Source organism: Hibiscus syriacus, unplaced genomic scaffold (genome assembly GCF_006381635.1).
Source record: "Hibiscus syriacus cultivar Baekdansim isolate YM2019G1 unplaced genomic scaffold, ASM638163v2 tig00112981_pilon, whole genome shotgun sequence".
NCBI classification, from domain to species: domain Eukaryota; kingdom Viridiplantae; phylum Streptophyta; class Magnoliopsida; order Malvales; family Malvaceae; genus Hibiscus; species Hibiscus syriacus.
This window is the reverse complement of record NW_024063431.1, coordinates 404,891-476,979: the sequence shown is the minus strand read 5'-3', so window position 1 is coordinate 476,979 and position 72,089 is coordinate 404,891. Positions and strand designations below refer to the sequence as shown.

The following is a 72,089-nucleotide window of genomic DNA, read 5'->3' as shown; positions in this document are numbered from 1 at the left end:
CTCCCGTGGCATTTTCTTCTTTTTCTTTTCTTCGGGGAATTCTTCTCCTTCTGTTTCTTCTTCAGGGTTATATGAATTACAGAATGGATGTTCAACATGTTCATTCACATTCGTAACTTCCTGCTCATTATCATCAACAACATCTTCTTCGACAACGCCTGTTTCATCATCAAAATTCGGGTATTGACCAATATCAAAATCATTACATGCCGGGTTTGATTCTTCTTCTGAAACATCATCAAAATCCGAGTATTGACCAAGATCAAAGTTCGGGTATTGACCAAGATCAAATTTCGAATACTGACTAGTACTCACAATTTTTTCTGTTGGCTCATCATCGTCTAACTGGTCAATACGAAAACCGAAATTTGGTGCTGAAAGTTGATTGGGATTTGGATTAGGGAAAGGTTGTAGGTTTTGAGATTGTGTTTGGTATTGGAAATGTGGTGAAACAAAAATTTCTTGGTCATGAAATTGTGGTGGAACCATTAAATTTTGAGGTTGATAACAACGTTGTACATTGTGAGCACCATAAACTGGGGCTGAAGAACTTAGTTGATTACTACCCGTTATTGACCCAACTTCACTACTTCTAGGTTCAACAACATACAATGTAACATCATCTTGCGAAACTCAAATGTAAGCAATGAATCGTTCAACATCTTCATTGTCGGATAACAAATAAACTTTACCTTTTCTCTGATAAGATAACCTAAATCCACTTAGGGGCTCTAAATTCAATTTCTTTGAAACATGTAACATTAGAGTTTCATAAGTTAACTTTTGTAAAGACAGTTTTAGTTGAAGATTCATAGGTAAAGGCATATATTGTAAAACACCATGAACATTCTCCCATGACCCTCCAAAACACAAATCTATCCAAACATGATCAACATTAGATGATTTCATGGTTGTAAATTAATTTACTAAACAGACGAGCTGCGAAACTAAAACCTGTTGCCGGATGGGGAAGGATGTCGTTGGATATAGGAACGGATGTCGCCGGAGAGAGTGATAGATGGAGATGGAATGAGTTACGATTTAGGGATTTAGTTTATGATTTGATGCTGTTGTATAGTTATATACCCAAAATTTCAGTGTTGCGATTTACAGATTCTCGTTGCGATTTACGGATTCTCGTTGCGATTTACAAATTCTCGTTGCGATTTTACGTATTCTCGTTGCGATTTACGGATACGCATTGCGATTAACGTATTCTCGTTGCGATATTCCGAATCGCGTTGCGATTTACGTATTCGCGTTGCGATTTACGGATACGCGTTGCGATTTTACGTATTGTCGTTGCGATTTACGGATACGCGTTGTGATTTTTACGGATACTAGTTGCGATAGTCAGAATCGCGTTGCGATTTATATGTTCGCGTTGCGATTTTCATATTCGCGTTGCGATTCTGGCAAAATCGCAATGCGAATTTGTACTATCGCATTGTGATTTTCCAGAATCGCGTTGCGATTCTGGAAACTGATTTGCGATTCTGGGGATCGCGTTGCGATTTTTATTTCGCATGCGATTTTGTTGGTCATTTTGGCAAATCCAAAAAAAGTTGGTTAAAATCGTATATTATAAGGCATTTTTTGTCACTGAGGCGATTTTCTCTTTTGTAAATATTACGAATTTTCAATATTTATATTGATTATTTGTAATATAATTTAATATAGGATGATGAATTATCCTTTAGGATCAGATTTACTATTTTATTAGGAATTAAGGTTGGGTTAAAACAATAGTTTAGTTATTATTATTTTATTAGGAATTAGAGTTAAAACATGTTTAGTTATTATTATTTTATTCTTTAGTTATTTAGGACCTTTAGAATTCAGCCCCTATATAAAAGAGGCTTCATTCAACTTTGTAAACAAGATTTCTTTGATTAATAATACAACGAGAGTTCGTTTTTGCAAGTGTTGATTGTCTTGTGCCTTCGAAGCTTCTTCTCCTGGAGTTCTTTCAAGTTCTTGTGAGGGAGATTAATCTTCACACTCCAATTTGCCTTTTCATTGCGACTAGGAGGGTTGGTTAGAGCCGTATTATCGTGTTTGCCTTTTCATTGCGACTAGGAGGGCTCGATAGGACACTTATCCATCTATTTTCCACAAATTCATCCTCACCATCATCATCTTTATCGTTCACCTTCATAAGGGAGATCTTTTGATTTCTTGGTAATCATATTTTATTTTCAATTTCTTTATATTTTGTTTATCTTGTTATAATCTTGTTTCTTACCTTGTTTCCAGCACTTAAAGAACCCTAGCTATTGCCGCCACCTTCCCCATTCATCTCTTATTATTCTTCATCGAGTCTATAGCTTTTCTAGGTTTAATTCCTCAACAAGAGCAACGTTCATCAATTCGCCACCGCTTCCCTATCAAGTTGTCATGTTTTTAGTTGTGTTGCGTGGCGTTTATCGTGATTGTAGATATAGCGGGTACCACAGTCATGTAATAACGGTATCGAACGACATTGCTACCGCTATATAGCGGTCACTATTACGGTGGCATACCGCTATTTATCGTGATTGATAGAAGTCGTACAAAACCGGACGGAATTATGAATCTTGTTAAAAAAACCTCCCTAAACCTATTGGAGGAAAAAGAGTGCACCATGCTCGTCATAAAACACACATCCGTAACACACAACATGAACATAAACAAGCATTCGTATCTCACAACCAACACGACAAAGGAACAATAACCTGGACGTCCCTGACAATCCAAATCTAGCAACTAACAACACCATTCCATTAAAGAACCCAGTCCACTAACCTATTAGGAAGTGGCATAGACACTACCCAAACAAAACCATTGAAGTCAACAACGAGCATTTTACTATACTTAACAACAAGCCATCAGATAACATTTGAAATGAAGCAAGCAACCCACAACCAGCAACTGAGCCACGCTCGCCACGAACGAGAGCAGGAACATCAATGATACGACACTCTCCCAAACACCATCACTCGAGCACTGCCTTCACGAGAAAGACGTCACTCTTAAAACCATAGTGGTTAAAGGAGAAGTGGCGCTGACCGACAGACTCCTAGACCACACAAGAATACAAGAGCAAAACACCCACATGATATGAAACACTCCATTCACAAAGCCACATAGCAACCATGGAACCCACAAGTACACAAACAAATGCTAGAAAGGAAACATCGAGATCAACCTCTAACGCCTCTAAGATGAAAGCCAACAAAGAACCAGAATATTCAAAAATAAACAGCAGGTTACACTCTGATTCTACATACATTGGGCATCTAACAAAATCGTCAACGTGAAAGCAAGCAGCAGGCCACTTACTCTTAATCGAAAGTGGCACTAATTGATTGTTACAAATGGAAACTATGGTGAACAATATCAAATGCTTTGAATTTTTTTAAGAGAACTAAGAAATTGCAGTTGTGGAGAAATGAAAAATGATGTCACGAAGAACGGATAAAAGATTTTATGTTAGGTATATGAATTTAAGAAATTATATCAAAAGTTTAGAGATATAAAATTAATCATCGATAAAAATAATAAAAATACTTAAATCATATAAGAATTTAAAATTTTTAAAAAATATAATCATGTCCCAGTATTCATTGATCCATTCGTGGATGTCATACTCACTGAAGGTCCCTCGCTTGGGGCAAGGGGGCCTGAACAAGTGCACCAAAAAGTTGAGTTTTCGTTACTTTTCTTTTTTTTACATTTGGAAAGTCTCACGTGCGGCACCCTTAAAATCTCTGTCCCTCTTAGATGGTGTTGAACTCGATGAAGCACCAGATCTTTTAGACGTCTGAGTTCTTTGCTCTCCAAACCTTTTATTATGAGCTCTCTCAAGAGCTTTAGCACGGTTGACCACCTCTTGGAACGAGGAAAAATTTAAGACAATTAACATCTCTTTCAGTCTGGGCCGCAAGCTTTCAATAAACCATTCACAGGCATCTTTTTCAGTTGGAATAAGCTCGGCAGCAAAATGACTCAACTTATTAAACTCACACTCATATTCACATAAAGTGCGATTCAACTGCTTCAAGCTCATAAACTCTTACTTTATTTGCCTTATAAACTGATCTCTAATATACTTGTGCTTGAACTTTTCCATGAACAAGGACCATGTAACTTGGTCACTTGTCATTCTCATAGTGACATTCGTCCACCATATTCTAGCTTGTCCTCTCAACAAAGAAACCACTACATCAAACTTCTCCAGTTCAGAGCAGTGGAGACCGTCTAACATTATCTTCACATCATTAAGCCAAAGATCCGCAGCAACATGACCTTTATTGGCTTCTCCCTTGAATTCAGGAGCTCTTAATCCTTTTAACTCTTTCGCAATGTTCATTCTATGAGTTGAGGGAGCAGGACGTTAGAAATGCGTCACGATAGCGTCCAACGTCCTGAAGAACACAAAAGGCACTCCCAGAGGTGTTTTTTTCTTCACCTTTCCTGGCCAGGGCAGGTGAATTGATGCTTCCCTCATGCCTATCATCTCCCGCTTGACTTCGGGAGCTCTCGTGATCAGACATCTAATAAGACATAATCATATAACTCTATTAGCAAAACAACATACTCGTTACTCTATTAGATCAGAAGTGTTCACTATTATGTTAGCATGTAAATTTTTTTTAAAACACTTTTGACTTCGGTTTATTCCTAGAATCAGTTAAACCTTAGCTCTGATATCATTAAATGTAGCACCCCAACTTGTATCTGACCCGGATACAAGTCTGAGGTGTCGCATTAACATTTCAAATCATTTACTTGTACAAAATAATGTAGAAATTCAAACTTTAATTAAATAAGCTAAATAATTTACATAAATTCAATATAAAAAGGTTTACAAAATGATCAGAACATATACAATTTAAACCTTTAGTTACATGCCAACACTATTTATTATAACAAAAAGAACCTACTGTTAAAATTTTTTCTGATCTGTTATTTGACAGATTTATACTGTCCCATCCACCTATCCGTGCCCTTCTGGATTCTTTGATCCTACGTGTGAAACACTCACACGCTAAGTCATCAACTTAGTGAGGCATATATGTATGAATGACAAAATGAACATACAAATTTACATACTTTCATCACTTACCAGAATATTTATATTTTACATAACAAGAACATCCATGATCGTGAATATAAACAATAAAAACATGGCACATAATGAAATGTTAATTCGTTTTATATATTTTATTAGCTCGTGGTACATTACTGAAAACTAAAGATATGTGAGTGCATTGAGGTTGTGCATAAATGTTGTCACCACAGCTCGTATAAAATACACCGAAGTGTCGCATAGAAAATGCACCGAAGTGCCACATAGAATGTCCTAAATGACCACATATATGTCCCAAATGACCACATAGAATTGTCTCGAAGGACCGCTTAAAACCCTCGACTCTTGGCATGCCAATTATACCCTTAGCTCTCATTTCACATACTATAGGATTTACCATTTACATCATTTATTCTCTTATTTTACATAGTCAAGTAATCACATAGATCATGTCTCATAGCATATATTACATGTAATATAATCACATAGATCATATCATATAACTTATATTTCGTTCTCTTATGTTCACATATATCATGTAGCATATATAATCACATATCAACACATATAACTTATGTATGTACTCATGTACTCATAATGATCATATCAATCACATGAATGCATTTATGCAATCATAAAAACAACATGGAAAATAGACTTATCATAAGTCTTATTTCCATAAAACACTATATGTCTAATAGTATGCACTCACCTTGGCCTCATTAGTCAACACCAATCTCTTATCTCTCTCTTGGTAAATCTCACTTTGTCAACTTTTCTAGACTTTGATTTTGCTCGATACCTACACGAATATACAATCCATATAAATATTGTAATTTGAATTACTAATAATCAATCATCAAAACTGAATCAAGAAAAGACATTTGATTCATTATTTCCATTTGATTAGTATCGGTACTCAAGGTACAATACCGATACTTCTCTATAGTGGTATCGATACTATACTTCAGTATCGATACCTATTCTTGATTCTGGAATTTCACTCTAAAAATGGTATCGATACATATATATTGGTATCGATACCCTACGAAGGATTTATCCTAATTTGCTTGATGGTATCGATATTGTTCATCTAGTATCGATACTTACACATAAATATCATCTCCTATTGATTTATAGTATCAGTACTGTTCATCCAGTACCAATACCACAAGCCCAGAATATACTCTTATATCCCGAAAATTTACCAATACCTTTCTAAATTATTCCCTTTACTCTTCTTTTTCACCCTTAACCTCATCTATACTCCTACAAACCATACTATCTCACTATAACATATCATCATCTTCAATATCACACCCCAACTCTTGAAATTAAGAATCTTACTAAATTTTTAACATGTTTTAATTTCATTTCTAACACTTTATACTTCTTATTCTAACTGATGACAAGTCAAATCCACCTTAAAAATCCATTTACTAACTCTTTTCCACCAATTCACTTAAAAACTCTTTTTTATAAATTCTCATATAACTAATCCATCTTCTAGTTTTAAACCACTTTAAGTTTTCCTTAAGCTTTCCTGACATCTCAAGAGTCAAAACTAGTACTAAATTGCAAGAATTAATCAATTAGAAGAATCTCACCTTTGCTATGGGGCATACGTTGGTAGAAGGAATAAAAGAGAAGAGAAGCTATAGATTTCTTTGATATTCCTTCTTCCCCAATACACGTGTTTATATAAAACACTATTAATGTATATTTAATTCCTTTACCTATCAATTGACATTCATTCTTTTCTATTCACTCCTACATAAAGAATTTTTCAATTAAGTCCCTTAACTTTTCAATTTTTTGAAAACATACACAAAATTCCAAAATCTTACAATTTTGTCACTAAACTAGTTTTTGGGATGCTACTTTCATGTTGAACAAATCATATGAAATTATGTTAGATGTTTATGTAGATTTTTACTAGGAATACCATTGAAGGTAGGAATAAGGTGGATAAGCCCCATTTTAAGTTGAAACAGAGTCTCGCTGTGAAGAAAGGTGATACACATCGATTGTTGCACTGTAGGAGCTGCGACCAACTCTCTGATTGTATCAACGTTACGTGTTGGTTCTTCGTAGGTGTAATGTGTATCAGTGTCAAATACTAAATCTGAGTATCGTTCTTGTTGTTGTATCTTTTGTCGAAGCATTTGTCCATGAATTCAATGAGTTCTTGCTTCGATCTACAGGTTAAAGTCTACTAAATATCCTGAGTTTTGTCTAGTCATAAAATCAAAAACAAAAACAAATCAATAATTTACCAAAGTCACCGGAAACGGCGCCAATTTGACAAGCGTCGTGAAATGTCAAATAAATTCATTTTCTCAAAATAAATAAAGTAAAGAGAAATAAGAGTAGTAAAGAGAAGAAAAAGATGATCTGTAAAGACTTAGAAATTCCTGATATTGAGTTGGTTGATTCTGAACCAGGTAAACTGTAACAAAAGAAAAATAAACAAGTGGGGTTTGGTGGAATATGAATTAAATAAAATTAATAAAAGTAACAAAAGAATTAAAATAAAATGATGAAAATAGTTATAGAGAAAATAACCTTAATCTTAGCTTTGACTCAATTCACTTTGATTATCGAAATGGATTTTACTTCGAGATTCATGTCGGTTACAGTCTACAAGGCTCAACCCTTGTAATTTGCTTTTCTCTTTGGTAAACCAATCTTCCCAAGTCAACCTCCAAAATTCGGTCCTTGAATGGACTAACTACGACTATCACCGTTAGAACAAATCATATTAAGTTTTAGAAAAACCTGACTCGGATAATGTTGTCTATATGAGAATCGAATATGATCTCAATTTCCCTTAGCGAACCGACGCTAAGTGTGTTCACAGGAAGTTGAATGTGCTACAAGCCGATCATTCCTCCCAACTTTAAATCAGAACAACATCTAGACTAGCGTCGACTTTTTGATATGAAAGCGTTTTAATTTTTAAAAGAAATATCGATTTACAATCCTAGTTTGCAGAAAACTGATAATGTAACCCAAAAGGTATTAAGTGCTTTTCAATTCTTACATTTGGAATTGAGACATCGCTAGCTCTTGACTAAATAAGAAAATTAGCTAAGCATGATAGAAATCATACTTAGAATATTTTATAAAAACAGTAAAATGCTTAAGTAAAGGGAAAACATAAGGGGTATTTATAGGTTTCCAAATCCCTAAAATAGAAAATAAATTCAAATGTAAAATAATCTAAAGATAATTCCAAGTGTATTGAATTCAAACTTAAAACTAGATTTCCTAAAAGATCTCATCAGATTGTGTTGACTAGGTTGTTTTCATAATCTTCCTAATGTTGATTGGACTTTCTAGAAATTGTCACGTTAGACCGCATCATACCCATGTTTTCGACCGTGATCGGATGATAAAAATGCAGAAAATGCCATTTTACTGCTGGTTCTGGAAAACAAATCCCTACACAAAAATAAGTATAACAAAACCAAACCGGTAGTGATAAATTGCTAACAAGGGAATGTTAATAAGTAAATAGTATCAATCTAGAACACTCATCAATATTTTTGAACAAATGAAATGCAGTCACAGCTTGTAATTTATCTTGTATCAAATAAAACCAAGTGTAATGAGTACATCGTCAACGAACTAAACATAGTAACGAAACCCATTAGATGGAGTAGGCAAGGGGTCCCAATAAATTTAAAAATACAAGTTGGAAGGGAACAATATACACAATTTGTGAATTATCAAATGGCATCTTATGACTTTTTCCCATACATCAAGCAACACACATTTTATTGATAGCATTTGAAACATTTACATTCAAGTAATTGCAAACAAATTTCAATGTATGAAAGGATGGATGACCCAAGCACCTATGTCATAGCTCGAATGAATCAATAGAATTAGTGGCCAAACTAGTACATGTTGAATCACACTTATTAGAATTATCAACCAAAGCAAATTTATAGAGACCACCCTGTTGCTTCCCACAAAGAAGAACACGATCAGTGGCTTCATCATGAACACAACAATTCTCAACACGAAACTCAAAGAAAACTCGATTATCCCTACCAAGTTTGGACACCAAGAAAATTCTTCGTTATCTTAGGCACATGTAAAAGGTCATTAAAAAACAGCTTGCGAACGTGAAGGTAATAATGATTTACCAACCATATTAACTCCAAGAGAGACATCATTACCTTTGTATTCTGAAGGATGTGTAAGCTTGGTGACATCAGGAGTCATATAATGAGTGGCTCCCGAGTCCATAACCAGTGTTCACACGTGGCAGATACAATATGTGCTTGAGGCACACTAGTATGTCGACCTTTACCAATATTCACACAACAATAACACTTAACTTCCTCATGAATTAGAAGATTAGCATCACCGGATTCAACCTTGAAATGAGTTCGATAACTACTAACATCAAGAAAGTCATAATCGAAACGATAACAACATTGTTGAACAAGATGTCCATTTTTACCACATAACTAACACTGAACTCCAGGATGTCCTCGACCGCGACCACCGGGCCTACCACAGGAGCTGGATGAAGAGTAGTAGGGTTTGCGATTGGAATCTTGAAGAGATATTGACTCAAAAGAACTGCGAGCTTTCCCTTGAGCAATATGTGCACTTATCAACAGATTTTCCACCTGAGAGTCAAAACCGGCCAACTGCATTTGAACATTAATCAGCATGTTGGCAACTACTTCAAATGAGAGTCTCTCATATAGTAGTTATGACCGCCATAAACTGCTGATAGTCTCTCGGTAAACCCTTCAGGATGCTCAAAATTTGCTCAATCGAAGCAAAATGGCTGCCACAAGATTCAAGCGCATCACACACCTCTTTCACACTGGTGAAATAGACACGCATGCTATTATCTCCTTTTTTTTTTAGGGATTGAAGCTTGTAGAGTAGATTCATTATCACCGTTGTTGAACAATTGGCAAAAAAATGTTTAATCGTACTCCACACGGTGGCAGTCGTCTTAGCACCGACAAACTAAGACAACAACTGAGGACTAATCATGGACAGTAGCCATGATCGATCTGTTTAGCAATTGCTCGAGACGATGACTGCAAACGATGGGTAAAACTTACTGCTCCAAAGTATAAAGTATCTCATCCAGAACAACGTTTACCAACGTTTACATTCTTATTAGTAAACATGTTGGCATTTTTTAACGAACTCTCGCTTTGTACCGAAGAAGACCCAGGGCTATCATGAACCATCAAAGCAAGCAGGAAACACAAACTCGAGAACCGTCCGTGATTGATACCATATTGAAGTTATCTCAAGAATCAGAGAAGAAGAGATATGATGGAAAGTTTCATTCAGACTAAAAAGAACGGTTTACATCAATTGAAAACAACACATTTTATAATAGCGATTTGACCAAACTGACACATATTTAACGATTATTTACTTTTTTAGCATCGTTTAATATATATTTATCGAAGTGGCACCCTTTCGATTGAGCTGGCGAAAGGCGCGTCCCCGGGGACGCGTTTTACCCGTGTTTTCGCTGAGTTGGATGCCACGTGTGGAAGGCGCATCCCCGGGGACGCGTCTTTCCTGACTCGACTGCCACGTGTGGAAAGCGCATCCCCGGGGACACGCCTTCCATTAAATGTCATAAATGCCCCCATCCGTTTTCTCTAACTACCCCTCCTCTTCTCCTATATAAACCCCTTCAATCCTCCCTCATTCTTCACACCAAAATCATATTCTCCTCTCTTATATAACTCAAATTCTCCAACTATTTGAGTTTTAAATTTGTTATTAGCGGTAAGAAATTTATTTTTATGTTAGTATTTTTTTAAATAGTTATTATATTTTATATTAATATATTTATGTAAATATTATTTTAAAATTAAAATAATATTTATATAATTATTATTTATTTAGAATTATTAATTGTTTTTGTGCTAATTATATTGTTTTGTCTACAGTTATAATGGAAAACGAAATGTTGTTGCGATTGGATATTGATCATATCTCCAGACATTTTAGCGATATGATAATATTTTTTATAATTAATGTTAATATTTAAATTTATTTTTATTTTAAAGTTATTATGAATTTATATTAATTTTTATTTTTTATAATGTATATTATTTAGGATACTGATCGTATTTTAGAGACTTTTATTAAAAATCCACGTATACCGACACCGGAACGTATTTTTCCATATTTGGCTTCTGCCAAGTTCGGGTATATTGCAACAATTATTGGCGGTTGCAAACTCGAACCTGTCCTAATTTCTGCACTGATTGAGAGGTGGAGGCCCGAGACACACACCTTTCACCTTCCATGTGGAGAGGCCACAATTACATTGGAGGATGTCTCTATGCATCTGGGGCTTCCCGTCGACGGAAATATGATGTGTGGTATGGCGGATGGTGATTGGCAGTCAATGTGCATTGATTATCTTGGAGCTGCTCCACCAGAGTTTAATGGAGGTAGAATAGCTTTATCTTGGTTGAAAGCTAATTTTGAGGTTTTAAATGAAAATGCTTCAGAGGATCAAGCAAAGGCATGTGCTCGGGTATATATTCTACGAATAATTGGAGGAATATTGATGCCCGACAAATCTTGCAACCAGGTGCATTGTATGTGGTTGCGGCATCTGATCGATTTTGATGAAGCTGGAAGATATAGTTGGGGCGCTACAGTTTTGGCATTTCTCTTTAGAGAAATGTGTCGGGCGACGAATTATAAGAAAACTGCTATCGGTGGATGTCTCCTGCTTCTACAATCATGGGCGTGGTTCCGCATGCCTTTCTTATGCCCGATCGTGAATGAACCATACGTATTCCCCTTATTGTTGAGATAATTTTCGAACTAAGTTTTGATTTAAATATTTTTCAATTAAATATGGTGATATTTAGTGTAACATCCGCAATACCGGGTTAGTGACTAAATTGAAAAGTTTCAGAATTTGATGACTAAAGTAGAGGAATGAAATAATTCAATGATTATTTGAATATATAATGAAGGTTATTTAGTAATTATTAAAGGAAATTAAGGGTATTATGGTCTTTTTCTTTAAAAGATATTCTTCCCCTTTTATAAGAGTGAAAAACGTGGGAAGAGAGCTATCTGGAAGCTTTCTTCTTCTTGCTTTCTCTTCTTCACGTAGGGCTTAGCTACAATAGGTAAGTTTAATTTCAGTTGGTTAATTCTTGAGTTTTAAGCTTAGTTTTGATTCTTTGGGTATTAAATAAGCTTAAGGAAAGCTTATATGGGATTTAAACAATAAGATAAAGGAATTAAGAAGGAATTTGCAATATGAGTTTTAAGATGAAATTTTGATATGGTATGGTTGTTGAAGTTTTATGGATGAATTTGACTTGTCATCAATCTAATTCTAAAGTATGAAGTGTTAGAATTGGAATTAGAACACATTGAAAATTTGGTATGATTCTTGAATCTCATATGGAAGATAGGATTTTGAGGTTTAAGATGAAATAAATGAATATAGATTGGTTTAAGTATGTGTACTAGAGTTAAGAATGAAAAGGGGATGATATATGAAGTGTTTGAGAGGAAATGAAGTAATTTTCGAGTTAAAAATATGATTTCTGGGCAAAGGGAATCGGTACCCATTCAAGGGGAACCGATACCCCTTCAAACGAACAACATTTCCAGAATGTCATGAGGGAATCGATACCCCCATAGTAGGGAACCGATTCCCCCTAAAGGAAAATTGTAAATATTGGTTTAATAAGTTCGTTTAAGTTGCTAGTATCCAACTACAAGGTGTAGGTATCTAATGATTGCCTCAAAATGTACATTTATGTAGATTCTGCGCATAAAGCAATTCCGGAACATTTGGCAAGTAAGATCGATCAAGGGAAAGATAAGAGATTGGAATTGACTAGTGAGGCCAAGGTGAGTGCATACTAGTGACATGTAGTGTTTAATGGAAATAAGACTTGTGATGAGTCTATTTCCTAGAGTAATATGCATGAAGTCATAGACATGATTATGTGTTGGTTATAACTATATGTGATTATATGTATTACATTGATTGTATGTATGCATGAATAAAGATAGTAATATGCTTTGTATATGATATATGATTTATGTAAGATTTTATTAGGTAATAATGGAAGAACATGGAATAAGTTATATGATAGAGTTATAAGAAATGAAATGAACATGAGAGAATAAGATAATCAAGTATAAGTCATATGATAAGGTATAAGTGATTATACGAGAAACGTTAGGAGACCCTAAGAGAATAGTATGAATTCGAGGGCATAAATAAGGATACATAAGTTATATAGAGAAGATTGATAAATTAAAGGAAACTATGGTTTATGTATTAAAGTGAAGAGCTACAAAGTTTTATTAAAGAGTATTGGGGAAGTCATGAGAAATTGAACTAAATAAATAGATGGTTTATGTGAATAAAAAGGGAAAAATGATATAAAATAAGTTATGAAATTATAGGAATATAGAAGATAAGTCGAGAGATGTAGGGAAATATAGATAGATGTTTATTAAGAGTCATAGGAGAACAAATATATGTAATATGATAATGAAATATAAGACTATGTGGATATATGGTTATGAGATAAAATATGTAATAATAGGAAAATATGATGAAAGTGAGTTTATAAGAAGTGATATGAACTAGGTAAACATGGGTAACAGTATATGCATAATGGAAACATGAGTTGGACAAGTACATAGTGGTATGATTTATTATGAGAATTAGTATAATGGAGCTATATGAAAAGATTATAATGAATATATGAAATTGAATTAAGTAAAGAGATTAAATTAGTACCTAAATAAAAATACTATTAAATGATATATGTTTAGAAATACGACATAATTTATAATCTAAGGGAACACAAAGAAATGGAGCATAAGGTAGATAATATGATATCCGTTATCATATATCTATATGATATATATATCATCAGGTAATATGAAAGGACTCTGAAAATTGATATAAGCTATGAGAAAGTGTTCTAGGTGTTTCTATGTGTTATATGAAGAATATATGATCATATGTGAACAAGATATGATATGTATGTTTATATGAATATCTGAGAAATGATCTAAGCTATATGATATGATATATGTGATTATGTGCACTTTGGGATATATGTTATGTGATATGGATCTATGGAACTACGTGAGAAAGTATATAAGCTATGTGAAATGATAAGTATAAAAGAAAATGCCCATGTTATGTGTCTTGAGAGCTAGGGGTATAGTTGGCATGCCAAGAGTTGAGGGTCTACGCGGTCCTTCGGGACATATATGTATTCTTTGGAACATGTGTGAAGTCTGGTGAGACACATACTTGATCCCTAGTATATGTATATGATTCTTAAGGAATGATATGTAGTCCTTATGGACATTATTATATGGCACTACGGTGCAATTCTACGCGGCACTCCGGTGCAATTCTACGTGGCACTTCGGTGCAATTATATGAGCTGTAGTGACAACATAGTGCAAAACCTCTATAGACTCACATATCTATAGTTCTCACATGTGTACATGGGCTTTGAAAAGAGAACATAATTTGATATAATGATATGTGTATTTCTCGTTACAGGGTAGAAGTACATATATGTCTTGGTGATATGAGAACAATGTATGTGATATATGTATATGATTTGTGATATGATGTATGCATGATATGATATATGTATGATAGGGGTTATGGTATCTGTTACATAATATACATGAATATATGTAAATGAGTTGTATAATTTGATAGCATAAAATAGTCATGCATGATTAGTGGGTATGAATTCCATTAGATGTGTTTTCTTTATGCCTCACTAAGTCATCGACTTAGCGTGTGCGTGTTTCACACGCAGGTTACAGAAAGTGATTATGGAAGCTGTGAGGAGTAACACAGGTCAGCATCTCCCTGACAAGATTTCATATCAGAAAATAGATGGGTTAATTGATTTTTGTTATTTTGAATATAGTTGGCATGTACTAATTGATTGAGTTAAATATGCTCTGAACGATTTTGGTTATTGTGGTTAAATTACGTAACTAAATTGCTTTTACTCTAAGGAAATTTTTAAATTTTCTTTGAATTTTGTCAAGAGTCAAAGTTTGAAAAGTCAATATGACACTTCGGACTCGTATCCGGGTCGGGTACGGGTTGGGGTGTTACATTTAATGGTATCATAGCTAAGGTTTAGCCGATTCTCGGCATAAACCGAAGTCCAAAGTGTCATAAAATGTGTACATGCCAACATAGAGTGAAAAATTTCTGATCTGATAGTGTAAGGAGTATGTTGTCTTGCTAATAGAATAAGAATAGTTTAATATAGTAGAAATCCGATCGTGATAATTTTGAAGTAAGTGAAAGGTGATATTCCTGATTGTGATAGCCATTCACCTGCCCTGGCCAGGCAGGATGAAGAGCGGACAACTCAGGAAATGCCTAGTAAGATCAAAAGTTGATTTCAGAAAGCTGAAATCATATCTGAATAATGATAGAAAGTTTTCATTGTTTTGAATCAGAAACACGATATAGAGTAGTTTTGTTATTATGTGGATAAGATGGAATATGGTGAACGAGTGTCACCATAAGGATGCTAAAAGATCAAGTGACGCGGTTATTGTTTGTAAAAGAGGTTGTATTCTAGATGGAAAGAGTTAGCATTGGCTAACAAGAGTATGTGATGAAAATGTAATGGAATTATAATATATTGACCGGTTATGATAACCAAATATGAAGAGGATTTGGATACAGTTGTATAGTTTGATCATAGTAAGCTGTTGTGGTGAAGAAGATAAAGATTTGTAGGTTTGAAGGAAATACAAGTACAATAGATGATAAGAATGAGGTTCTGTACAAGTAAAGTTGATTATCAAAGTTATGAAAAGATATAGTTTAGTTATGTTATAAGAAGATTTTGATAATGAAAGGATTAAAAATGATAAAGGATTATAAGGAAGTGCAGATTATAAGTTTGATTAGAAGTAAGAAAAGTATATAAGGTTATATGAAGAGATTATGTGTATCGTAATACATACAAGGATGAGAGAATGAATAAAAGTTTGGATTATGGTGAATTAATTAGAGAATGAGGAAATAAATCAATTGATTGATTTTTGATTTTAAGTGATAAGAATTGATGTTACTGTCTACAGGATAAGTAACATTATATGAATGAAATCAGAGTTATGAATTTGAAACAAAGGGATAGTATTGTGTATAAGAAAGAGTGTGGAGATGATAAGGATTTGTACTTTAGAATGAAAGAGTTAGCGTTGACTAACAAGATTTTGTGATGAAATTGTATTGGATATAGTTGTATATTTTGATTACGTAAATGTGATATAGTGAATGAAGTGAGGATTCGTATGGAAGTGTAAATGATAAGTTCGATATAGAAACACGAAAAGTGTGCAAGGTGATGTGAAAATATTGTTTGACTCCTTAAAGTATATGTTTAATCACAATGGCAGAAGATTTAAAGTTGTGTTTTGGTCAAATGATGACGAAATACAAGTTTGGTATGGTTATAAGGTAATTAGAGGGTTATGAAGAAATAGATGGATTTATGATATAGAGTGATGAGATGAATGTTACTGTCAACGTGATGAGTGACATTATATGGAATTTTAGAAAGGTCAAACGAAAAATGCATAATCGAATGAGAGAAAAGACAACAATGGATTGGTATTACTGGTTATTGTTTATATGATAAACAACAGAAGATGAATGTATAAACGAAAAAGATAGTTGGAAAACTAAAGGATTGAAAAGTAAGTTTCTGATGATGACAAGAAAGAATTAGGTCAGGGAAGCAACATAAGAACATTATAAGATATGTTCTTAGTAAGACGTGCAGTGAAAATTCGAGGGCGAATTTTCTTAAAAGGAGGGGAGATTTGTAACATCCGCAATACCGGGTTAGTGACTAAATTGAAAAGTTTCAGAATTTGATGACTAAAGTAGAGGAATGAAATAATTCAATGATTATTTGAATATATAATGAAGGTTATTTAGTAATTATTAAAGAAAATTAAGGGTATTATGGTCTTTTCCTTTAAAAGATATTCTTCCCCCTTTTATAAGAGTGAAAAACGTGGGAAGAGAGCTATCTGGAAGCTTTCTTCTTCTTGCTTTCTCTTCTTCACGTGGGGCTTAGCTACAATAGGTAAGTTTAATTTCAGTTGGTTAATTCTTGAGTTTTAAGCTTAGTTTTGATTCTTTGGGTATTAAATAAGCTTAAGGAAAACTTATATGGGATTTAAACAATAAGATAAAGGAATTAAGAAGGAATTTGCAATATGAGTTTTAAGATGAAATTTTGATATGGTATGGTTGTTGAAGTTTTATGGATGAATTTGACTTGTCATCAATCTAATTAAGAAGTATGAAGTGTTAGAATTGGAATTAGAACACATTGAAAATTTGGTATGATTCTTGAATCTCATATGGAAGATAGGATTTTGAGGTTTAAGATGAAATAAATTAATATAGATTGGTTTAAGTATGTGTACTAGAGTTAAGAATGAAAAGGGGATGATATATGAAGTGTTTGAGAGGAAATGAAGTAATTTTCGAGTTAAAAATATGATTTCTGGGCAAGGGGAATCGGTACCCATTCAAGGGGAACCGATACCCCTTCAAACGAACAACATTTCCAGAATGTCATGAGGGAATCGATACCCCCATAGTAGGGAATCGATTCCCCCTAAAGGAAAATTATAAATATTGGTTTAATAAGTTCGTTTAAGTTGCTAGTATCCAACTACAAGGTGTAGGTATCTAATGATTGCCTCAAAATGTACATTTATGTAGATTCTGCGCATAAAGCAATTCCTGAACATTTGGCAAGTAAGATCGATCAAGGGAAAGATAAGAGATTCGAATTGACTAGTGAGGCCAAGGTGAGTGCATACTAGTGACATGTAGTGTTTAATGGAAATAAGACTTGTGATGAGTCTATTTCCTAGAGTAATATGCATGAAGTCATAGACATGATTATGTGTTGGTTATAACTATATGTGATTATATGTATTACATTGATTGTATGTATGCATGACTAAAGATAGTAATATGCTTTGTATATGATATATGATTTATGTAAGATTTTATTAGGTAATAATGGAAGAACATGGAATAAGTTATATGATAGAGTTATAAGAAATGAAATGAACATGAGAGAATAAGATAATCAAGTATAAGTCATATGATAAGGTATAAGTGATTATACGAGAAATGTTAGGAGACCCTAAGATAATAGTATGAATTCGAGGGCATAAATAAGGATACATAAGTTATATAGAGAAGATTGATAAATTAAAGGAAACTATGGTTTATGTATTAAAGTGAAGAGCTACAAAGTTTTATTAAAGAGTATTGGGGAAGTCATGAGAAATTGAACTAAATAAATAGATGGTTTATGTGAATAAAAAGGGAAAATGATATAAAATAAGTTATGAAATTATAGGAATATAGAAGATAAGTCGAGAGATGTAGGGAAATATAGATAGATGTTTATTAAGAGTCATAGGAGAACAAATATATGTAATATGATAATGAAATATAAGACTATGTGGATACATGGTTATGAGATAAAATATGTAATAATAGGAAAATATGATGAAAGTGAGTTTATAAGAAGTGATATGAACTAGGTAAACATGGGTAACAGTATATGCATAATGGAAACATGAGTTGGACAAGTACATAGTGGTATGATTTATTATGAGAATTAGTATAATGGAGCTATATGAAAAGATTATAATGAATATATGAAATTGAATTAAGTAAAGAGATTAAATTAGTACCTAAATAAAAATACTATTAAATGATATATGTTTAGAAATACGACATAATTTATAATCTAAGGGAACACAAAGAAATGGAGCATAAGGTAGATAATATGATATCCGTTATCATATATCTATATGATATATATCATCAGGTAATATGAAAGGACTCTGAAAATTGATATAAGCTATGAGAAAGTGTTCTAGGTGTTTCTATGTGTTATATGAAGCATATATGATCATATGTGAACAAGATATGATATGTATGTTTATATGAATATCTGAGAAATGATCTAAGCTATATGATATGATATATGTGATTATGTGCACTTTGGGATATATGTTATGTGATATGGATATATGGAACTACGTGAGAAAGTATATAAGCTATGTGAAATGATAAGTATAAAAGAAAATGCCCATGTTATGTGTCTTGAGAGCTAGGGGTATAGTTGGCATGCCAAGAGTTGAGGGTCTACGCGGTCCTTCGGGACATATATGTATTCTTTGGAACATGTGTGAAGTCTGGTGAGACACATACTTGATCCCTAGTATATGTATATGATTCTTAAGGAATGATATGTAGTCCTTATGGACATTATTATATGGCACTACGGTACAATTCTACGCGGCACTCCGGTGCAATTCTACGTGGCACTTCGGTGCAATTATATGAGCTGTGGTGACAGCATAGTGCACAACCTCTATAGACTCACATATCTATAGTTCTCACATGTGTACATGGGCTTTGAAAAGAGAACATAATTTGATATAATGATATGTGTATTTCTCGTGACAGGGTAGAAGTGCATATATGTCTTGGTGATATGAGAACAATGTATGTGATATATGTATATGATTTGTTATATGATGTATGCATGATATGATATATGTATGATAGGGGTTATGGTATCTGTTACATAATATACATGAATATATGTAAATGAGTTGTATAATTTGATAGCATAAAACAGTCATGCATGATTAGTGGGTATGAATTCCATTAGATGTGTTTTCTTTATGCCTCACTAAGTCATCGACTTAGCGTGTGCGTGTTTCACACGCAGGTTACAGAAAGTGATTATGGAAGCTGTGAGGAGTAACACAAGTCAGCATCTCCCTTACAAGATTTCAGATGAGAAAATAGATGGGTTAATTGATTTTTGTTATTTTGAATATAGTTGGCATGTACTAATTGATTGAGTTAAATATGCTCTGAACGATTTTGGTTATTGTGGTCAAATTACGTAACTAAATTGCTTTTACTCTAAGGAAAGTTTTAAATTTTCTTTGAATTTTGTCAAGAGTCAAAGTTTGAAAAGTCAATGTGACACTTCGGACTCGTATCTGGGTCGGGTACGGGTTGGGGTGTTACATTTAGTTTATATTATATTTCATAGGTGGTCGATGAAAAGAAAGGACCATAAAAGTATACCTACTGGGTTGGAGGAAATTCGTTTACTTATTGATACGAAAGCTGGGTATGAGGTATGTTTTTAAATTTGTTTAATTATTAATATTTTAATTTGTTGGCAACTATGGACTTCAATCATTAGTCAATGACGGTAATTTACATATTGGAATGGAGTTCGCATCGAAGGAGGAAGCAATGATGGCAATAAAGAGTTACAATATTCGTAACTCAGTTAAGTCCCGAGTTGATCGATCTAACACGGAGAAATATGTCTGCTACTGCGTCCAACGTGACAGCGGATGTCAACGGATGGTCCGTGTATCAAAGAGGAAGAGGAAGAACAACTTATGGGAACTAACCAGATACAACGGTCCTCATACATGTTGTGCAACAGGTATAAACCAGGATCATCCCAACTTGGACTCCAACATTATTTGCCAAGAAATCATGCCCATTGTGAAGCAAAGCTCTCATATAGCTGTTGCAGTGTTGATTTCTGCTATAAAGTCACAATATGGGTACACTGTCTCATATAAAAAAGCGTGGTTGGCAAAAAAGAATGCCATTTGCAAACTTCATGGCGAATGGGATTCCTCTTACAACGAGCTGCCCAGTTGGTTTCATGTTGTGCAAAGACTTAATCCCGGGAAAATTGTTGAGTTCAAAACTCAACATCATTACGTGAATGATTGAAAGGTTCGCGATCGCTGCCAATTTTACCGTGTCTTTTGGACTTACCCTCAGTGTATTAATGCAGTCAAGTACTGTAAACCAGTTGTCCAAATTGATGGTACTTTCTTGTATGGGAAATACAAGCAAGTTTTATTATTGGCTGTGGTCCAAGATGGAAACCGCAATATTCTTCATGTTGCGTTTTCCCTCGTTCAAGGAGAAGACACTGAGTCTTGGGATTTTTTCCTTAAAAATTTACGTTTACATGTTGTCACCAGGGAACGAGTATGCATTATTTCAGACCGAGGAGCCGGGATAAAAGCAGCAATGGACTCTTTGGGTACAATGTATAGACCTCCACATGTTCAACATCGTTATTGTGTCCGTCATATTGCTGCAAACTATTACGGAAAATACAAGAAGAACGATGAACGTCAGTTAGTCGTGCGGATGGGTATGTTACTTTTTCCCAATTTTCTATCAATTTCTTATTACTTATTTATACTTCATATTAACTATTACATATTCCTAATGGCTTAGGTTACGAACTCTTACCTCAAAGGTTTGAGTCGATGCTACAAGAGCTGTTTGGCAAAAATAAGAAGGGGTACGAGTACATTATGGACATCAGCAAAGAAATGTGGACAAATGCATATGACGGGGGGTATCGCTATGGTCATATGACAACAAACTTGGCTGAAGCAATAAATTCAACCTTAAAGGGGGCGCGTCATTTACCAGTCACGGCGTTGGTTAAAACGACTTATTTTCGTTTGGGTCAACTCTTTGCAAAGCTCGGTGGACAAGCTCTTACTTGGATGCAAAACGGCCATATTTACCACCCATGACTAGTAGTTGATTTACAGAAAAAAGTGGATGCATCAAATGGGATGTTAGTTACAAATTTTTCTCGCACCCGTGAATTGTTTCGTGTAACCGAAATGCCACGTCCGCTACAAGGGATTGGAGCTAACTCTTTCAGAGTTAATCTGCAAGAGAGGTGGTGCGATTAATGGTTTCTTTCAAACACTCAAATATCCATGCTCTCATGTCATTGCAGCTTGCTCACATCCGTATTTGGACTACAAAAATTATGTTGATCCCGTATACCAACTTTCACAAGTATTCAAGGTATATGAATTTGAGTTTCTGCCCATAGGAAATGAGCTTACAATTGTACCAGATCCATTGCTATTGAGAGACTCAGGTCGTCCAAAATCTACTAGAATACATTGTGATATGGATATTCGGGAGAAGTCAACAGAACAAAAACGATGTGGGCATTGTAGAAACATCGGGCACAATAGAAAAAAATGTTCAGCTCTGTTATTATCATATAACCGTTAACTCTTATGTAATTAATATTGTATTTAAATGAATGTTTTTGTTTCTAATAATTTAATGTTATTGCATTTATATAATTTGTCAATGTATGTACACCTAAATAATTTTTTTTAACTTTTAAATACATAAATATTTTTAATATATTTATTTAATATAATAATTAATATTATTAGTTATAAAAAATTTTAAAATATAATAATAATTCCACCTTCTAAGTAGAGAAAAATATTAAATTAAACAAATTAAAAGTTATTAAAAAATTTATGTATACGATGACACATTTCATGTTCTGATTGGAGGATTAAATTTATTAAATTAAATTTTCAATAAGACTAATTTCATAAAATATGTAAGTCTTGAAGATTAAATATGTAATTATACTAATTTATTAACTTATGCATCAATATTTTCGTTAAATATTGATAAGAGATGACTAGATTGATAACATTTAAATAATTAACTGATAAAATTAATAGATCGATAATCAAAATAAAAAATAATAATATAATCATATGTGTTATATTATAATTTCATACATTTTTCCTATAACTACAATAAAATCAAAACTGGTTTTCATATATTGTTCTATCATATTAATGTAGATAATTCACTCTACCTTTAACACACATTAACAAAATACATTTGATAATTCTTACATTATAATCGAAACACTTTACATAATATATTACTAATTTATAGTAATAATAAAAATAAAATATTTATTATTAAACAAAATACGTGGCAGTCGAGCTGGCGAAAGGCGCGTCCCCGGGGATACGCCTTCCACACGTGGCATCCAACTCAGCGAAAACACGGGTAAAGCGCATCCCCGGGGACGCGCCTTTCGCCAGCTCAGCCGAAAGGGTGCCACTTCGGGAAATATATATTAAACGGTGCTAAAAAGATAAATATTCGTTAAATATGTGTCAGTTTGGCCAAATCGCCTTTTATAATGCATATTAACTCTTGTAGTTAACTTTTAACGGTCTAACAACTTAATAGATTGTATACGAGCCTACCCTCCTCGAGTTATCACAAAAGGACATGTGTATGCTTAGTTGTCAATATTGTTATAATCAACAAACAGAGGCAGACGTGTGACCTTATGTTGAGAGGAGAACTTCCAAAATTTTAGAAATGGATAAATTTATAAAGTTTAATGAGACACGAAAACATATTTTTAATAAAAAATATTGAAAAATATCTAAAATATATAATGATTTTAAATTTTTCGGGGATGATTACTCCTACTCAGTCCCTTTTCAATCTATCCCTTCATATATATATATATATAGTTAGGGATTGAATGAGGGAGGGGTGAATGAGGATAGTCGTTTCTTCTGAAAAATTAAAATTTTAATATATTTTAATTTTTTTTATGTATTTTTATAGTAAAATTTTGTTTTCATCTCTACTAAAATTTTTATAAGTTTATCATCTCTTCAAATTTTAAAATTTCATTTCCTAACCTAAAATCCTGCATCTAAATTTATAACTTGTATAGGCCCTACGTTTGAAAGTTTTTGTCCTTGTTTGGAACGATTTTCCTCTCGTGGAAAAAAGGTGTAATTCCGCATGCATAATAATAGAGATCAAGGCGTCACTTGATTGGTTGTGCTTCAATGTTTTTGACCAAATAAACTATGAAATATTCGTCGTTTTCCAGTGCCTAAAATTCTCCAGCATCATTTCCAACCAATTAGATGAAATCATCTGTTGAACCCACTCATCATTAATTAATCATGTTTTCTTTTACCGAAGTAAAAAACAAATACCACCACTAAATCCTGATTTAATAAATTAATTACATTTAATCAACCAAATGACAAACATATAATCCATTCTCTCTCTCTTAATTGGATTCTCCATTATAAAATCCCTTCCCACTTTCTCTTTTCTCCTCCATAACATTTTCTTCGTCGTTTTTGTTGTTTCGTCTCTACTTTAGGGAAATAAAAAGGCGAGTTGAAATGTTCGACACCGTGAAGTACCTCTTCGGCACAACAGGAGCAAGCGGTTTTGGCTCTAAGTCCACATCAGAGGAAGTTACCGGCACTTGCCCTGACCTCCGCTCTATAACCGCCATCATCACAGGTACTTAAAGAACCGACCACCGCTTGTTGTGGCGAACTTTTTTTTTGTTTATTTTGGGTTCTGGGTGTTGATTGTTTGTGAGTGGTTGAACTGAACCAGGGGCGACGTCGGGGATCGGAGCCGAGACGGCTAGAGTTTTAGCCATGCGAGGAGCGAGGTTGGTGCTTCCAGCTCGGAACCTTAAAGCCGCCGAGGAAACTAAGGCTAGAATCGTTTCCGAGTTTCCTGAGTCAGAGATTGTGGTCATGGCTCTTGATCTTAGCTCACTGAGTTCCGTTCGAGATTTTGTATCGGAGTTCGAGCATCTCAACTTTCCTCTGAATCTCCTCATGTAAACTCTCGGTTTCCTTATTTTCTACTCTATTTTCTGATCAGAAACCTAAGAAGAAGAAGAGGTTAAATTTTCAATCTTTTCGTCTTTAATGAACTGAAGGTGAGCTTTTTGTGGTTGGTATATCAGAAACAACGCCGGGAAGTTTGCTCATCAACATGCAATCTCCGACGATGGAATCGAGATGACATTTGCCACAAATTATCTTGGTAATTATTATGCCAACGTAATTACATATAAAATTGTGTTTTTTTTATCTTGTAGGCTAAAAACTGGGATAATTTTTAGGTCATTTTTTGTTGACGAAGCTGCTGGTAAACACGATGATCAGAACGGCGAAACAAACGGGCGTTCGAGGAAGAATAGTAAACGTGTCGTCAAGTATTCATGGCTGGTTTTCCGGCAATATTATCCGATATAGGCCAGATATCGAGAAGCAAAAGGTGAGAACTGGAAGCTGAAAAAAGGGGTAAACTACCCTTTTAGTACCCAAACTATTTTTTTTCTAAAAATTATTTTTAACGTTAAGTTTTAGTTTATCAAAAGTGTTACCTAATATATTTTTTATTAATTTTTTCAATAATGATATAACATTATCTTATGATAAAATGTTAACAATAAATTTTTAATAGTGGGTAATCAGAATTAAATCAAAATTAAATTGTGTATGATTTATAAAAAAAGATATTTTAATAATTAAAATGGAATAAAAATGATAAATAAGATACTAAACGTGTAGCTGATAAAAAAAAGTCAAAGAATAAAAATGAATTAATGATAATTAAAATACTAAACGTTTAGTTGATAAAAAAAATAAGAAATAGTGATGAATTAATAATAATTAAGATACTAAACATGAAGCTGATAAAAAAAATCAAGGAATAGTGATGAAATAATGGCAATAAAATTATGACAGATTAACGAGTGAAATTATACGCCATGAAATTTAAATTTCTTTATATTAATTCGATTTTATCAATATATATATTTAATCTAAAAATATTTTTGAATGTACCATTAACCCTAACAAGATCAGGAGTAAATGATTGTTAAGAAGATTGGTTTGTTTTGAATGAATGTAACAGTGAATATGATGCAACACGTGCGTATGCTCTGTCGAAGCTGGCTAACGTTTTGCATACCAAGGAGCTTGCCCAGAAGCTGAAGGTCAATCATCTTCCGATCACTATATGTTTCTGGTTCTTTTTTAAAAGGTTCTCTCTTAAAAGCTAAGTTTTGTTGTTTCCTTTTATATTTTTCTTCAAACTCTTCGCCCCAGCAAGTGGATGCCAACGTCACTGTCAACTGTGTTCATCCTGGGATTGCTAGAACCCGTCTCACCAGGGAACGTGAAGGCTTCATCACAGGTAGCTATATCCATTCATCATTTAATCCTTTAAGCTTTTATATTAAGATAAAATCGTTAGTCGGATGATGAGTAGTGTATATCATTAATATCATAGTTTTATGTGTATAAATAAATGACGTGACACACACATATTTTGTGTATATAAATAAATATGTAAGCTGTTATATATCAAACTTGATGTTGTAGTGCATGTCATCGTGTCCAAAATAATGATATAACATATGTCACGTATCTATAAAATAATGATGTTATTTGCTACATATGTTATATGTATAAGTGATTATGTAACACATGGCACGTGTGTATAAGTGATGATATGAAATATGTTATATCATCATTTTATATATATAAGATTTAAGATAAATTACACATTTAGTATTTAGACTATCAGTTTGGACCATTTTAGTACCTAAATTTTTAAATTTTTTATAATCATACATAAAGTTTAGTTTTTGTTTAATTTTAGTATCTACTACTAAAAATTTTAGTTTTTGTTTCATTTTAGTACTCTAGTTCAAAATTTAACGTGAAATTTTGAAAAATTAAAAGTTTAGGTACTACAATGGTCCAAAATTGATAATTTAGTTATTAAAAATATTAAATTTTTAGTGGTGGGATACTAAAATGAAATGAAAACTAAATGTTAGGTATGATTTTGAAAAAAAAAGTTTAAGTACTAAAATAGACCAAAACTAATAGTTTAGGTACTAAATGTGTATTTTACCCTAAGATTTATCCTGTTAACCATCGGTGTTGACTGTTAGTCAACTAAGATTTTCATCCGGCCAAAAAATATTTTACTTTAAAATGAAACATTAAATATCAAAATATATAAAAAAGATTAAAAAATAAAATGATTATTTTATCAAACTCTACGGATGAATTAACATCATGCCTTTTGTTTTTACTTTCAAACTCTCGCAGTAGAATCTAATATTTTTATTTACTACATAAACCTGTAGATCTGGTTTTCTTCTTAGCTTCCAAGCTCCTCAAGACCATCCCTCAGGTAAACTTCCATATCCAAAGAAAAGTTTTTGATTAACGAAGTTGAGGTGGGTGATTTCAATGAACAATGGGAACATTCGTTTGTCGATACAGGCAGCTGCAACAACTTGTTACGTAGCAACACATCCGAAACTAGTAAATACCAGCGGAAAATACTTCGAAGACTGCAACGAAGCATCGACGTCGAAACTCGGGTCGAATTCGAACGAAGCTGCAAAGCTATGGGCTGCCTCTGAAATCATGGTTCCCAGACACGCTAAGGCAGTTTTTGATCCGCTTAATGCCTTGGGTTATCACGACATGTAACAAAACAAAAAAAAGGGCTACAAATTAGATATTAACAGATACGGCAAAGAATGTGAATTATCTTAGTTGTAAGAGGAAAGATGATAGCAATATAGGTTACGATTCATTTATCTTCTTAGGGTTAGGGGCTGTTTGGTTGTCTCTTAATGGAATTATTCAGCGCTGAATGTTGAATCGTTCAGCGTTGAATGTTGAATTGTTCAGCGTTGAATATTGAATCGTTCAACATTCAGCGTGTTTGTTTCGTATCTCTAAATGATTCAGTGCTGGCTGATTCAGCAAAACAGTGCTTAATGATTCAGCACAAAAGTACATTCTGAATGATTCAGAGCCATTATCAAACAGAATGTCACATTCAGAGCTAATTCATACAGAACTTCTAAATCATTCAACATTTGAATCATTCAGTGCTTAGACATTATGAAATAAACAAACAGTCTCATAATCTCAACATTTGATTTATCTCATCTAATTATCTTAGAAAAATGTAAAACTCTTAATTTTATCTCGGGTGTGAATGAATCATATCCATATATATATATATATATATATATATATATATATATATATATATATATATATATATATATATATATAGTTCTCGTGAATGAATCATATCCATATATATATATATATATATATATATATATATATAGTTCTCGTGTATACATAGATGGCATGAAAGACAAGTAGATACACAGCTACGTACATTAGATTAGATCTAATCTACTATTATTAACACTAGCATCATCTATGTGAGCATATAAGCTTAATGGGTTTTGATTGAGATTAGAGTAGTTGGAAACTCTAATCAGGATTAATATCAATAGGTAAATTATAATTTCATTACTCGACTTTTATCTCACTTCTATTTTGATTAACAAACTTTAAACTTTTTTTAATTTAATCACTCAATTCTCGAAAAGATCTAAATTTGATTCAAGTCAGAATTCTGACGAAGTAAAAAGCTCCATATAATAAAGTTACCAATGCAACCATTGATACCTATTGGCACATTCATCGCTTAGGCCTTTCCTTCATTTTGGAGTATTGAATTTTTTTTAGTAGGAACGATTACGAGAGTAGCATTTATCCAATTTTTTATTTAATTTATTGATAATACATACTTTACGGATATAATTATTTGAATCTAAAATTTTTAGAAAGAACGATATTTTCTTCGATCTTAATAATATTTAATTTATAGAGTTAGGATATGTGAACACTAAAGGTTGTTTGGTAAAAATGTGTTAATGTTTTTGTTGTTTGCCGTTAATAGATAAAAACGTCGACGATGATCGTGGTAGTTTGAGAAAAAGATGATGGGTTCATTTTAAGGGAAAAAAATAAATCCGTTGACGTTGATGATTATTCTTAAGAATGTAACGGTGTTTCTGTCGTTTGTAGATGAAGTCATCATCGCAAAGCCCCACTCATATTTTTTTACTAGTTTGAGGTGATTATAATGAACGTTCAAATATTCTTATAGATGTCGTGTTCGAATTCATAATCTCTACTAATAATAATCATTTCTTAATTATTAAAATTACTTAATTCATGAAATAAGAATAGTTCAAAATTTCACCATAAATTTGCCATTTTTGAGAGGTTCATTCCGATATTAATGAATGCGTCTTTAGGGTCTAATTAGCGAGGTCTGGATTAATAGTTGAGCAGTTAATTAGATGGCAGGTGCAAGCATTGGCGACCTGTTCAAAGCTGATGACAGAAAGTGGGAACTGTAGACATTTGCAATAACTATGTACACTGCAGATTGCAGCGCTGCCAATAAAAGCCGGTTACAGCAGAAGTGCTTATAGGACAGATAGGTTTCATTTCCTAAGACTTCAGGGGCCGCCCAAGTATTTATTAACTTTGAGATTTGATATGAGCCAAGTGTCAAACAAACTACCTTTCTAAATTATGTTTATCATTGTAATAAATGTTATGGTACAACACATAAATGATCCTTTTATTATAAGTATTATTTTACTAAGTATTTTAATTATTAAAAATTATAAAATAATTTTTTAATTATAAAATATTATTTCATTGAGTCTCTTAACTGTGAAAAATTATAAAATGGTCACTTAATTATTCATATATTTTAAATTCGTCTTTTTCCATTAAAAAATCGACGATCGTTTAAACTTGACGTTAATATGATGAACTGATATAATAATCGTTTGAGATAATGAGATCATATTTTATCATATCACAATCAGCAAGTTAACATTCAGCTAAGATTGTTGTCAAATTTTTAATAAAAAATGATGAGTTTGTAACATATGAATAGTCGGGTAACCATTTTATAACTTTTAATAGTTGAGGGACTCAACAAAATAAAACACCCTATAGTTGGATGATCATTTTATAACTTTTAATAGTCAGGTGACTTAACAAAATATTACCCTATAGTTGGAGGATTATTTATACTTTATATTATCTTTAAGGCTTAAATATAAAATAAGTGTCCAAACTATAGTTTTTTTTACGAATAGATGCCTAAATTATTTTTTAAATGATCTCGACATCTAACGTTATAAATCTTATCACTTTAGGTGTTTAGACCGTCAACAGCGTTAGTTTCTGTCATTAAGTAACACGTGTCACATTTTAGTAATTTTAAATTTTATTTTTAAAAAAATATTAAATTATTATTAAATTATAAAAGAACGCTAATTTCTCTTAAATTACAAAAAAAAAACTCCAAAATCTCCAAAATACATTGTCGTTGTTGCCGCCAATTGGTTGCCAGAATCGCGTGGGATCACGATTTTCATCCTAACATTCGTGTGGTATAAAATATTGATTTGTCGTCGATCGACCACGATTTTATAGCAGTTTTGGTCGTTGGGGGAGGTGAAGTCAGATGGAGCTTCGTCGATAGGGCGACGACCGATGTGAGTTTAGGGGTTGTAAGGAAGATTTTCAAAGCTTTGGGGCTATTTCAAAATTTCTATGTATTTTTAAAATTATCAGATTGCAACATGTGCCACTTAACGGATGAAATTAACGACGATGACAACCAGGACACTTAAAGTGGTAACGTTTGTGACGTTAGACACTGAGGTCATTCAAAAAAATAATTTAAACATCTATTCGTAAAAAAAATACACTTATTTTATATTTAAGTCTATCTTTAGTTGTGGAGCTGGTGGGCTGAACTTTGCCTTGGACCTTAGCCAGATTTCAAAGAGTAATGGGTGTAATGGTACATGGGGCTTTTAATCTCAAACCTTTTGTACTTTAATGGGTGTGACTGGTTACAGGGATGGATATTTGATTGAGTAGAATTGAAATGAATGAAAAAAAAAGTTAAAGCAATTGAGTGGATGAGTATTATTTAATCATATAATTTTTTAAAATGTTTTTCCAAGTCAATTGAAATAAAATATATTTATTTATTTTTTTTACATGTGCAAGTAAAATTTATAATATTTTTCAATAAATTAAATAATATCTAAAATTATATAATATTTATAATGATATTTTTTAAAGAATATATTTAGGTGCTAAAGTATTGATGAGTGTATAAAAGAATTAATAAATTGATGCAAAAAAAATTGACAGAGAATTGTAATAAAAGGACCAAATTGAATAAAATATAAACTTGAGAGACGAAAGTATAAAAGGAGATAATTTGTTGTCAAAAAGAAAAATTACAGTTACATAAGTAATCTATTAGAAGAATATGTGATTTAAATTAGATCAAAAATAAAGAGGAATTGAAGAAACAAGAAAACCATGAAGAACTAAAGGTACTAAAAAGTTAACCCATAGGGAGCAAATCTGCTTGTAGATTCTCTTGATAACTATTTCACCTCAGTGAACCAAAATATATGAATGTAAATGAAATTTCTGGAGTAAGCATGCAACAGGAGAAAATCTCAAGGGCTTTCAATGTATTTTTTCCTTGCCATCGAGCTACACGTATGTATTCACTTGGTTGAACTGAAATGTGAATCTGCCCTTCCCTGTCTTCATTATCTGTAGTGATATAACAATTCTACTTTGGAATGACAGAATAATGAAACACCTTTGCAGTTCAATGATCGGCATTGATTCCGAATATTCGGACCTTGTGCATGTTTGGGAACTTTGCAATCACCAGCACAGAAACAACGATGGTGTTGAAGAACATCATCGGGTTTTGATAATGTGTTGTGTGTGAGGCGATAAGATACCTGGCAAGTAAAATAAAGGGTAAGAAATGGATGGCATTAACAATGATAAAAGAAGTATCAGAACTCATAAGTTAATTGTATTATGTCTTGCATTTCATCACTTCATAGCTAACGAAGTGGCAAAATTTCCATTTCAGAGAGAGCAGATAATGCGGTAGTAAACTATTGCTCGATAAACAGGAAAGCAATGAACTCGATAAACAGAAAAGCAATGAACTTTTCATGGAATAGCAAAGGAGGTCTGCTGCACGATATCGGAGCTTTTTCAATCAACTTCACAAGGTCCATGGAAGCATGCCAAGACGTCGAGACTCGAGACAATAATGTCACTGAGAAGAATCATGTCAAATGCAAAGTATACACAAAATTTAACCGACTAAGCAAGGTATCATACTGTTTGAAACTTTCCATCTAAACATTATCCGACAAAAGGAAAGTAGCCGCTGTTTTTCTTCCATATCAACAGGTGTAAGCTGCGAAGTACTTAACCTGACAGGGTAAATATTTGATATTGATGGAGATTCATATTTCTGTCGTAAGGGAAAGTTCATTCCAACTAATCCTTTGAGCAATTGCAAATCGATTATATAGGTATGCTACGCTATAACATGCGATATTCATGGCTGTGGCAATGGTTAACCACAAGTCCATATATTGCATCCTAATCAAGTATCATTTAATTTTTATTGAAATGATCCGATCCATAAATAAAAATCTCACAATTTTTAGTTCCATTTTCTGATAAAGGCACATATAGTGGAAAGCGAACACTTACAGCAAGACAGGTACAGCAGTCAAAAACTTCCTATTTGGAGTGAGTTGCTTGCCATTGTCCATTTGCTCCCACCAAGTCAAACCATTGTAGATACCTTGGTCATCGGCGAACGGAGTTCCCTTTTTCCAGTGAAAGAAGTGATATGTAACCTAAATTAAGATGTGAATCCATGCAAAACAAACTCACTAAGAAACATAGACCGTGGAGTTGACAAACTTACAGCATTTATAACTGTTATAGTAAATAGTGCAGCCTAATTTCTTGACCCTCTGAAAATTCTAACTAGATTTGTAATTTATTATTGCCTGAAAAGAAACAATAAACTGATTCACATATATAAAGAGGATGTATGCTATTTAAAGGGGTAAAGCCAAAAACTTTTTGAAGGGGACGAACTTGAATTATAAATCTTTATGGGAGTCAAAATGCAACTTTAACACTGTATAGGCATCTAGAAGCAGCACTTTGAAGAACTTAAATTGTAACATAGAGATGAAAATATAGAGGGGAATATCAGATATTCAGATGAATTTCAAGCATCATAGGCGATTCAGACATGCAAAGATGTTGATAATCACAGGTGCACTACTGGTGGTTGCTACTGAGCAAACCGTAATGAACTAAAATATTCGGATTTCCATTCATTCGAACGTATTAAGCGATCAAGAAAACTATTAAGACAAATAGAAAAGTATTGCACAAGAGTCATGAAAAAGGAAAACAGTTTACGACAACCAATATGTTGTCAATTAACCCTTTACAACTATCCCAAGAGGTTGACAAGCAATGGGCTTAGAAACTTATGATACCAAAGCATACTGATTGATGAAGGTAGCTAAACAAAAATGGGATCGAAATCCATCTCTTGTAGGGATGCAATTTACTACCAATACACCATTCAAGCCTAAGTGCCTAACCTAAATAATACCAAGAAAACTACCGGTTCATGTCATCCCATCACATAATCTATCGCCATCTTCAGATAAAGAACATAAACAGGACAAATTAGCAAGCACAAACTCAAAAGTCAAACTATCAATTATTCCTCTCCAAGGTGCAATTTGGGTACCACTAAATCTCTCAAGTCAACGAAATAATCCCAAAATTATTAATTATTTTCATGTTTTCTTCCTGAAGTCTCAATAAATCATCAGAATCTTTCAAGAAAAACACCCCAACTTTTAAGAATCGAAATCGAAAGAAACAAGAAAAAAAGAGAGCTTACAAAGAAATGTGTGAGATGAACAACGGTCCAAGCGGTTCCAGGAGAGATACCAAATAGAGATAAAACCATGAGCCATGAAAAGAAGACGATCAAAATGTAAGCGGTCCAAACTCCTGGATACATGAACCACTCCGTGTTCTTGTTAAGATCTGTCGGTGGCGCAGCTCTCACGTACTTTTTCTTCTTATTTTCTTGTTTTTTCAAGCTCTGGGTTTTCTTTTTTTCCCTTCAAACAAACAGATGCTAATTCAAGGATTGATAATGGTGAAAATTGTTGTCTTCCTTGATAGTGAATTTGGGTTTTACCTATTCAATTTCAATGCACTTTCTGGCTGCACTCTCTTGTTTTATAGCTGACCTTAGGTTGCCGTTATTGCCAAACTGTGCATGGATTTTTTCTTGAGTAAACTACGCTAACAGTCACTAATGTTTGGGTAGTTTTCCTTTTCTACCACTTACATTTAAAACGTTATAAAATGGCCACTAATACTATAGGGTAAAGTACTCAAATGGTCCTCCGACTATAAGGTCCTACTTTATTAAGTCCCTCGACTATTAAAAGTTAAAAAATGATTCTAAGACTATAGAATGTTGTTTTATTAAGTCACTTGACTATTAAAAATTACAAAATGATCATCTGACTAATTATTATGTTCCAAACTCGTACTTTTCTGTTAAAAATTGGCATTTGTTTAAGCCGGATGTTAGTATGATGACTGAGATATGATAGTTGTTTGAGACTCTGGGATCAAATTTTATCATACCACAATCAACATATTAATGTTCAACTTAGAACACTATCAATTTTTTAACGAAAATGGATGAGTTTGGAACATAATGAATAGTTAAGTGACTATTTTGTAACTTTCAATAGTCAAGGTACTCAACAAAATAAAACTCTATAGTCAGAAGATCATTTTATAACTTTAAATAACCGAATGACTTAATAAAATACCTTATAGTCATGAACCATTTATATAATTTACCTAATATTATATAATAAATTTTTCTATCAACCATTAATATTGGTTAGTCCATTTAAAAAATGTTGATATGGAACGTTTAGTTATGGTGGCCCATGCCATGCCCTTACCAGCCGTTTGACTCGCATTAAAAAAAATACATAAACTTTACTTGTTAAACTTAAATCCTAATTTTTTAAATGCTAAATTAAATAGAGAATGGAGAAGAAGACGAGAAGGGAAAATGTCGAATATAAATTTAAGAAATCTCACATTGATAGAGCATTGAAGTACTAAAATTGTTCACCTATCATGCTTTTATGAAACGAAGGAATATCGTGTTAACTATGCTATAATATCAGGTGCAATAACTATGTCTCTAGTCTTGCCCAGGCCTGGGAATATGAGTAGAGGTTCAGCTCGGAGATTTAAACGACAGTCTGTTATCGGAATATCAATTGTTATATAGTGGTCACTCTTTCTCCTATTATGTTCATTGAACTTTAAAAATTTTCAATTTTCTCGCTGAACTTAATACACTGAATTTTTTTGTCACCGAACTTCACTCTCTCTCCTATTTTGGTCACTCTGTCGTTAAATAGTTAACAACATTAAAAACGATGTTTTAAGAAAACGAAATTTTCACCAAAACGACGTCGTTTGCATCTATTTAACGACCCATTTAACGTTGTTTACTATTTAAAGACCGAGCGACCCAAAAAACCTAATGTATTAAATCCAGTGAAAAAATTAAAAAAAAATAAAGTACAATAAATGAAATAGGAAATAGAATAAAGTTTAATTACCAAATTTGTAATTTACTCTAATCTTTAAACCTTAAATAGCACACATAGAAGCATTTGAATCTCACCTGTGAAATATTTTTGTAGCATTAGTGTATAGAATAATAATAAAATTACAATCATAATATTTAGAACATATATATTTGATTCACTGATTGAATTGCCCGTCCAGCTCAGTTGGTAGAACGCAAGGCTCTTAACCTTGTGGTTGTGGGACGAGTCCTATGGTGGGCATTTCATAATTATGATTGTCGGAGGTCTCCCACGGAAACTGCTCTCAACCTGGAGTTGGGGGCAGCCTACTATCCTACCTCCCCTTACCCCATTACAGATGGGAATAGGGTGATTCGCTAACGAACCTATTTCGATCATTGTATTTTGATATTATGTAAATATTTAGTTGATACTTTATAAATATTTTATATGAAGTGAGTCATGAGACATATACAATAAATATTATGCAAGTGAGATGACGATGATGAGAGGAAAAGAAACCTCGACACATGATCCATCAACATAACCAAATTGGGTATATGAAAAGCATGTTGGAAAATGAAGAATACAACAAAAGGCCCAATTCCATGGACTTAAAAAAAACCCTTTAGTAAATTGGGCAAAACCCAATTATTAGGGAGTATTAATTAATGTATCATCATCATGATGACAATGACACTGACATGGTCATCATTCCACCCAAAAAACATGGTGGGATGACGTGGCAAATGACAAAAAAGGACCACCTCGGCTCCATGGTGGTCCCCTTGTAACCGAAGTCCGAGTGACAGGTGAAAAGCATCTGAGGCGCCCGGCTACTTGCCTCCTCTGTCACCGGCACTACACTCTCTACCCCAAAATTCTCACTTCTCTCACTTTGGAATTTTCTTTAACTTGTTTTATGAACATTGTCCTATAATAATGAATTCAATTGTATTCATTTATGTTTATAGATCTAATTATTTCCTTGTTAACAAATATGAACTTTTTCTTTTTATTTAAAGCACACTCAGGTAGAATGAGCTAAGCGATTTTAGTAGTAAAAGAATTATTATTATTCTTTAAGATCTTAGATTCGAACATAAAAGTTAAGTATTTAATGTCTAATAAATACTATATTGTACTTCTCTCAAATTAATAAAAAGAAAACCTTGTCATGATTGCAATTATGTTCATAAATTTCAACTAATCAGTACATAAACCATTTAGTAATTAGTAGTGTTAATGTAATCAAAGTATAAAACCTAGCTATATATAGGTTGGTTAATAAAATGAATTAAGTTACCTCAGTGGTTAAAGAGATGATTATTATTTTTAGAGGTCTTGGATTCGAGCACTGATGACTGCAATACAACGCTATTATTTTAGGTTGCAATTAGAATATTTATGTAATTTACATGAACTGTTATAAAAAAATATAATATTTTTAATTTCGGACTTAAACTATTACCTAAACTACTCTAAAAATTGTACTCTTAAAAAAATTCGATTACAATATATTTCTATTTTTTAATCTTATATAAATAGTATTATATATAAAGAAGAAGAAGAGTGGGGTTTAGGGTTTAAGGAAGGGAGGGGGAATCCAAGCTGTGAAGCAACAGATGTTTGTTCCAAAGAAGGGTAGACATTCTCTTAACATCATTAATAGGAGAGCGCGTCCCCTGAAGCGTGTCTTATGTTGATTCGGCGTCAAGTGGGGTAAGACGCTCTTGAAAAACGTCTTGTGAAATGTGTAAAAAATTCAGGTATTAATTTTATAAATATTTTTAAAATGATCTAATATGTACTTAATTTTTATTAGGGTAATATTTGTGTAAAATGTCAACTTTATTTATTTATTTTTTGTGTGTAAAAAAAAACTTTCTATATTAAAATTTTTAAATATTCTTTTGCAAATTATTTTATAACTCAACAAATTTTGATTTTTGCATTAAATTACACAATACGTATAATCTAGTATAGGAAAACTTTGAGGGTAAGTATTTTAAAATATGAATAATTTTATAAAAGTTTTATAGCTAGTATTTTTTTCCAAAATGATGATGACGATGATGATAAATATTTTATAATTTAAAAAATTATAAATTTTAAAATATTTTTGAAAAATTTATTGACTTTTAAAATTAATTGTTTAAAAATATAAAAAAATATTAAAATAAACTTTTAAAGTTTTTAACAACAGTTAATAATGTTTATTCATTTTTAATAAAATTAAAATTTAATATTTATTTTATATTTTTTAAAATTAATATTATAAAGAATATTTTAAATAAAGAGGTGATATTTTTTAAATTTATATTTTTTATTGAATTTTAATTTTTTATTGCATTTTTATTGATTTTTAAAAAAAAGTGAATAACAATTCATTTTATCTATCAATTGTAATTAAAAGCTTATTTTAATATTTATAAACAATTAATATTAAAAGTCAATAAATTATTAATTGTTGTTAAAAATTATATAACACAAAAAATAAATAAATAAAGTTGACGTTCTTACACAAATATCATCATAATAGAAATTAATTACATATTAGACATAATTTTAAAAATATTTATAAAATTAACAATTGGATTTTTTACACGTTTTACAAGGCGTGTTTTAGAGGGCGCCTTATCTCACGTGGCGCCAGATCAACATAAAACGCGTTTAAGGAATCGCGTCTTCCTGTAAAGAGTGTTAGATCGGTAAATAAAGATAGAAGGGTGTTTGACCTGTATATAAAGTATAAAAAGATGATTTTTTGAAAAAAAATCGCCTGGGTTGCCCTAACCCACTGCAATTGGGGATCTCAAAAGACTACCCTACAAGGGTGGGGGCTCTCAGCCCTGACCTTGCAGAAAGAGGGACCATTCGTTTCTTCCTTTTCATGATTGGTTCATTAATGCTTGATTGCTTATTAAACTCCCTTCACTTTTGCTAATAAATGCTTCTTCTTTCTTCCTTCCTTTTCTCTTCAACGGCGTTAGCATGCAGCAGACGATCAATCACTATGCATCAGTCAACTTCTTTTTATCATTTCCCCTTTTTTGATAGTTATCAATGCATGGCTTCACTGGGTTGATTTTTGGAATAAAATTCCCATTGAACTTGCAATCTTTTTTAAATGAAGTGCTTCATTAAAAAAAAAATGTCACCAAAACCATAAAATCGGAGATAAACGTAAAATTTTATGTTAAAAAATAACATTTTAAAAGATTAAAATATATTATTAATAAAATTATAATAAAAATATTGAATATATAATAATTTAAAATTTTAAAAAGGATAAAGGTCTACCCTCCATCCAGGGGCGGATGTATGTGGCCACTGCACACCCATTATTTTGATAAAAGTGTTAAATTTAGTTTAATTTGTTAATGAAAATAGAAAAAATAAAAAAATTTGCATACTCAAAATTTTTAGAATATGAGCATTAAAATTTTGGACCCACATTTTTTAATTTCTAGATCCGCCACTGCCTCCATCCATGCCTGAGACAATGCTTCATTAGCATTCATGTAGCACTTTTACTTGACAAACTCCATAGCCCTTGTCAGCTTGAGCTTCAATTGAAGATTTTCTATGGTGAGAAATTATACACATATATTTAATTTTACTTTCCACATTGAACAAACTCTTTGTAAAGTAGCAATTGTGGTTGCTAAATATACATATAAAGGATTCAAATACTTTGTATTATATATTTTTTTTTCAAAATACGTATATAAAGTATACAATTTTTTCATATAAATACTTAAATTATATTTTAATTAATGTTAGTGTCAACTTTTAAGAACCTATATGAAAAATATGTTATATTTAATTATTTTTTTTGATAAAAAAAATATGTTAGACACTACCAACATGTTAGTTCAAGTGGTAAGCAACTTCATATCGCCTAAGCAAAGGTCTCAGGTTCGAGTCATTGTGTATGCAAAAAATCCCCGTTAGGAGACTCACCCCCAAAACCAAGTATGCTATCTGGGTCGGTTCAAATTAACAAAGGCGAATCCTTGAAACATGAGGGCAACAAAAAAATACATTGGACACTTAAATTAGAAATACAATAACTTTAAGTATTTTTTAAATATTTAAATAAAAAATTAATATAATTTAAATACTTATTTTTTGATATAAGCCTAGCCTTGTAATACATTATCCTCACTGTAGACGTTATAGAAATCGTATGATGACGATGGTACGTCAGCTATATATCATTCTTATGTAGACAATATCATGTGTGAAATACGAATCAAATGGACAAAGTAAACACGTACTAATTGATCATATATAGACTACAGTAGGTATTATTTATCAATTGGTATAATGACCTTTCTTACCCCTTAACTTTACTTGTTTAGTCAGTTTAGCCCTTAAATTTTTACTACATTTGTTTATAAACTCAAACTTTTATGTTTTTTTTCAATTGACTAAAATAGGATAAAATCACAATAATATTTTATCCTTCTTAAAATATTGATATAAGCTATTTTTTAAATTTTTTACTAAGTCATCAAAAAAATATTAAAAGTTATAAAAGGAAATGTTGATGTCAATAATTCAATAAGAATAAATTAGCAAATTTATATTTTTAAAAAATTAAAATTTTAAAAAATTAGGGTAAATTACACATTTAGTACCTAAACTATTAGTTCCTAAATTTTCAATTTTTCAAAAACATATTAATTTTTTTTTCATTTTAGTACCCGTAGTTAAAATTTAACATGTTTAGTATGCAAACTGTTAGTTTTGGTATGTTTATTTAGTGCCTTAAACTTTCAATTGTTTTCAAAACTTAACGTTAAGTTTTAACGGGTACTAAAATGAAACAAAAGTTAGATACTAAATGAAAAATAGATGAAAACTTATCGTTTAAGTACTAAATACATAATTTACCCAAAAAACTAACGTCAGCTTGAAGACTTTAAACGATAAAAATTGAGAAAATAATAAAATTAATTTTTTAAAAAAAAAATTGAATAAAAATATAAAGGTTAAATTGAGTAAATTGAAAACTTTAATAATTCTTATAATTCCAGGAAAAAAATGATGAGCTTTTAGAATATAATGTTCCTCCCTCGTTCTCAACGTCAATAATTTTCCAGAAAGAAAAATGAGGGAGAAAATTCAAATTTGTGTGTACATATATGTATTAAGATGGCTTCCTCGCACATATAGGTTGTGGGAAAAATAATTTTTTCATATAAGGTATTTACCATATTATTTCCTAAAGTAGGGATTTTTTATTAGTCTAAAAATGCCGTGCATTCCTGAAGTCTTCTCAATTTACTTGAAGGCGTCATGCAATCGTGGGTCTTCTTCATTTTCCTGAAGACGTCATGTAGTCGTGGAGTCTTTATATTTAGCTTGAAGACGCGTGAAATACCAGGTCTCTTTAGGTTTGCACTGTTTAATTCACTTGAGATGAGGAAATAATCCCCAAAGTGAATTATATTGGGAATTAAAAAACATCACATACTTTATCTTAAACATTTTGTCGTATTAAGATAGCAAATGAATTGTTAAAGAAATAATGATGGTATTTTTTAAAAAAATTATCTTTCACAAGAAAAGACAAAGCACTTTGTTGGAATTACATGGGTGATTTAGGGAGCTCAAATTGCAAAAAAGATTGTGGGTTTACTGCCGTTAATATGTTTTTACTGTTAGTATTAAAAAAACCCTAGAAATCACCCTTTACCCTAAACTCAAAACAAAAAGTAAAACGAGTCACATGCGCCACTGTGGGTTTAGATAGGGACATGACATAATAATACTCGTCTCCTTTCGTAATATCTATTCGAAAGTCTCTCTCCACCATTGAACAATAAACGCTCCAATAACCCTTTGGACGATATAAGCATTAATCCTAAATCTTAAATTCTGATGCGTTTAATACAAAATAAGGTAGAGGGAAAGCTTAAAAGATTTGAAGACAGTAATGAAAGCTAAATCTGGTTGTTAGATTTAATTCTGCTGTTTTTACCAGTGGCGTTGACTTGTTGCTCAAACGGTGCCTTATGATGGTTTTATAAAGCTTGCTTTGGACGTAGGGGACAGTATCATAAGCTTTAATTCCCACATCGCTTAAACAATAAAGGGTTTGTTGAAGAATAATGGTGCAGCTGATACCGTTTTTAAAACAAAACCTTATTATTGCTGATGCCAACTGACCAAATAACACCAGAATGAATGTTGTTGATGAAACCCAAAAAAGGGTTAAAAAGTTGGTCATGTTTTGTAGGGTTTCCGATGAAGACGACGGCGGTGGAGTCAAGATTCTCAGGCAGAGAGAAAATATTGGGGACCCCCATATTTACATTGCTTTCATTATGAACAATAATTCAATGTCCCCTCTACTTTTTAGCAGGACGGACGAACTTTTTCAAAAGACGAAAACATATGTTTTCTAGAAAATATATAGAAGAAAATCTAAAATAAATTTTAAATTTCACGAGACGTTTCTCTACTAGTCCCCTTTTGGTCATCTTCTAGTTTAGACGTTGATACCTATAATCTCATAAACATATACTCCATATGTGAGAGATTAAAGATACCTAGCTTTGCTTCTTGTTGGATCTGTACAAGAAGATGACATTACAATCTTTTCTGCATCTCTTATAATAAATAACAGATTGTGAATATCAATGCATTATTTGGCGATTGTGATATTCAATTCCCTAAAACGATCCGCCAAACGAAACTTATCATAATTAATTTGTCTCATTACTCAATTGATTTGGATCCTTCATGATCTATCGTTAATTTAGACTCTCGAACTGATTCTTTATATTTATATAGTCGTAATTATTTACTTGTCAATTAAATAAACGAACTTTTCAATTTTTACTTGAATAATTTAAAATAATTATAAGATAATATATGTTTATGATCTATTTAGTTATAACAATGTAGGCCTTACTTGGTATGATTCGAATATGTGACTGATTTGTCTTGTTTCTTTTTCCTTTATTTTTCTTCCTTATGTTTGAAATTGAGTGGACCAGGAAATATAGGGAACGACACAAGATTTTATATCGAAAGGATAAATTTGAACTTTTAAAATTTCAGGAGAACGAGCTTAAATTTAAAAAATTTTAGAGGGTGAAATCAGTTTTCAATGAAAAACACAAAAAAATTAAAATTTATAATAGAGTGGACCAGGAAATATAGGGAACGACACAAGATTTTATATCGAAAGGATAAATTTGAACTTTTAAAATTTCAGGAGAACGAGCTTAAATTTAAAAAATTTTAGAGGGTGAAATCATTTTCAATGAAAAACAAAAAAAATAATTTTAAAATTTATAATAATTTTAAATTTCATGAAGAACAACTATTCCACCCGCCCCTTATCCATCCCTAAAGAGACGTTATGACTCTCTCTACAACTCTATAGTGCCCAATAGCAAATGTTGACCTTCATCTTCTTTTTAACTTTCAATGTCGAACTTTTCCCTAAACAAGTGATGGGGATATCTAATTGGCTTATTACAATTCAAATTCATTCTGTTCTCTCTGTAGTTTTTTTTTTTTTTTTGGATTCCTTTAAAAGGAAACTGCAATAATTTAAGATCATGAAAGGACATGTTCGATGTCACCTTTTGTATGAACCAATTGGGTTGGAACCAATGTTAAATAACAGGTGACACTAGGGTGGGTAGGGGCGTAAATAATCAAAGTGTTTTGCGAATTATTCGTGAACCGTTCGATAATTTTTTTTATGTTCGTTTATTAAGTTAAATAAACGAATGTGAATAAAATTCTTATTTTCATTTAATAAACGGACGAACATGAACAAACATGTATTGGATTCATTTATGTTCACGAAACAATTCATTATTGACTCATTTATAAACTTGTACTTAATCTCGTTCTTCTTTCATTTTTTTTATATTTTATATATTAGTAAAGATATAATTTCAATTGTTAGAGGTAAGTTCAACTGCTTTAGGTAATTGGATGTGCCTTGCTTGTTAGTTAAAGAGGTGGATTGACACTGATGAATTTGACGAATATTTGAAACTAAAACAAATTGAGAGAAGTGATTTGAGACGACTTTTAAATAAAGTCTACATTCATTATTTAGTTATCTACACTAAAGATTAGGGATGGCATAGGTTGGGTTTCGGCTACCCGACCGACTCAAAAATTTTATCCTTCACCCAACCCGACCCGAACCCGAATCGATTTTTGTGATAAATCCGACCTTACCCGACCCGAAATACTAATAAAATATTATTTTTATTCAATAAAAATAGTGATTTAATTGAAAAAAATAATATATAGGGGTATTATTATAATTATTCCTAAATATATATAAGGTAAAATTATATTTTTTGGGTCGGGTCAAGTCGATATTTTTCACCATAAACCCAAACCGACCCGACTCGAACATCACATTTAAAAAACCTGAACCCGAATTTAAAAAAAAACAATCGGTCGAATTGGAACCTGTCAGGTTCAGGTCCATGCCCATCCCTACTAAAGATCCCACAAATTCATTAATTTAAGGATAGAAGTAACTTTAAAATCAAGATAGAAGCAAGATTTTACGTTAGGGGAACTTAAACTTTCAGGGGCGAACTTAGGTGATAAAATTTTAGGGTCGAGACCATATTTTTTAATAGAAAATACTAAAATACATGATAATTTAAATTTTTTTGAGGGGACGCTGCCCTCACTGCCCGTTTAGATCTATCCTACTTGTAATATCCTTTTTATACCTCAAAATTTTGACACACTTTTCATTTTCAAAGATAAAATACATTAACAAGCATAAAAATCCTCACATGACAATTTTTTTTTTACATGATATTAGCTCACACTCACACAAAACGCTAGAATAAAAGTTACAATAAAAATACTAGTGTTTAGTAAATGGAAAAAATAGAGTAGGAAATGATTATTTTGGAGCTCTATAATATTTATAATCGTTTTCTTTTTGATACTTATATAATAATATCGATACCCTGTTCTTATTTTTTAAGAGTAAAAACTCTTATAATATTATAATAATAATAATATCGATATTGTTCATATAATGTTGATATCCAGTTTTAGTTTTATACACTTAAAAATTGGATAGTTTTGAACTTGAAATTTATTTAGACATTGTTTACTTATAATTATTTTGCTAATATGTTCAAAATGAAGGAGTTACTATTTCTTAGTTTTAAACCTTACTTTGTTATACATCAATCTTTTCTTAAAAAAATCACTTGAAAATACAGTGCTTTAGTTGGGAAATCAGTTCAGGTTTAGGGTTTAGCTACTTATATTATTTTATGAATACATATTTTGATTAAATTTTGTTGAGATCATTACAATCGATCATTCCAATTCAGTTTATTCATTCACAAATATCATAATTTAAAATTTTAATCTTACTTAAATAATTTAATGTTTTATCCTACTAAACAACCTGATTGTTAATACTACTAGACCTATTTGTAAACAAACTAATAAAATTCCAACAACGTGAACTATATCAAATAGAACAAAAACTTAAACACTTTTTAGTGCCTAAACTATATTTCAAAATACGATTTGGTACCTAAAGAAATTTTTACTACTAACAGGTGTCTAACGTTTTCTCTATTACACTTTTAGATGCATATCGTTATATTTTTTAAACTTTTAAGCGTCTATAGTTATATATTTTTTTTATTTTTAATGATAAAAATATTATACATTTTTTAAAAAAGAATAAAATTTAAAAAATCAACCCCGCTTTGTCCCTATCCCTCCCATCCTCCACCGCTGACGGCGAAGGGCTACCACCGGTGTGGTTTTGTTTGGAGTAGGATGAGGAACTCAATGGTGATGACCGTGTAACATATGGATGGCTCTAGCCGTTGAAATCCCTGAAAAATAACAACAGAAAACCTAAAAATCTAGCGACCTTCGTGGCGTTTTTCAAGATGACCAAGGAAGTTTCACGGTTGGTGGAGGACTGGATTTTGGTTGCGGTGGCGAGACGGTTCTGATGGTGTCAACTGTGACAACCACAGAAAGACGGTGCCCGATCGACAACAGAAGATGTAAAATTTGGGAATTTTTTTAATTATAATATTAATTTTTTTAAAAATAAAATAATTTCTGAAATTTTATATGCATGACACGTATAAGATAACAACCAAACGTTGTTATGGTCCATACACTTAGAAATATAACTTAAGAAATTTTAAATATCTATTATTAACAAAAGAAAATTCTTTTAAGTACAAAATCGTTTTTAAGATATAAATTAAACACTAAAAAATATATTGAGGCTAGAATAAATCAATGACAGGGGGAAATCATTATGTGCGACAACCTTAATATAAAGTTAAAAAAAAGTTGCTAACGGTTTTGTTATTATTTAAATAATAAAATAAGTAAAAATTTATCGAAAATATTATTATTTCTATCGATTTTGTTATTGTTGAGCACTTTATCGAAAATATTAAAAAACATTAATATTTTAAGTATAAATAATAATATTTTAAGTAATTTTTTTTATCAATTTTATTATTTAAATAAGAGAAAATCGCCTCAGTGACCAAAAAAAGTTTAATATACGATTTAACCAACTTTTTTTGGATTTGCCAAAATGACCAACAAAATCGCACGCGAAATAAAATCGCAACGCGATCCCCAGAATCGCAAATCAGTTTCCAAAATCGCAACGCGAATATGAAAATCGCAACGCGAACACATAAATCGCAACGCGTATCCGTAAATCGCAACGTGTATCCGTAAATCGCAACGCGTATGGGTAAATCGCAATGCGTATCCGTATATCGTAACGCGTATCCGTAAATCGCAACGATAATCCGTAAATCGCAACGAGAATCTGTAAATCGCAACGATAATCCGTAAATCGCAACGAGAATCTGTAAATCACAACACTGAAATTTTGGGTATATAACACTGAAATCATAAACTAAATCCCTAAATCGCAACTCATTCCATCTCCATCTATCACTCTCTCCGGCGACATCCGTTCCTATATCCAACGACATCCTTCCCAATCCGGCAACAGGTTTTAGTTTCGCAGCTCGTCTGTTTAGTAAATTAATTTACAACCATGAAATCATCTAATGTTGATCATGTTTGGATAGATTTGTGTTTTGGAGGGTCATGGGATAATGTTCATGGTGTTTTACAATATATGCCTTTACCCATGAATCTTCAACTAAAATTGTCTTTACAAAAGTTAACTTATGAAACTCTAATGCTACGTGTTTCAAATAAATTGAATTTAGAGCCCCTAAGTGGATTTAGGCTATCTTATCAGAGAAATGGTAAAGTTTATTTGTTAACCGACAATGAAGATGTTGAACGATTCATTGCTTACATTAGTGTTTCACAAGATGATGTTACATTGTATGTTGTTGAACCTAGAAGTAGTATTGTTGGGTCAGTAGCGGGTAGTAATCAACTAAGTTTTTCTCAAACCCACAACCTTTCTCTAATCCAAATCCCAATCAACTTTCAGCACCAAATTCCGGTTTTCGTATTGACCAGTTAGACGATGAGCCAACAGAAAAAATTGTGAGTACTAGTCAGTATTCGAAATTTGGTCTTGGTAATATCCGGACTTTGATATTGGTCAATACACGGATTTTGATGATGTTTCAGAAGAAGAAACAGACCATGCGTGTAATGATATTGATATTGGTCAATACCCGAATTTTGATGATGAAACAGCCGTTGCCGAAGAATGTATTGTTGATGATAATGAGGAGGAAGTTACGACTGTGAATGAACATGTTGAACATCCATTCTGTAATTCATATAATCCTGAAGAAAAGAAGAAGAAAAAGTCCCCGAAGAAAAGAAAATGCCACGGGCGTATAACTGGAATATGCCAGAATTACTTCAGATACCGGAAGAAGAGTTGATAAAGAAAGCAGTTGATTGTTACACAAAAGTTATTCGTATCAAGAAAGATGATTGTTTTGATACAAAGGAAGACTTGAAGATAGCTTTATATACGAAATGTGTGGAAGATGGCTATCAACTAAAAGTTAACAAATCAAGCAAAGATCGTTTCGAAACAAGGTGTATGATTGACAAAAACTGTACGTGGCGTATGATTGCAAAGAGAATAAAAGATTGCAAAATGTTTCAAGTTAGGACTTTTATTGATAAACATACATGTTCAAGAACCCAAGTTTTTCCTCACCATAGACAGGCAAACAAAAAGGTGTTGGGTGGTTTTCTGGCTGAGTTAATGTTTTGAATGGCAGGGTATATCGGGGACATGAAATTATGACTGACATGAATGCTCGGTTCAAGATTAGTATCATATTCTCAAGCTTGGAGAGCCAAATGTTATGCCTTGGAATTGTTGAGGGGGTCGCCAGAAGCATCGTTTGCCCAACTGCCGACTTATTGTCACAATTTAAAGCTGAAAATCCTGGGTCGGTAATCATATCAAAACAGATAGAGATGGACGCTTTGAGTTGCTGTTTATCGCCATTGGTGCTACGGTTAGTAAATCATATAATTTTGTTGACTCATTTTGTTAGTTACATGCATTTCACATTTAAATGATTATTTCTTGTGTATATTATTTTGTAGATTCGTTCGTTTATTACTTGCATGCGCCCAGTTATATAGTTGACGGAGCACATTTGAAAGGTCGATACCTTGGAGTAAACTTATTAGCAGTAGCCATGGATGCTAACAATGGGATATTGCCAATAGCTTACGGGGTTGGCAAATCTGAAACCTCTGATTCATGGACATGGTTTATGGGGCATCTTAGGGATTGCATAGGTCCTATTAGCAATCTGACAATCATATCCGATAGGGCAAACTCAATTGACAACGCTGTTAGAAGGTGTTTCCCAGATGCTTTTCATGGACTTTGTGGTGTTCATTTGTATAGAAATCTAAAATCAAGGTCTGCTGGTATAAAAAAGCACAAATGGACATACTGGAAGGCTGTAAAGCTTATCGAGAAGTGGATTTCAATAAGCATATAAATTGTTTAAGACGTGTTTTGCCTCAGTGTGCTCAAACACTAGAAGATGTCGGGTTTGAAAGATGGTCAAGAGTACATCAACTTGGAGCAAGATATGGTTTCATGACGTCTAATAGTGCAGAATCAATCAACGCTCTAAGTCGTCATTCCCGGAAATTACCCATTACTATGTTAATGGAGTTTTTTCGAGCCTCTATTCAACAGTGGTACTACAAGAAAAGAAACCATGCAGGTATTATTTCTTTGAATTCGTAACTTATCATATTTATATATTTACTAAGTATTGTTTATTTAAATTTACAGGAACATTGGAACATCGTGTTACACCATGGACTGAAAAAAAGATAACGAAACGTGTTGTGAAGTCAACGTCATGGAGAGTTGAACCATGTTCAAACACTTTGTTTCAAGTACTGGATAATAACTTAAATGGGCTAGTCGATCTAAATGCAAAGACGTGTAGTTGTATGAAATGACAAACATCTGGTTATCCGTGTGGCCATGTTATAAAAGTTGCTCTTCATTTAAACCAAGATGATTCAAGCGCATACGCTATGGATTGCTACACTACAGAAGTTTATCGACAGACTTATGCCGAGATTGTCTACCCTATTCCACATCCTTCTGAGTGGGACATACCAGATGACTTACAAACAGTTTTGCCACCAGCCATGGACAGAAGGCTACCTGGCCGACCAAAAAGTCACGATCGTATACCGTCTAAGGGTGAAGAGAAGAAGAGATCGACATGTAGTCGGTGCAAGGAAAGTGGTCATACAAGGTTGACATGTGGATCACCAGTGCCATCAAAATCATCTTTTCCTCTACCAAAATATGGATCCTCATCAAAATCCAAAGCTCATATGGTGTCAAGCAAAAGAATCATCTTTAAAATCCCAATCACAATTGGCTTCACCTTTTGGGACTGTTAACTTAGGTGATTTTTAAATGCAAACGTTGTATTATGTGGATTTTATGTGTGAACTTTTAACATTTTCAGTTGAATTAATGACTCAGGCCAACCATTTTGACTTAACCAACTCTTGTTATTCAGTTGTTATCACTATTAGGCATGCATTTGACTATCGCAACACGGAAATTACATCGCAACGAGAGAATCGCAATGCGAATGAAAATCCCAACATGAAAATCGCATGCGGAAATGAAATCGCAACGAGAGAATCGCAATGCGAAATGAAAATCCCAACATGAAAATCGCAATGCGGAAATGAAAATCGAGAGAATCGCATGCGAAATGAAAATCGTAATGCGAAATGAAAATCGCAACGAGAGAATCGCAATGCGAAATGAAAATCGCAATGCGAAATGAAAATCACAACGAGAGAATCGCAATGCGAAATGAAAAATCGCAATGCGAAATGAAAATCGCAACGAGAGAATCGCAATGCGAAATTATAAACGCATTGCGATTCTCTCGTTGCGATTTTCATTTCCGCATTGCGATTTTCATTTCGCATTGCGATAGTCATTTTTGCCTTCAACATAATGCAGATTGAAATCAACAAAATCAACCATTACATTTCAATCAATTAAACAAGCACAAATAAGAATTATGTTCGCATCAATTACACAAATCAACTTTTACAAATCATCTTTTACAAATCAATTAAACAATCAAAAATAAGCAATAATTCTTATTTCCGATCATCTACTATTGAATCAACTTTTACAAATCAATTAAACAATCAAAAAACAATCAATTAAACTATTGAATCAACTTTTGCAGCCATACATCATTTTCACGCAGTTCACTTCTGAGATTAACCTGCAGAAACCAAACATTTGCTCAAACAACACTTTCTACACATCTAAACCTACAAACAGCAAATTATTGAATTCTAGGTACTTAACCAAACATTTTCAAACCAAAAGTATATAAACTTACCAATTGTTTATGGACATTTTTATAACGCGGATGCAGGTAGGCAGCGTCTCGTATATATCGATTTAGCCATATAATGCCGAAACCACAAGCCTACTGCAGCTCTATCTCTATCGGTGGGAGGTAGATACTTGATGCTTCCCGTCGTCAAACGCTCCAACGCCAAGCATACGAGAGGACCACAATCTCCTCTGGCTCCGCTCGTTTGTTGTGGCGCGGTCTCGTCTCTAATAACTGTAATATTGAGCTTCTTTGGCTTCTTGTTTCCAGAACGAGTCCAATAATTGATCGCATCCAAGAATTTAGCCAAATGAGAGCTCCATCCCTTAATAACATCTCTTAAATCAGCCAATGATATGTAATTTATCATGCTGTCATACACTATTGTCTTAAGGGATGGGAGCTGAAGCTCGACGAGAATCCAATGTTTACGTTCCAAAACAGGGATAAACACCTGCAATCATAAGTAATAATTCATTCATTTGCGCACTTATTTCAAAACCTTTAAACTCAATCTAAAATAAATACTAACCTTATCGACCTCCCACCATGCAGGATAAAGTTTAGCTTGTCCATTGCCCAAATCAAATGATTCATCTCGTGCATTCTTCAAGTGAACGGCGTGAAAAGACGTCGGTATAATTGTATATCGTATATTTTTATTTTTCTTAAGTTTTCTTATTATTAGAAGACGTGTCACCCACGCATCGATATGCTGTTTTACAAAAAAAGACATATATTAGTGACTTACATAAATTTAAAAAAAAAATTAATCAAATTGAAATATAAGAAAAATATAAGACTTACCCCCCATCGAAATAGCCATTGTCTTCGACCCCTAATAATACGCCCCACCAAGACCGATCAAGCAACAAATAGATATCATCGGTGAGCTTGCATAAGTCAGTGAAACACCCCTGGCTCCGCTCATGTAGATAAAAATCAACAGCGGTCTTAGCCCAAAGGGTGTTATCCAGAATTGTGTCCGGTAGTTGTTCCCTCTCCTCTTCAGATACCGGTATGGTACTGGCCGGTAACTCATACGAGAGCCAACTTGAATCCATCATGTCCGGCACGTCAGAGGGTTTCTCAAGAAGCCTACATATGACGCCATGTGAATCGGGCTCTTGAATGGTGGGAGGGACCTCTTCAATGATGACAGTGACCTCTTGAACGGTGGGAGGGGACTCTCGAGGAATGATAGGGGGGGCCTCTTCAACGATAGGAGTGGACTCTTGCGGTGTCTTCGCACTATTGGGGTGTACGGAGACTTAATAGCACGTGCACGCTGTCTGATGCGTGAACTCCATCGTGCAAGCATAACCCGACGTAAAGCATCCACTCTATCGGGCCGCTAAATAATTAAATACAAAAAACAGTAAATAAACAGACATGATATTTAAACAGTGAAAACAAAGACAAATATGTTTCAAACTTGCATTGTATTCACCCAAGTCATTATTCTATCATAGTTCACAAAATGCATCAGATAACAAAGAAAAATATGTTTCAAACTAATACCCTGAAGTTAGTATTTGTCTTTGTTTTGTCTATTGGTTGAAGTAATGCAATCCATTCAAGTTTCAATTTGCAGAAGAAGAAATAGTTTACTTTCGCAACACGAAACTTAAAATCGCAACGCGAAACCAAAATCGCAACGCGAAATGAAAATCGCAACGACAGAATCGCAATGCGAAATGAAAATCGCAACGAAAGAATCGCAACGCGAAATGAAAATCGCAATGCGATTTGGTTTCGCGTTGCGATCTTGTCGTTGCGATTTTGGTTTCGCGTTGCGATTCTGTCGTTGCGATTTTCATTTCGCGTTGCGATTTTGGTTTCGCGTTGCGATTTTAAGTTTCGTGTTGCGAAAGTAAACTATTTCTTCTTCTGCAAATTGAAACTTGAATGGATTGCATTACTTCAACCAAAAGACAAAACAAAGACAAATACTATTTCACAGTGTTAAAGAATACACAGTTTAGCAGAATTGGCAGCAACCGAACAAATTACTTTCAACCAAAAGACAAAACAAAGACAAATACTATTTCACAGTGTTAAAGAATACACAGTTTAGCAGAATTGGCAGCAACCGAACAAATTTACTTTCAACCAAAAGATAAAACAAAGACAAATACTATTTCACAGTGTTAAAGAATACACAGTTTAGCAGAATTGGCAGCAACCGAACAAATTTACTTTCAACCAAAAGACAAAACAAAGACAAATACTATTTCACAGTGTTAAAGAATACACAGTTTAGCAGAATTGGCAGCAACCGAACAAATTTACTTTCAACCAAAAGACAAAACAAAGACAAATACTATTTCACAGTGTTAAAGAATACACAGTTTAGCAGAATTGGCAGCAACCGAATAAATTTACTAAGCAATCTAAGTGAAATGGCTAATCTAAGTGAAATTACGAGTAAATTTATCATTAAGTTAAATATGGAAAATCTTAAACTTACCTCGTTGCGTAGAGTATGAACCTCATTCTGCAACGATACTATCATCTCACGTAGAGCGGCAACCTCACCACGTAAAGTTGACACCTCCACACGCCATGCACCATCGTTATCGCGTAGAGTACCGATCTCCTCACGCAAGGCATTGACCTCATCACGTAACTCCCTTGACTCATCCCGTGGAGGTGGAGAACAGGGAGATAGGAGTCGTGGCATCTTTGCCGGTCGCCTATCATGAGGTGATGGTGGAGAAGAGGCTCGATGATGTGACGGGATAGGTGATGGCTCTCGTTCTAGAGGTGTATAGTCGGGTTGATCGGGTGATGGCTCTAGGTGAGGTGATGGCTCTCGAATTGGAGGAAGTGGATGCTGCTCATCATCCGTGCCATCAAAAAAACTCTGACTAGCTTGCCACCAATCAGTGGCAAGCTCTTCCTCCGTGGGTGTCAGTCTTTGTAATGGAATGTTGGCCTCCTAAAATATAAAAAACTCAAACAAAGTTAAACGTCTACTATTAATAACTTGTTTATATATTATATGAAAGTATTTGTGTTAACTTACATTATTTATTGTCGCATATGGTATTAAGTCTTCCCAATCCAACAGAGTTTTCCTCTTCCAGGAAATAGCCCTGGGAATATCATTTGACGTTTTTATTGCATATGTACGCATGCTGGGGAAAGCCTCGAATATCCAAATCTACAAACAATATAATAACAAAATTAGTAATTGTTAAATAATTAATTATAATTTTAGAAACATTATATAGAAATTCTTACCTTAAAGGCCCAAACAAAGCCTGACAAAGTGTATTTGGACCCATCGCCCCGCAAACTTTTGCGGTCATCAAAGGCAGACGACAACTTAGTCCAGGTAGCTTTCCATATATACGAACCCCACGGAAACAGATTCCATGCATTCAGGTCCTCTACCAATATTATTAGCTCCCGATGAATAGGTTGTCTGGCCTCTCTGCCTAAAAAGCCGGCATACACAAGTAGTAGAAGGCATACTCGGACAACATCGACGTCATCCATCCGAATGAAACCAGCTTTCTTATTAAACAATTTCTTCAGGTCGTCGACATGTAGGTTCGGCTTCTCCATTGACTCATCCGGAAAAACCCGAGATAACCATGATGGGCGGGCGATATGACGAGTGTACCGGCCTATATCATCGTGTCCGAATCGTAGACCAGTGATTAAGCAGAACTTCTTCCGCCCAAAACAAGTATACGCTGGTGGAAAATGAAACCATATCTCTTCCTCACCACGTTGTATACTGTCGGGTAGATTTGATGTCATGGTCTGAAGCCACAAATGGGTCAAATTAGCATCTCCACCCGGATGCTGTACTCTCAGCCATGGCCCGAAGCAGGTTTCCTCAAACAATTGTCTTTGAGCAGGTGAAAGCTTCGAAGCAATTGTAGTGGCCAGGCTGACTTTATTTCTCAAGGTCAATTGAGCCGAAAAAAATTTCTACAAAAACAATAAACATACCAAGTTAGATATACCAAAAACTACACTGTGAAGATATACCAAAAACAATAAACATAAAAAGTAGTAGTTTATTCTTGAAACTAAAATTTGCAACACTGTTTTGTCTTTTGGTTGAAATGAAAATCGCAACGAGAGAATCGCAACGCGAAATGACAATCGCAACGAGAGAATCGCAACGCGAAATGAAAATCGCAACGAGAGAATCGCAACGCGAAATGAAAATCGCAATGCGATTTTGGTTTCGCGTTGCGATTCTCTCGTTGCGATTTTCATTTCGCGTTGCGATTCTCTCGTTGCGATTTTCATTTCTCTCGTTGCGACAGTCATTCTCTCGTTGCGATTTTCATTTATCTCGTTGCGACTCTTCTGCAAATTGAAACTTGAATGGATTGCATTACTTCAACCAAAAGACAGAACAAGACAAAGACAAATACTAACTTGAAAATCGCAACGAGAGAATAGCAACGCGAAATGAAAATCGCAACGACAGAATCGTAACGCGAAATGAAATCTAAGTGAAATGGTTAATCTATTATTGAAATGACCAGTAAACTTATCATCAGTTTCAATATGAAAAACCTACAATAATGCAAACATTTCAAAATAAAAATAATTAAAAAAACTAACCCTCGGAGGTTGATTTTCCATTTCTGAATATTGTGAGGGATTTCTGACCGTGAATGGTTGTGAGGGATTTCGCCGGAGATGGGGACGGAAATCTTCGGAGATGGGGACGGATTTCTTCGCCGTAGAGAGTGAGAGATGGAGATGGGACTGAGTTGTGATTTTAGGTTTTAGGTTATGAGTTGCGATTACGGGATTTTGTCTTAATATTCGTTTTTGTAATTTGAAAATAAAATACGCGTAGCGATTATAATGGCGCTTTAAATATCGCGTTGCAATTTACGGATACGCGTTGCGATTTTATGTATTATCGTTGCGATTTACGGATACGCGTTGCGATATACGGATACGCATTGCGATTTACCCATACGCGTTGCGATTTACGGATACACGTTGCGATTTACGGATACGCGTTGCGATTTATGTGTTCGCGTTGCGATTTTCATATTCGCGTTGCGATTTTGAAAAATCGCAATGCGAATTTGTACTATCGCATTGCGATTTTCAAGAATCGCGTTGCGATTTTGGAAACTGATTTGCGATTCTGGGGATCGCGTTGCGATTTTTATTTCGCGTTGCGATTTTGTTGGTCATTTTGGCAAATCCAAAAAAAGTTGGTTAAAATCGTATATTATAAGGCATTTTTGGTCACTGAGGCGATTTTCTCTTTAAATAATAATAAAACTGATAATTTTTTTAAATTTTATATTAAAGATATTACAGCGTATAACTACCCGAATGACGGTCGATGAAATTCTTTTAACTTATCATAATGATTAAATTCCCGATAGAATTTTAAAGGAAAACGACAAAGCAAATCTGTCTACACTGAGTTTCAAGATTTGATTTTTCCTTTTGGGATAAAACCGGTGGCAGATCACACTTTAATAAAGACATTAAAATCTGATTTTTTTTTTCAAATAATTATTTTAGTTATTATATGGATCAAATTTCTTTTATTTATGTCGATATTATATAAAATTTATATTGTTAATATATATAAATATGTATTTATCTTTAAAATATTTCTGAATCCGTCATTAAATAAACTATGCAAAATAAAGAATAGATTAAGAGAATATCTAAATATTAAGGAGTAAACATAGTATAAAAAGGATCACATCCACATTTTATAATATTATCCATTGAACGAAAGTGATACAATAGGAATAATGGTTGTAATTAGTGACTAAATTGATTTTTTTAAAATAACTATAATTATATTCCTTTTTAAATTAAATTTTAATTATTCTATATATATTTAGGGACCTAAAAAGTTGGACAAGATCCTCCAAAACTTTGATTAAGTTAGATGCAGAGAAAAGAATTTAATTTTTAAATCGAATTAAATAGACCATTAATATAATTAATCCTACCCATAATTAATTATTCTAAGCACTAGTCCCCAAATAGGTATGTAAACGAACCGAACATTCAGCGAACTGTTCGTAAACCGTTCAACGGGAAGTTCATTTATTTATTAAAGGAACGAACATTAACAATATTTTGTGTTCGTTTAATTAAATGAACGAACACGAACAGAGGGCTCATTCGTTCATTTACGTTTGTGAACGTTTAGTAATATGTTCGTTCGTTTATATGCGTTCATTTATGTTTAGCCCAACCTCTCTATACCCATTTAAAATATTAAAGCTCAATAAATTTTAATATGATACCCATAAATATTTTAAAATTCAATTAATTTTAAATACAAATAAAAAAAACTCAAAACAATTAAATAAAATCTAATCCTAAAACTATTAGGAAAGAAAGAAATCTATTTTCATTTATGTTCATTTACGTTAATTTATTGTGTTCGTTTACGTTCGTTTATGTTCATTTACATCTGTTCGTTCATGTTCGTTTACATCCGTTCGTTCATGTTCGTTTACATCCGTTCGTTCATGTTCGTTCATTTGTGTTATCTTATCATTTAAATGAACGAATATGAACGAACACGAACAATTTACATTCCTTAACAAACACATACGAACAAGAAATTTTTTCGTTCGTTTATGTTCGTGTTCGTTCATTTGTTCGGTTAAAATTAAACGAACGAACATGAATATACCTCCGTTCGTATTCGTTGGGTTGATTTTCAGGCCTATCCCCAAACGGCTGTGTCTAGAGTCCATGTTGGTGGTCTCTACTTAATCTTATCTCGTGTTTGATGAAAATACTTAATACAACGTATTTATGAATAACATAGAACAGAGTTGGAGTCATAATTAATTAAGGAAGGAATTTTATTGGAATTTGTGCATTTCTTCATTATTCAAATAAAACTAATATCTTGGATGCTGACTATCTATAATAACATATATTATATAAAAATATATTTAATTTAATGAATAATTGTAAATACAACGATAAATAAGATATGTATTTATAATTATGGATTTTACTTTCAAAAAATTATTTTTAATTATTTTAAAATAATTATTAGAGTTGAAATAAAATCAGTATGTATATTAATTTCGGAAGATATGTGTATCAACGGTAATGATTCGAATTAAATAATTTTGATCACAAAGATCTTTTGACTTAATTCTCTCTAATTTCTTTCTGTTGTCCTTCCAGCTCTAAGGTTTTGTCTTGATTATTCCGGACCGACCCGCGTCGCACACCTAGTTTTGGTGGGTGAGTATCACAGCAAGGATTTTCTGCATACACAAGAACTCGAACCTGAAATATTGCTTAAACGGAATCAAGCTGCTTATAACTCGAACCAACCCGTAATTCTCTCTAATCTTATAACAATATGTTAATATGATTTTTATTTTATTTTTTAAAGCATCATTTAAAGAGATGTAACAGATTTTAGATAATAGTTATTTATATAAAGATAATAGTTATTTATATAAGGATAACTTACATATTTAGTACCTAAAGTTTTAGTCTGTTTTAGTATTTATATTTTTAATTTTTTTAAAATAATACTTAACGTTTAATTTTCCATTTCATTTTAGTATCTCACATTTAGAAAACTTAACACGTTTAATACCTAAACTATCAATTTTGGCCCGTTTTGGTACCTAAACTTTCAAAGTTTTTCAAAATTTAAAGTTAAATTTGGTACGAGGTTACTAAAATGAAACAAAAATTAAACTTTATGTATGATTTTGAAAAAATAAAAGTTTAGATACTGAAACGGATCGAAACCAATAATTTAGATACTAAAAGTTTAATTTATCCTTTATATAAATCCATATAATAAATAAAAAGTAAATTCAACATAGAATTTTCTTAATTTTTTTTTCTCAAGAGACAAACGGAAAAAAAATGAGAAATCAAAGCGACAGAGCCCAGAAAATATAAAGACAGAGAAATGCAAAGTACGATGTTTAAATGACCAGCAAGGGACGTCACTGTTATTCCCATCATCTATGGAATGTAAATATCAGATTCCCTTCTTGTCCGAAATTAATAATCTCTAAAATCGTTTCAAACCCAAAAGAAAAATGGGCAATGTACACAATTGGTCCTTTGACCATAGGATACTATTTTATTCAGTCCCTTGCCTATTAAAAGTTATAGAATGGTCCCCCGACTATAAGGAGTTGCTTTGTTGAGTCCCTCGACTTTAACAGTTACAAAATGATCACTCGACTATGCATTTGTTCATAAATCATCATTTTTCATTAAAAAATTAACTATCATCTAAGCTAAACCTTAACATGTTGATTGAGATATAATAGTCGTTTGAGATTGTAAGATAAGATTTTATCATATCTTAGTCAACATTAACTTACAACTCAGGCTGTCGTTAATTTTTTAACGAAAAAAGATGTGTTTGGAACATAATAAACAGTCGGGTGACTATTTTATAACATTTAATAATCAAATGACTCAACAAAGTAAACCCGTATAGTTAGATGACAATTTTATAATTTTTAATAATCAAAGGATTTAATAAAATAATATCTTATAGTTAGGACCATTTATAAAAAAAAACCATTTTTTTAAAGTTTATAATAAGATAAAAGAACAAACGAGAGATGAAAGTGAGACAAAATTAAAAACCATCGCCACCCATCTTTCTTTTTCCTTCTGTTTCATAAAATCATAAGCTCTTTCCTTTGCTGTCTCTCTCTCTCTCTCTGTCTCTCTCTCTATTATTTTATATATTTATACATTGAGCTCTTCTTCTTAATTTCTCTCACCGGCCATTTTCTGTTTTCATTCCGCCTAGTCCTAGTCTTGGAAGAGATAAACAAAAGCCTAACAGAAAAGCTTATTCTTTTGTACCCTTTTACCTCTTGTTTTGTGTTTTTATTTTGGGTTTGTTTTGTGTTTCTGTTGCAAGAAAAAGGAGGAGAGAGGCAGTGAGGAGCTTAGTTTAACTGGAGTTTAAGCCTAGGTTTAATGGGTTCAAGGAAATGAGTTTTGGATCGTGAAGTCATCAAGTTTAGTCTTTTTTGTTCTTTCTGAAAATGGGTTCAGCGTTAAAGCAAACACTAAAGAATCTTTGTTGCAGTAATGGGTGGTCTTATGGTGTTTTTTGGCGCTTCGATCACAGAAATTCCAGGTAAAGTTTTCGTTTGTTTGTTTGTTTTTGTAATATTTTGCTTCATCTTTTGTTTCCTGTGTTGTTTGCTTGCTTCTTCCAAAAAGTTTTAATAAATTTAGCTTTTAGTTTGTTTCAAGATCTGCTTTCTTTGCTGCAATCTCTACTGCTACTACTACAACTTTTTCTTAGCTGCAGATTCTTTCTTTTGTTTCACCGAGTTTTAGTTGCTAAAGCCTGCATGCATGTTCCAATTCAGACAAGCAGTACAAAAATGGTGATTTTCCAAAAAACTTTTCTAATTATAGATTTTCAATCTTGGAATATTAGCAGGTTGTTAACAATGGAAGATGCCTACTATGAACAACAAATGACTCCATTAATTGACGATATGGTTCTAAAATTCCACATCCTTGGTGAAGGGTAATCATTTTCCCCAGAATTTGTGTTTTCCTGTCATCTCAAGATCTGTAATAGGGCCAACCTTGTTGTTTTCTCTACTTTAGAATAATTGGCCAAGCTGCTTTCACTGGAAAACATCAATGGATTTTCTCAGACCAATTTTCATCTGGAAATGAAAATATATTCCAGGATGAATCTCAGTTACAAGACCAATTTTCATCTGGGATCAAGGTACCTCTCAAATTACCCTATTTTATCTGAGAATCTTTGTGTATAACCTGCATTTATTTACAATCAAACATGATCTGCAGACAATTGTGGTAGTCTCTGTAGGAAGATTGGGAGTGGTTCAGTTTGGATCCACAAAGAAGGTTAGTACACATAAAAATGATTGATATTTCGATTTCTTCTTATGAGAACCATACTTAATTGATAAATTAATGTGTAAGTGGAGTTGCTGAAGAATGCTAGTTGATCTTTTGCTGTTCTTGCAGATTTTTGAGAGGTTGGAATTTTTGGCTGAAACGGAGAATTTGTTTCATGACACGGGAAGTTGTCATGGGCATACGCCTTTCGAATTCGAAACTTGCAATCTTGATGGATTGTTTTCTTCCCTCACGTCAGGTGGAAAATTCTACAGTGAGAATGTGACAACCGAACATGGCGGATGCTCTACAGAGCCAACAGGATGGTCACGTTCCTTGAAAAATCTCACCGAATCCTCCAGCTTTGATCATGGTATTCGAAACAAGCATATGAACTTCGATAAGGATTCTCGTATTAACTTCTTGGCTGCTAATACCCCTTGCACTAGTCCTTTGGACGGTGAGGATTCGATTTTGACTTCATATGAGACGTCGTTTCTGTCTGAAAGGGGTGTATGGGATCCTTCATTTTCACTTCCTAAAAAGGCAAATGGTCTTGAACTTGGTGGAAATACAGAACAAAGTTTACAGGGTGGTTCAGGATTTACATCATTTTATTGCACAGGAGAATTGGTTGATGCAGAATCGCATACTCTAGACAGCTTTGGCGAAACGGAACCGAAACAACATTCTTTTGACCCCAGCGCTGGACTTCTGGATAGTGTAATTAGCCTACAGAGAAGCACAGAGGATTTTAGCTTAGCTGACTTTTCGACAGATCTCTCGAGCTCCTTTACAATGGACGAGCTCTCCCAGTGGTTTTCTTCTTCACCCCACCAACACATTCATGAAGCAGGAGCTACAATGACTAGTGATCCTTCATGTTCAGCAGGGGTTATCTCTATGCCATCCATTCAGATAGGAGGTGATGCAGTTATAGACATTCCGGTTAGACAAGCGGCTAATTCATCGCAAAGATCCATCACCGATGCATTCATATCTAATATAGAGAAATCTTCAACTGTCCATGGTAATGGAAAACATCTGTTTAGTGGCATTGGAATAGATTTTAGATTTCGAAAAGCCGGGGAGTCCTCGGAAGATGTCATTATGCCTCTATTGCATGGTGATAACTCGGTTGTTACTTCTGGAATTTCATCACCAATATCAGAATTGGATGTTCATTCCATGACCGGCAAGCGCAAAGGATTATTCTCCGAACTTGGGCTTCAAAAGCTTCTAGGTGGTGTTAGTAGTTCTTCTTATGTTACCAAATCTAGTGTCGAGGATCAATTTTCCACCATTAAAAGAAGAAAAACTGGAAGTTGTTCGTCTAATTTTCATCAAGGTCATCTTGAAGGCCTTTCTTGCTCTGGTGGGAACATGAATCTGGTGCAGCATTCACAGACCTGGGACAATAGTAATAATACTATTTTCAACGAAGTTCACCAAAAATCACAAGTAGGTTTATGGATTGATGATAGCTATAGTGTAAATGCTGGAAATGCTGTTGCTGCAACTTCAAAGAAGCCCACCAGGAAAAGAGCTAAGCCTGGTGAAAGTACTCGACCGAGGCCCAAAGACCGTCAGCTGATCCAAGATCGTATCAAAGAGCTGAGAGGGATTATCCCTCGTAGTGGAAAGGTACTAACGACGAGTCTTTACCGGGAAAAATTGTGCTTTCTGTTAATTCTCTTGTTACAATGAAGCATCTACTTCATTGTAGAACTGGCTTACATTATTTTCATAATGCAGCAGTTGAGCATTGATCATTTATTGGAGAGGACCATCAAATACCTGCTTTTCTTGCAAGGCGTGACGAAATATGCAGACAGGATTAAACAAGCTGATGAACCAAAGGTAACAATTTTTTTTTAATTCGATGAAATACGATACTGAAGAAGTTCAGGGTTTGGTGATTGTAGTTCACATTAAATTCGTTAACAACTTGCTTGAACTTCAGCTTATTGGCCAGAAGAATGGGAAGCTTCAAAAACACAATACAACGAGTGGTGATGCTACATGGGCATTTGAAGTTGGGGCTCAGAGTATCCCTATTGTAGTTAAGGACCTCAATCAACCTGGCCAAATTCTTATAGAGGTCTGAAAAGTCTCCTCAAGGTGGTTAATTGAATGATGTTGATGCTTTTGCTAAGCCTTTTATCATTTCTTCGATACAGATGCTCTGTGAAGATCGAGGATTCTTTCTTGAGATAGCCGAAGTCATTCGGGGCTTTCCATTGAACATCTTGAAGGGAGTAATGGAGCTACAAGAAGATAAGATATGGGCACGATTCGTTGTTGAGGTAAATGCCAGAGTTAAGACTTGAAAGCAATGTACTGATATGAGTTCAAGGAACTGATCCTATATTGAATATGACAGGCGGACAAGCACGTTGAAAGGCAAGGTATAATTTGGTCTCTTCTCCCGCTTCTACAGCAAAAGGAGAGCAGTGGGATTGATTCTTCTGCAACTCAGCGCAGTGGCGACATGAACTGTTACCAGCAACCTTTGCTGCTGCCTACTGTCAGCCTTGCCGAGACACTTCAATAAGTCAAACACACATATCAAGTACCTTGAGCATTCAAATATGAAGGACCTGCTGCAATTGGTGTTGTGGAAATCGAAGAACCGAAACTGAAGATAGAGGAGGTTCTTCATTCCAGTTTCAACTGCCTTAGACACAGAAGTACAAGGTTGAAAGGCTAGGAAATGTAATCTCAAAAGGAGTGGCAAGTGATTTGTTTGCTCCCTTATACAGTTTCGGAAAAGGGAGGCGAAACTCCGCCGGTACAAGGAACCGAAACCTGATAGAAACTCGTCTCATCATACAGCGTCGGCCGATTTAGTCTGCAATCTGCATGTGAGGCTGGTAACTGATGAACATTGAACTGTATTTCTTAGTTTTCCATCCATGCATGCTGCTCCAGCAATAAACTTGTTTATAATCCAAAGCAGATGACATAGTTGTTTGTAGGCTAACCGCTAATTATTTCTTCTTCCGTTTGTTGTTGTTCGATTAGCACAATGATCAATAGAATCAGCTTGCTTAAATGTTGCATCTCGCAGGCAGTTCTGTTGAACCACTGAAATATATACTTCTTTTTGGTAAAAACAAGCCTTAATCAGAGAATAAGGGAAATCCACCGGTTAAGCTAATCATGAGATGATTACAAGCTAGTTTTTGTTTATAATTTTTTTAGCCAATTGATAATGAACGTACATGTACACCGAAGATGTAACTTCTTGAACCCGAGACATCTAAAAAAACAATATTCTTTTTTATTATTGAGATCATTTAACGAGTTCTGTATTTTACCATGAAAACAACACTTTTTTTTATCGATTGATAATCGACGCATACATACCCTGAAAACGTAGTTACTTGAACCTGAGGCATCTATGAAAAATAACTCTTGCTTTTACCACTGAGATCGTTTAATGAGATTTATATTTTATCATAAAAAACAAAACTTTCTTTTACTAATTGATAATCGACGCACACACACCCTGTATACATAATTGTTTAAACATGAGACATCTATGAAAAACAATATTCTTTTTTTTATCACGAAGGTCACTTAATGAGTTATGTATTTCAGCACTAGGACATCTATGAAAAACAACATTTTCTTTTATCAATTGATAATGAACGCGCACACACTTACAAACGTAGTGCATGAACTCAAGACATTTATGAAAAATGATACTCTTTTATTTTAGATACCCTTCATGATTTTTGTATTTCAATTTTTAAATCTTCAATTAGGTCAAACTTGGCTATTTTAAAGCTACTTTCAAACTATCATTATAAGAAAAACAAATTATACAGTGACATTGAGCAAAAGTTTTGATAGCTGAATTAACCTTTTAAATCAGTGAATGGTAGCCCTGGAAAAGATCCCAACAACAAGGAGATAAGTGCTGCGTCCATTCAAGTGAAATCAGCAAAATAAACAAACCAAAAGCCTTTTGTTTTAAAATCATAGTGCCCTACTTTGTTTAAACATGGGAACCTTGATGTCCTATTCATGACCTAATTTGCCTTGAGGATGTGATATTTTATACCTGGGCTCTACTTTAAGAATGTGTTGTACTGATGGTCATTAAAGAAATGTATTAATTAAAATTCAAAAATTCATGTTGGCCTCTCCACTTTAGTTGAAGGTCAATGGAGTAAGGTTTTTTTAAATTGTTTACGGTGATTATAAGGTGATATCACACACTTTTTAGATGTAGTTGTTCGAATCTAAATTCTTTTAAAAAATATCATTTAATTTTACAATTGAGGCCACTCAATGAATTTCAAAATTCCGAATAAAATGTGAAGGATGTTGACTTTGCTTGACAATGCTATGAGAAGTTTTTCTGTTCACACTAGACAATTTCAAGCATTTAGTTGTGGTATACCATAACCTTTTAGGCTTTTATTAGCAACATGGGGGGATTTTGTCCTCTTCCTTTGGAATTTTATTTTTTTCTCGTATATTTGTGTGTGGACTTTCTTAAAATGTTATCTTAGATTTTCGGCATGAGTTTATAGTGGGTACATGTAGTTCTCTAGTTTTATAGAGTTTTAGTGTGAGCATATTTATAAAACCCCTTTTCGTATCCGTCTCTAAATACAAGTTAGAAATGTCAAATAAACTTATCAAAACATTCTTTATTTTAAAATCAATAAAATTTAGTTTATTTGAAATCATCAAATTTAACAAGTATAACCAAAACCTATTTAATCGAAATATACTATGTTAACATTCAAATTAAAATTATTTTAAGACAACAACATAACAGATCAATACTATATCATATAAGTCAGCATATATATAATACTACAAATCAGTTTTAAACATATTTATATAAGAGTATCATAACCACATAAACATACATGCCCACTAGAAAATTTAAAAAATAAAAACATCTAAAAGATGGCATACTGATTCTGGGAGATAGTGCTCGATAGATGATGCCAAATTAAGCTCCTTACGCCACTTGATATCTTTTACCTACGCATGAAACCATCACACGCTAAGTATACGCTTAGTGAGACATGAAAAGAATGCTTAATGAAATTAGGAATGAAAATGAGAAGGAATATAGGAGAATGAATCTTGCTAGGAAAATGGAAAAAGGGAAATGAGACTCACGGTTAAAATTGGAGGGAAAATCCTAAAATAAAGCCTTGCTAAAACTAGCTTCATAGATTGATATTTGATTCTTTTACAATTTTGTCACTAAAATCAATATTTCTAATTTATTCAATTTGTTCACTTCATAAAATCCATTTTTATATTTATTAAATATCATATTTGATATTCCAAAAATCATTTAAACACTTTCTAATAATATTATAATTTAAAAATTCAAAATAATATTTTATAAATTTTTTTAGAAATTACCCGATTACCGATCGAAACTACTAACTACAAGACATTCTTTACCATTTACATGGCAACGAGTATGAAATGCAATCTCTCTTTGCTGATTGTACTCCATTTCTTGGGAAGATGAAAGATCAAACAACATTGTTAGTAAAAAAAATTTGAAATGTGAAAAAGGATTTTACCAATCAAACTCTCACAAAACCTCTCTTAGACACTACAAAGAAAGAAAATTGTCACTCAACACTCGTGTTTACACTCATGACTTGTTATGGCTTTTTCTTTGTCCTATTCTGTGCTCACACTCTCAATGTGCCTTTTTCCTCTCGTCCTCTTTAGAAGGTCCTAATAAAACTTTACTCAAGACTTGTCAAGGTCTTGGTACTTTGTATGTATGGCTGCAATTGGTTAAGGTGATGGAAAAACAAATGTAATTTAAAGGGTGGCTAGAATAAGAAAGAAAATAAAAGAAATGGTTACATACTTGCAAAATCACTCACAACTTCACATTCACAATCAAGGTCTTGATGACGTCTTGAACCTTGTTGGTGTTGTTGTTGTTGAAGTACTTCACTTTGTTTGGCCTTCATTTTTGTTGAATTGAAACTCCTTTTAGTTGATGTTGGAGTCTTCCTTTGATGTTGTTTTCTTCAATGGTTGAATGCACCTTTTTTACTTTTTACTTTTCTTTGTAAGGCTTCTTATGTTGCACGTTGCTCTTCACCCAAGGCTCTGAATACCATATGATATAGTCTAATCTACCCTTGATTGTGGATCTAGTGAAGAGCAAACACCTGCAAGAAGATTGGCTACAAGTTGATGGCTTGATGGTAAATAAAAGGTGTTAATGGTAGGCTAATTTTTATATACGAATGGTTGCAGAAGTGTTGTTGTAATGAATGGTTTGGACTTAAGAAATAAGGGAAAATGCTAGGATACTATCTTAAATAGACTATGGAAGAACCATTGCTATAAGAGAGCAAAGACCCAACCTTACAAGTCTAATTAAGGGGTGGTAGAATCAGACTTAGACCCTTTATCTATAAAGTAGATAGGAACCACAAGTATCAATGGAAATAGAAGAGGTTGACACCACAAGCACCTAAGTGTCTTGATAAGTAGATAAAAGTTTAAAAGAACTTGCAAAGAGGATAACCTCATAATAAATTGATTTCAAGCAAAATGAATTGTTTTCAAATGACAAACTAATGGCCTATTTATAGTTTTCAAAGGGTTTAGGCCAAATAGATACATGATGGTTCGACTAAGGTTGAAATCCCTTTAAAAATACATGATTTTTTTAATGAAAATACATATTTAATGAAAATACATGCTCTTGGCCTAATGGTAAGGTGTTGGTTCGGCCCTAAGGATGTTTTGAATGTATTTGGAAGTTACTTGGCGCCAAAATGAAGAAGAATGAATCTTTGACCGAATATGAAGCATCCCTTGGTGTTTAGGCTCCTATATGATGTCACATTGAGTATACATACTTGAATGATGCACATGGATGCCTACTTGAATGGACATGGGTCTTCTTGCAATGCTCTGGTGAGGTTGCAACCATAGGATGATGTCTTGAAGTCCATGGGCAGTCTAGAGATGAACTAGCTTCAAGGTAAGCTAGGTGAGTGTCTTGGTAGCTAACTATGTGAGCTATAGATTGATGAACTCAATCTAGTTAGCTTTGGTCTTCTCAGCTCCTCAACTACTCTCCCAGCTACTTCCAGCTACCTTTAGTCCAATTTTCACAAATTTGGTCCAAAGCTCTCCTCCAGCTAAGTTCAGCTACATAAGTTGAATCCTCCTTAAGTGATGAAATGAGCTGCCATAACGTTCATAAGCTAGTGTGAGCTACTATGGTTGTTATTTTAGCTAACCAAGCTACTATAATATGCCTTGCTTTGTGTTTCACCTATACGAATCAACAAACAAATCAAGTAAGCAATGTGTGAGCTCATTTAAGGTAAAATACATGATGTCGTGAGGTGTTTGAGTGATATAAGCTATGAATGGTTGTCTAGAAGCTAAGATAACATGTATATAAGCTAGATAGATGGCATAGGACGTTCATGATCTTTAAGAAAACATATATGAGCTAGAAAAAAGATGCATACATGCAAATGAGCTAAAGAAACATGGATGTAAAGCTAGTGAGCTAATGTAAACATAACATGAGCTAAAATAACATGACATGAGTTAATGAATGAATGAATACACGCTTCCATGATATGTAAATGATATGCAAACATAATAAATGAATCTAAAACATATGTAAAACATAATATAAAGCTAAGTTAAGATGTGGAAACATATGTTATGCATGAAAATCATATATTATGCAAGTGAATGATAACATATGATTATTCAAGCATAGTTTAAGGAACAAAAGCATGCTTATAACATTAAATGATGCATACAGAAGATAATAAAGGATAAAGTAAGGGAGAACTCCCTTAGAATCAACTTTGAAGAACATCTTTAGTGTGATCAAGTCATGGAGAAAGTTATAGCTAGTTTGGATCGTATCATAAACCCAAAATATAGATAAATCAGTAATATCTAAATGACAAATATTGAGTAAATAATAGTAAAAATATGAAATATTCAAAACTTATCAAAATCCCCCTCACTTATTCAATGTTTGTCCTCAAGCATACCATAGTTCAACATACTAACTTTTCGATTTACCTTCCATAATCTTATTTCATATCTTAGAATACCAACAAATTCAAGTTTGCATCAAATATTTGAATCAAAATAACAATTAATTAGAAGAGCATGAATAGGATAAATTTATGGCAAAATCAGAGCATCTCATTAATTCATCAGTTTCAAATGCAAAAGATTTTACACACTCGCATGGATTCACTCGATACGCTCAAAGTGTTTAAGGTGTAATCAATTCTCAAAGTCAGAACATAATATAATATTATCATAAGCTTGTAAGTGAATCAAATCTCCACCATTGTATATGAATATGATGCTAAAATCAAAGGGTTTTTAAGGGTTGTAACAGGGCTTATGTAAGGGTATGGTAAAAACAAAAATATTGGCTCAATAGTCAAGAAAAAAGATGCTCGTAAGAGCAGCTCCACAACATAATATCAAACGAAACTCAATCAATCAAAAGAATTTCAGCATCCAAACGCACTCATGACATGTCATCATAGTATTTCAAAAACACTAATCACACTATTCACTTTCAAGTATCTCGATCTAAACAAAAATGTGTTTTAAAATTTCATGGCATTCTAAGATATTCAACGAAACTCAAGATATTTGTAGAAATATGTTTCGATATAACAAATTAAGGTAAAATGTTTTTGGACTTGAATTAAATTTATTCAAAGTTTTCAAAAATAATTTAAAGTCCATTTAAGTTGGAATTGAACACAAATTTTTTATGAATAGTATTGTTGTATGAATAGTATGATACTGTATAAATAGTACTGATACTGTGTGAACAGTATTGAACAGTACCGATATTAAAAAACATCGAATGTAAAATGAGTATCGATACTGCTACAGTAATATCAAGCCCAACGGTTAAAAAATTCAAATATTACAAAGGTAGTACCGATACTCATTGAAGGAGTACCGATACTACTTGTTCTGGGCAGTTTTATTTTGTAGAAAATTAATCCCCACCGGCTCCAAAACATTCTCAACGGCTATATACGACTTCAAACTCATTTCAAGCTATAAAAACAAGTTGTGGACACTTGAAGAACATATAGAACACATATCCAATCAATCAAACACAAGAGAAAGTTTTTCATTCTTATTTCATATTTCTCTTGTAAATATTTTTGTTCATGTGAGCTTAATTCTTGTAAACACATACCTTAGAGAGGTTTTCTTGTTTACATTTCCTTTCATTGTAAAGGGGTTTTGGTTCTAGCTAAGCCCGTGAAAACTAGGGAAAGGTTCTAGTTTATCCTGTGAAAAACTAGGGAGTTTGTAAAGGTTACTCTTGATCCTGTAGAAAGAAAGAACAAATTAGTGAATTTGTTGGAAAATCCTTGGTGAGGAGCTAAGGTAGTGGATGTAGACTTGGTTGAGAAGTCGAACCGCTATAAATAGATGTGCAATTCTTTATCTTTCAATCTCTTTACTCCCTAAACACAAAAACCTGTCTCAACCCTATTTGCAAACCATTCCAGTTATCGATTCGAGCTTCCGTAAATCCCAACAATTGGTATTATAACTTAACTCGTTAGAAGGTTTAACCACCTTGAGATGATCCTCGAAGAAAATCTACCAATTTCTGAAAAAACAAAAAAGATGGCTTCCACCTCCGGCTTGTTCAACATGAAGACTCTCTACCAACCGACAAGCCTTCATACTTTAATGGAGCCAACTACCGTCATTGGAAGAAATTAATGAAGTTATTTATCCATGCCAATGATCTTGATGCATGGGAGATGATCGAGAGCGATACTCTTCTCCAAAGAAGAAAGAGAAGAAGTGGAGTGACCAAGAATGGAAGAAAGCTCAACAAAATGCCAAGGCCATGCACATGGTGTTTTGTGCATTTGGTCCTGAAATCTATGAAGGAGTTTCTTCGTGTTCAAGTGCCAAGGAGCTTTGGAATAAGCTCGAGGAAATCCTTGGAAACAATATAGAAGAACCAACCAAGGCGATGTCTTTAATGGCTCGTGAAGAGCCCGAGGTATCTTATAACTAAAATGAATTTAATTCATATTCTTTTGATGAGTTACAAGGTGCTTATAATAAGTTGTATTTGGGATTTGAGATCATGAATTCCAAATATATGAAATTAATTTCAAAACTCAAAATTGAAAATAAATCGATTTTGAAAGCAAAAGTTGATTTTGAAAATCAAAATGAAATTTTGAAAAATGATTTAGAGCTTTCAAAAATCAAAATAAATGATTTAGAAAAAGAAAATTTTGATTTAAAGTTAAGCTTGAAAGATTAACAAAAGAAAAATGATTAATTTCTAAAAACAACTTATTATGTTTAAAAATGGAAAAATGTTCACATTGCCATTATCATGGTCATAAGGAACATACTTGTCCTTTAAAGAAAGGAAAACGTTTTAAAATTAGACAAGTGTGGGTTCCTAAGGGAACAAGGGGCATTGAAACTAATGTTCAAGGATCCAAAGCAATTTGGATACCAAAATCGAAATAAATGTCTCTTGTAGGTGTGTGGGAGCAATGATGATGAAAGTGAAGATATTCAAATGCTCTAGCCATACATAAAAAAGAATGGGTAACCTCTAAGCTTAATGCTTTTGATTTTGGTTATTTGGTTGCTCATTTGGATTTATGCGTGCATGAGTTTTGATATTAAATGATTATGTTTTTGTTTTTCATCTCATGTATATTAAAAAGATGTTATGATAAACATTTTAATGTTTTAATGATTTTTCATAATTTTTAGTTCATCATAAGGAATTTTGGTCAAAATTGGTTTTAAATGCAAATGATATCTCTCTAACAATTGATATCAAATTTTCAAATGTTTTAATTTTATAATTTTTAATTTTTGACCTAAATTTGAATGTTTATGCATGTGCTTTAAATGAAAATGATATCTCTCTAACAATTGATATCAAAATTTTCAAATGCATAATATTTTTGCAAAACTTTATGCATATGCACTTAATTTCAATAATCAATATTGTATAAAGTATTTTAGACTTGAATATAATGAATTTCATGTGCTACTAACATGTTTGATATTTTTTGATGAAATTCAATTTTGATTAAGTGTCAATATTTTAAAGTTAATTTTTGTTTGGAATGCACTTATTGAGGGGGAGCTTTGATGTTTTCAAATGATTTTTTAAATGTCAAATTTACCACTTACTCTCAAATGTTATTTTAGAACTTTAAAGATTGAATTATTTTTTATATAACAAAAAGGGGGAGAAGTATGAGTTTGAAAATTTTAATTAATTAATAAAAAAGGGGAGCTTAACATTTTCATATATTTTCCAACAATTGGTAACAATTGATATCTTTTTCATTAAACATTTTATTAAGGGAGAGTTTTGCCAAAAACAATTTTCAAATGTTTTGTTATATTAAAAACGGGAGATTGTAGAACTATGTTTCAATATAACAAATTGAGGTAAAATGTTTTTGGACTTGAATTGAATTTATTCAAAGTTTTCAAAAATAATTCAAAGTCCATTTAAGTTGAAATTGAACACAAATTTTTTATGAATAGTATTGTACTGTATGAATAGTACCGATACTGTATAAATAGTACCGATACTGTGTGAACAGTAATGAATAGTATCGATACTAAAAAACATCGAATGTAAAATGAATATCGATACTGCTATAGTAGTATCAATACTACTACAGTAATATCAAGCCCAACGGTCAAAAAAATTCAAAAATTACAAAGGTATTACCGATACTCATGAAGGAGTACTGATACTACTTGTTCTGGGTAGTTTTATTTTGTAGAAAATGAATCCACACCGGCTCCAAAACATTCCCAACGGCTATATACGACTTCAAACTCATTTCAAGCTATAAAAACAAGCTGTGGACACTTAAAGAACATAGAGAACATATCCATGCAATCAAACACAAGAGAAGAGTTTTTCATTCTTATTTCATATTTCTCTTGTAAATATTTTTGTTCTTGTGAGCTTAATTCTTGTAA

General features: G+C 33.0%; 2 protein-coding genes and 1 pseudogene across 3 annotated transcripts; 2 read left to right on the top strand and 1 right to left on the bottom strand.

Annotated features, from left to right (window-relative positions):
• Positions 1-24,211: 24,211 nt before the first annotated feature.
• LOC120184956 lies at positions 24,212-27,397 on the top strand (annotated as a pseudogene).
• Positions 27,398-31,356: 3,959 nt separating this feature from the next.
• Positions 31,357-41,627, bottom strand: LOC120184972 (ORM1-like protein 2). Its single transcript, XM_039189309.1, has 5 exons — positions 41,463-41,627; positions 35,093-35,119; positions 33,570-33,749; positions 32,345-32,493; positions 31,357-31,569 (listed from the first exon to the last, which is right to left on the bottom strand). The coding sequence occupies exons 1-5, from the start codon at positions 41,625-41,627 to the stop codon at positions 31,431-31,433; spliced, it is 660 nt and encodes a 219-aa protein (XP_039045240.1). The 3' UTR covers positions 31,357-31,430.
• Positions 41,628-58,932: 17,305 nt separating this feature from the next.
• LOC120184960 (transcription factor bHLH157-like) lies at positions 58,933-63,051 on the top strand. Of its 2 annotated transcripts, none has more exons than XM_039189299.1 (9): positions 58,933-59,310; positions 59,623-59,712; positions 59,796-59,922; positions 60,003-60,062; positions 60,186-61,700; positions 61,815-61,916; positions 62,020-62,157; positions 62,237-62,362; positions 62,440-63,051. In XM_039189299.1, the coding sequence occupies exons 1-9, from the start codon at positions 59,216-59,218 to the stop codon at positions 62,608-62,610; spliced, it is 2,424 nt and encodes an 807-aa protein (XP_039045230.1). In that variant the 5' UTR covers positions 58,933-59,215; the 3' UTR covers positions 62,611-63,051. The 2 variants fall into 2 exon arrangements, with proteins under 2 accessions (XP_039045230.1, XP_039045229.1); XM_039189298.1 differs by having other exon boundaries at positions 61,812-61,916; positions 62,440-63,049.
• The last annotated feature ends 9,038 nt before the right edge of the window (positions 63,052-72,089 follow it).

What these genes read in the sequence shown, in the direction of transcription:
- LOC120184972 (XM_039189309.1), bottom strand. Translation starts at nt 41,627, where the DNA reads ATGGGGGTCCCCAATATTTTCTCTCTGCCTGAGAATCTTGACTCCACC. An exon ending in AAAATAGGAGAGAGAGTGAA is followed by an intron (nt 33,750 to 35,092) that starts GTTCGGTGACAA and finishes GAAAATAAGAAG; the next exon opens with AAAAAGTACGTGAGAGCTGC. An exon ending in ACTGCTGTACCTGTCTTGCT is followed by an intron (nt 31,570 to 32,344) that starts GTAAGTGTTCGC and finishes TTTACTTGCCAG; the next exon opens with GTATCTTATCGCCTCACACA.
- LOC120184960 (XM_039189298.1), top strand. Translation starts at nt 59,216, where the DNA reads ATGGGTTCAGCGTTAAAGCAAACACTAAAGAATCTTTGTTGCAGTAAT. An exon ending in AATTTTCATCTGGGATCAAG is followed by an intron (nt 59,923 to 60,002) that starts GTACCTCTCAAA and finishes CATGATCTGCAG; the next exon opens with ACAATTGTGGTAGTCTCTGT. An exon ending in CTGGCCAAATTCTTATAGAG is followed by an intron (nt 62,158 to 62,236) that starts GTCTGAAAAGTC and finishes TCTTCGATACAG; the next exon opens with ATGCTCTGTGAAGATCGAGG.